This window comes from Amaranthus tricolor, chromosome 14 (assembly GCF_026212465.1).
Source record: "Amaranthus tricolor cultivar Red isolate AtriRed21 chromosome 14, ASM2621246v1, whole genome shotgun sequence".
NCBI lineage: Eukaryota > Viridiplantae > Streptophyta > Magnoliopsida > Caryophyllales > Amaranthaceae > Amaranthus > Amaranthus tricolor.
Window position 1 is genome coordinate 138,950 of NC_080060.1, and position 60,948 is coordinate 199,897.

General features: G+C 34.2%; 3 protein-coding genes and 1 long non-coding RNA gene across 9 annotated transcripts; 3 read left to right on the plus strand and 1 right to left on the minus strand.

Annotated features, from left to right (window-relative positions):
- The first annotated feature begins 24,134 nt into the window (after positions 1 to 24,134).
- Positions 24,135 to 31,050, plus strand: LOC130800137 (uncharacterized). Of its 6 annotated transcripts, XM_057663501.1 has the most exons (8): positions 24,203 to 24,526; positions 24,631 to 24,876; positions 24,962 to 25,043; positions 25,157 to 25,371; positions 25,454 to 25,570; positions 30,149 to 30,284; positions 30,433 to 30,529; positions 30,688 to 30,875. In XM_057663501.1, the coding sequence occupies exons 1-8, from the start codon at positions 24,276 to 24,278 to the stop codon at positions 30,741 to 30,743; spliced, it is 1,200 nt and encodes a 399-aa protein (XP_057519484.1). In that variant the 5' UTR covers positions 24,203 to 24,275; the 3' UTR covers positions 30,744 to 30,875. The 6 variants fall into 6 exon arrangements, 4 of the variants coding, with proteins under 4 accessions (XP_057519482.1, XP_057519484.1, XP_057519483.1 ...); XM_057663499.1 differs by lacking the exon at positions 30,433 to 30,529 and having other exon boundaries at positions 24,135 to 24,526; positions 30,688 to 31,050; XM_057663500.1 differs by lacking the exon at positions 30,433 to 30,529 and having other exon boundaries at positions 24,204 to 24,526; positions 24,646 to 24,876; positions 30,688 to 31,050.
- A 15,888-nt stretch (positions 31,051 to 46,938) lies between these two features.
- On the plus strand, positions 46,939 to 47,376 carry LOC130800093 (uncharacterized mitochondrial protein AtMg00820-like). The gene has a single exon (XM_057663445.1). It carries the CDS (start codon positions 46,939 to 46,941, stop codon positions 47,374 to 47,376), a length of 438 nt encoding a protein of 145 aa, XP_057519428.1.
- A 1,169-nt stretch (positions 47,377 to 48,545) lies between these two features.
- LOC130800139 (uncharacterized) lies at positions 48,546 to 51,341 on the plus strand. The gene is made up of 2 exons (XR_009039362.1): positions 48,546 to 49,503; positions 50,881 to 51,341. It is a non-coding gene; the product is annotated as an uncharacterized LOC130800139 (long non-coding RNA).
- Positions 51,342 to 51,968: 627 nt separating this feature from the next.
- On the minus strand, positions 51,969 to 53,217 carry LOC130800138 (uncharacterized). Its single transcript, XM_057663503.1, has one exon. The coding sequence runs from the start codon at positions 53,044 to 53,046 to the stop codon at positions 52,108 to 52,110; it is 939 nt and encodes a 312-aa protein (XP_057519486.1). The 5' UTR covers positions 53,047 to 53,217; the 3' UTR covers positions 51,969 to 52,107.
- Positions 53,218 to 60,948: the final 7,731 nt, after the last annotated feature.

Here is a 60,948-nt window from a genome sequence, read left to right on the forward strand (position 1 = left end):
CTCTTTTAATTGTTTGGTTCTTCCTCCCTTTTCTCATTTTATTTACTACTACCTTCTATTATCTTTGTTTATATGGCAAAAAAAAAAAGGAAAATGACAAAACAACAAAAACCATGAAAAATCAGAATTTGGTCATCTCTATTTCACTATTCATTATCCTTTCAAATTACTCTTCCCAAATTACTGATTATGGAAGGAGGAAAAAGGGTTCTTGCCATTGATTTCGAACAACCCACAGCAGCTGTGCAGCACCGACAACGTCAAAGGCTCAAAGCACCAGGCAGCAGCAGCGGAAGGCGTCTGTGATGGAGCAGCAGTCGGCGGTGGCATGGTGCGGGAGTGCGGCAGCGATAGTGGAGGTGGAGCCGTGGAGGAAGAGTTCGAGTGTACTACTAACTGTTCATCTGTTTTCAATTTTTTTATTTTTTTTAATTTTTTTTTTTAAAAAACGTGTCCTTGACTCTTGCCGTGTCCCTTCCGTGTCCTTGCCGTGTCCGCGTGTCCGAAAAAATATTAAAATATTGGACACTTCATTTGGCGTGTCGGACACAGATTTTCGTGTGTTTGTGTCCGACACGTGTCCGACACGCGACACGCCTGTTCAGTGCCATGTCCGTGTATCACAGCCGAGAACTGGATCCTCCAGAAGAACTACCTCGGTGGGCTGAACTCCGTGGAGAAGGAGTGTGGATTGTGTCATCTACCTCGCCAATGACGGGTGGAGTCGGTATGAGGTACTCATAACCCGCCTGACTCAATGCATCCGTTAACGACGCGTTAATGGAGCCAAGGGTCTGAGAACATAGCCGATACCCCACATCAACTGGCGATGTAGAGGCCCCTTGAATCGTGTCATTGCATTGTATGAGCACCGATCGGATGCGCTCAGCCTGTTTGTTATCATTATATTGTTAAAAGAGTCACTTAAAAATATTACTATATGTTATGAGTGTTAAAAGAAGACGTACCAGTAATGTAGATGTCGGATGGTAATGTGATTCTGGCTGCGCAAATGTGGTGTTCATTAGGCGTAATATGGAGATACGCTTGTACCAACTCATGTACATAGCAGAACTATGACCTGTGAAGTTATGTCCTCGAACCAATCTAGATGCTCGGTCATTCCACGCATCTACATGCGATCTATGTCGTACGAGGTAGAGCTATGACCTGTGAAGTTATGTCCTCCGATCGATCACATGTAGTTGAGGTTGGGTGTCACAGGCTTGCGGAATGACCTGCTCCAAACCGAATTGACGTATGACACGATTCGGAAGATGTAGCTCGACGATGTCAAAGCAAATAAGTGGACAACGCGATCTCCAAATCTCGTGGCCCGATGTACATATTTGCGGCAGAGCGTCCATCTTAGCCGCTGTGTAAGGCTGCCATGTCATCTGTAATAGAAATGAATATGCTCAATAATATATATTCATAACTAATACAAATAGTAAATGTTAATAACCTGCTCGTCCCGTTGTCGATCAAGTGCGTCTCTGTAGTAGACGAGAGTATGTGGGGAGTGGGATCTCGAAAGATATACGCGAAGCCAGCTGCAAACAAATAAACATTGTTTAACATTTTCATGTATCATAAAATAGTGAAATTAAGAATTTGAATAGTGGATTGAGTGTTGCTACCTCAACGCTAAAGGATCCATCCCGCGCCGATGCTGTGACCCTAACACCGGTTCAAAATCATCCGCGTCATCTTCCTGATTATGTTGCCCATCCGGTCGAATCGTCCGAATAATGGGCCTCCCTATATGAATGTGCTCCCATGACCATATCTGTAACAACATTAAGCAGCCACCAATGTCCTTTGCACCCTTACGAGATGCTCGACATAAGTTAGGATACAGATACACTAGGGTAGCACTTCCCCAACTGTACTCATCTACGCGCTCCAAGTCTCCCAATAGAGGGAGATAGATTAACTGTACCGAGTCGCCGCTCTTGTCTGGAAACAAGATGCATCCAAACAGGTACAAGATGTAAGCTCGCGCATGTCTATCAACCGTCACATCATCCGCGTCATCCTCCAGCGCGCTAAAATGCTCTCGGAGCCAAGTCAGCTTCAATGAAGATCCAACGATGATCTTCGACTGTGTGGGGTCTTGAGGGTTTTCAGGCCACACCCCTAGTAGCTCTTGAACTAAAACTGGCCAATTTCCCTCTCCATGACCTATCACTGCTTGTCCTTCAATGGGCAGTCCCATTATAACTGCCACATCTTGCAACGTGATCGTTGCCTCGCCAACTATGAGGTGGAAGGTATGAGTCTCCGGCCTCCACCTCTCCACCAATGCAGTGATAAGAGATCGATCGAGCTCTAAGCCCCCGCCCAACAACCTATGAATGTATCTGAAACCAGCTAGCTTGACTACCTTTAATACCCTGTCATCCACCTCCCACTGTAACGTACTCGCCTGATAGTGCTGACGAGTAACCAATTGGGAAGTGGAGTCCTCCCACGCAGCTATGCTCCTGTGTGTCGCCTGAAGCGTAAGCACTGATGGATCAGCTATGGTAGAAATAAGGGGACGACAGTGGGGAAAACCTTTAATGGAAGGTCCGAAAGCCCAAAAAATTCGGTTAAATATCACTATGGTAGGATCCATTGTCGGTTGGACTTCCCATTGCACCATTGTTCCTGGATTAGATTGCATTAACGCCTGCAGGTACCATGGAAGCTCCTTAAAGGACTTACCCCAATCCTCAAATACTTTTGTTACAGCCTTATTTTTGGCCAACCAAGCTCTCTTATATGTTATAACAAATCCGTATTTATTTTTGGCCAACCAATCTTAAATGATCCCGTTGCGGTCATAACAGCTCGCATCCTCCATTCACAACCTATATCCTCCGCATTAGTGCATTGGATAACGTACTTTGAAGGTTCTGACTTAATTACACGGAAGTTTTTATTGTTAGAAATCGCCCATGCTTTAACATTCTTCTTAAGGTGGTCTAAAGAGCCCCACTGTTCCTGGATTAGATTGCATTAACGCCTGTAGGTACCTTGGAAGCTCCTCAAAGGACTTATCCCAATCCCTAAATACTTCACCTTAAACGCTAGATCAACTCTGATCATATCCACGATAAGATCAGCAACAAATTCAAAAGTAAGGAGGAATGGTCATCACTGTAATGTACTGAGCAATCTTGATTATGACCCTTATATCGCACAATCTTAAATGATCTTGTTCCGGTCATAACAGCTCGCATCCTCCATTCACAACCTATATCCTCCGCGTTAGTGCATTGGTGACGTACTTTGAAGGCTCCGACTCAATTACATGGAAGTTTCTATTGTTAGAAATTGCCCATGCTTTAACATTCTTCTTAAGGTGGTCTAAAGAGCTAAACTCTTGCCCTATCCTAAAGTCTCCATTTTCATTCATGGAGTTGTCATCGTTCCAGGTCATCCATGCATCAATTAATCTTTGATCAACCTTATCAATTCTAAGCCAATCTTGAGATGGAGCACCATCTCTAATCGATGCATCTAGAGCGTCTCTTTTTTCATCATCCTCTTCTGAATCATAATGAATATGCTTATCCTCATGATCTAAAGAGTCAACCTTGTTCGCATTAAGCCTACCCAAGTGACTCGTGGAAAAGGTGTTCATTACACCTCCACCAATGCCACATGAATGAGTTGGAGAGGTAAACTCATCCAAGTGCTCATTAACGTAATTTGGGTTACTTAACATTTCTGTGAATGTATCATGGCGTACACTAGGACCTGATTCTGGAAGTTCCATGCTAGTCATGACTTCCTTTGCATTATCCAAATTTGCAACCAATTCAACATAAACCTCCATTGCCGTTCCAGGGGCTTGTGATGCCGCATAAGCAAGAGCAATTATGCTTTCATCATTCTTAATCGGGACTAACACATTTTTCCCAGTCACCGGGTATTTCATCTCCATTTTTAACATAAAAGAGTTGCGATCACAACCAATTACATCATAGACTTTGCTAACAAACACCTCAAATGTCGTATTTTGACGATGGATAAACATCACTGAATTTGATCCTCCATTATACCCAACATCAGATCCAGTATAACTTACTTCCCCACCCCAATACACTACAATGGGATAATGATCCATATTCTGCAAATACAAACATGTTTTTCATGTGATTTCACATACACTTAATTGTTGATTGTGAGTAAGGGAAGTGTAAATTTGAATATAAGAATTTGTGATATTAAGGTATTAGAACACTTATTAGAAGGTTCATTTGAAATATAAAAGCTGAAAATACCATGAATATATACTAAAATCATTAAACTAACCCTACAAAGTAATAAACTTTCATTGAAGCATTTCATCAAACACTTTATATGTATACAAACCAAATCCTAAAATTCAACTACAAATGTGTAAAATGTAAGCTTAAATCATGAAAATAAGAGAATGTAACAAACAATCAACGTATTTATAACTTCAATTGAAAACAATAATGAACAAAAAAACAATTTGCATATTGAAAAAAAAAAAGGGTTTTATCATACCTTAAATGAGGATGAGAATGAAGTAGTACACACTAGGAGAAGATGGGAATGTAGTTGATTAGTTTAGTTGAATGTGAGGAATTGTAAATTTGAAGTAAATGAGAGTGAAGAAGACTTTTTTTTTTTAAGGTCAAACCGGCAGCAAGAAGTAAAGAGGGAAATGGAGTAAACTGCACAAATGCTCGACATTCTGTTTTGTACTCCTACAAAAACGCCACTTGAAGTGGCGATTTACCCTATATTATTTATTTTTTTAAAAAAAAGAATTGAAAATTCACAAATTGCCATTTCATCTAGCGGTTTACCTCAGATCCTTAAACAAAACCGCCATTTCTTGTAGCGGTTATATTAAAAAAAATAATAATAATAATAATTCACAACTATCCTACGTGAACGGTAATGTGGGAAATAGTTCCCCAATTCAAGCAAAGTGGGAATTATTTTTTAAATTTGCAATATTCATGGAAAAAGTTCTTTTATTTTTGGTAGGTTTTTTTATTTGATGATTCATAGTTGTATAAATTTAAGTTTATAACTGGAATATTAATTCTACACTTCTAAATATGTTTGTTTTAGGCTTAAAAAATTGAGAAAGAGAGTGTTGAGTTAAAATGTAGGGATTGTGCAGTAAAAAAAAATGAAGTAAATTAATCAATTTTCTAAATCTTTGAAAGATTTGTTTATTTTTTTGGGTTGTATTTTTTTTATCTTTTAAGATTGTACTTGTAAATCACGAGTAATGAATTTCAATATTCATTTTGTTGAATTAGAGTTCTCTTTCTAGGTTAAAATTGATAAAAATTGTTAAAAATTTAACCGGGTACCTAGTGTTTCGACCTGATTAATCTTGATACCCGAAATTTGGGTACCCACATTAATTGGGTCGGGACACGGGCCGTTAAAAGAGGTACCCGACTAACCGGGTACTCGAAATTCCAGGTACCCGCTAATGAAGACCCCTAACTATATGTGATGATCTATTGAAATACTATATTTCCTTATATAAACCAAAAAATAATATACATGTAAAACTTAATTTTAAGTTAGATATTAAAGCATTATCATATTATGAATAAGCTAACTAATTTGGCTATTTTTTCAACTATATCCTCTCTCCTATCTATCATAGTTAAAGACTTTTAAATTTTTATTTGTCTTAATCATCAATAATTACTATGAATATATGTTTTAATATTGTTGTATAATAAATTATTTATTCACATTGATAATGATAATATCATCAATCAATAATCAATCAGTAAATCAATAAAATATAATAATAAAAAACGACTTGAGAAACGTGTCACACTGTCATTAAAAATTTTTCCGCCTTTTTCTATTATTGACAGGAAAATTTTTTATATTTGACTTGGTATTTAGAAAAACAATTGACTCATTAAAACATATAATATGTGTTGATTGACTATAATTATATGTAATGATCGATTAAAATACTATATTTTCTTATATAAACTCAAAAAAACAATATACATGTAAATCTTTATTTTAACTTAGATAATAAATCATCATCATATTCTTATAATGAATAAGCTAATTAATTTGACTATTTTCTCAATTGAATCCTCCCTCCTATCTATCATAGTTGAAGACTTTTTTAAATTTTTTTTGTCTTAATTATCAATAATTACTATGAGTATATGTTTTAATATTGTTGTATAATAAATTATTTATTCGCTTCGATAATGATAATATCATAAGAAATACAAAGATTTATTAATTAACTTTATGTTGTAAAATGAATTAATTTTATAAAATAATATTATTATTCATATTAGTAAATATTCATAGCAACACGAAAATCTATCTAATTATATAAAGATTATAAAGCTCCATCTTAGGCATAATTCTAGGCTACACAATAGGAAGAGGATATTCCTCTATTACACTTATAAGATATAACCATATAGGAATGAATATCAACTAAATATAGTAAATACTTCTACTAAATACATATTATTGCTATAATTCTAACAAATACTATTGATATTGTTACTACATAACGGGTCATGACTAATAAACATGTTAAAAGGTGGGGAGAATATAAGGAGAAAAGTAGTATAAGGGATTAATATATGTTTCGTATCTCAATATATTGCATCCATTTACAATACAAGAGTGATGCTTTTATACTAAACATTACAGTACTATTACAATACTATTCATGAAGATAGGTTTCTTTATCCCAGTGCATTCATGAATTGTCATATTAATTATAATACTCCCCTTGAATGCATTACATATATGTGGAAAATTTTATTATGATATTCATAGTCCTAAAACTGTCTCATTAAGAACCTTTATCAAGAAAAATCCAGTGGGATAAAAAAAAACCTGATCAAAGGAAAAAAAGAGTACAGTGAGCATATTTCTCCCCCTGAAGTTAACATATGTCTCGAAATCGGCACATTCCAATCTTGCGTACCAAATACTCGAATTGCTTTGACGGGAGTGACTTTGTGAATAAATCAGCGGGGTTTTCACAGGATTAAATTTCTTGGACTTTTATCTTTTTATCTTTCTGCAGATCATGTGCGAAGAATAATTTTGGTGACAAGTGTTTTGTTCTGTCTCCCCTGATGTATCCTTCTCTAACTTGGTTGATACATGCATCATTATCTTCATAAATTGTAGTTGGTGCCCTAGTTGTACCGTTTAAGCCACAATCTTTTTGGAGTTGGCTGATCATGGATCTCAACCATACACACTCTCGGCTGGCTTCATATAAAGCTATAAGTTCTGCATGATTTGAGGATGTAGCCGTTAGAGTTTGTTTTGTTGATTTCCAAGATATTACGGTTCCTGCATATGTAACTACATATCCAGTTTGTGACTTGGCCATATGTGGATCAGATAGATATCCTGCATCAGCATATCCAGTGAGTATGGCATCATTTCCTGACTGGAAAAATAATCTAAGGTCTATAGTTCCCTTTAGGTATCGAAATAGATGTTTTATCCCATTCCAATGTCTTTCTGTTGGTGCATTACTATACCGAGCTAATAAATTTACAGAAAATGCTATATCAGGTCTTGTATTATTTGCTAAGTACATTAAAGCACCAATGACATTCAAGTATAGCACTTCAGGGCCTAAAATTTCTTTGTTTTCTTCTTGTGGACGGAATGGGTCATCCTTTATGTTTAGTGATCGTATTACCATTGAGGAACTTAGTGGGTGAGCCTTGTCCATGTAAAATCGTTTTAAAACTTTCTCAGTATAATTGATCTGATGGACAAATATTCCACTTTTCAAATGTTCAATTTGTAATTTTTCCTAAATCCTTCATCTCAAATTCCCTCATCAAATATTTAGTTGTTATCTCAATTTCTCTTGGAGTTCCAATTAGATTTAAGTCATCTACATACACAGAAATTATTACGAAATCGAATTGAGATCGTTTGATGAATGCACATGGACTAATTTGTTTGTTTTTGAATCCTGCTTTCATAAGGTATTCACTCAAACGATTATACCACATTCGCCCAGATTGCTTTAATCCACACAATGATCTCTTTAATTTTATAGAAAAAATTTCTCTAGGTACATTCTTTATTGGTAAGTTTAGTCCTTCAGGGACCTTCATATAGATGTCTGTGTCGAGTGACCCATATAAATACGCAGTTACGACATCCATCAATCTCATGTGTAAGCATTGAACACTGTTAAACTTACCAAAAATCTGAGTGTGGTTGCATCAACTACTGGGGAATATGTTTCTTCATAATCAATTCCTAGCATTTGAGAAAAACCTTAAGCTACAAGTCTAGCTTTGTATTTGACAATTTCATTTTTCTCATTTCTTTTTCTTACAAATACCCATTTGAAGCCTACGGGTTTTATGCCTTTTGGAGTTTGTAAAAATTTGCTCAAAAACCTCTCTTTTTTCTAATGATTTTAATTCTGCCTCAATTGCTTCTTTCCATCTTGGCCAATCAGTTCTTTTTCTGCATTCATTTATCGACATTGGCTCAAGACCATTTTTATCATTTATTATATCAGTAGCTACAGAATAAGCAAAGGATTCATTTGGAATGATCCCTTTTCGATTCCATTTTTTCTTGGAGAAAATATAATTTATTGAGGTTTCATAATTTTCATCTTTTTCATTATTGGAGATATCTTGATTTTCTCCTTTATTCTCATTTTCATTTTGAGTATCATTTGGTGCACCTTCTTGTTTTCTCTATTTTCTTGGTTTTAAATCTTTTGAACCAAGTGGCCTTTTACGCTTTCTTTGCACAACAATTTCATCACTTTGTGCCTTTTCATCAGGAATTTCTATTCGAGTAGGAGTATTTGCTGCTGATATACGTGATTTTGTAACTCTCTTAGTATCGGTGAATGCATCAGGTAATTGGTTAGCAACACTTTGTGAATGAACAATTCATTGTATTTCTTGTTCACATGATTTTGTTTTTGGGTCTAAATATTCTAAATGTGTTGTTTTCCAAATAAGTTCCATATTTCTTTTCTGTATGTCCACATTCTCTCCTCCTAAGGATGGGAATATTGTCTCATTAAAGTAGCAATCAGCAAATCTAGCTTGAAATTGATCACCAGTTAATGGTTTAAGATACCGAATGATTGATGGAGATTCAAAACCGACATATTCCCATTCTTCTTTGTGGACTCATTTTTGTATGTTGAGGCCTGAGGGGGAGCAATGGGCACATTGTAACAACCCGACTTACCGTTGACTGAGTAAACAGGGTCATCACGGGGTTCATTTCCGAAGAAACTGAAATCATACTTCCAAAACTTGAGCAAAGGGGTCACAAGCTCTTTAACATGACCATCTCAGCTAAATCTCAAAACAAACATCTAACTAAAACACGAGATAATCATTCAATTCTCTACAAGTTAAATATAACCAACACAACCAAATCTAATATACATTTATCCAAAATCCTAATACAAATCTACAAATTCCTACATGCTCAGCTCAATATACATCCTTAGAACCTCTAATCACCTCCGCTAACCCATCCTTCCCGACCGGTTCCGATCTACAAACAAGCTAAAAGATGGAAAAAACAGAAGGTCAGATTAAACTGAATGAGAAGTAATAATCCAAAATGACAAAACACAGTAAATCAAATCATAGGTTTAAAAGCAACATTAGTTTCCTAGATCTATGTGCGCACAGGGAGATTAGTTGAGAGGAACATTCATAGCTCTAAGGCTATGTCACTCTGGGATGAAGCTAGTCAATATCTAAATGACAATTCGCTTCAAAATAGGAAGTAGGGAACAATGTTCCTCAACTCCATCAATGACCAGCTCGCAAGCCCGATCCATTGACCATATCATAATATCAACATAAGCAGTCACAACAACATTTGTCTCAACAATTTTCAATCTCAAAAGAGCTTTAGTAAAAAGTTTATTTTCAAGAATGCAGTCTGATCAGACCCTTTAAGGGACTGCTATTACTCACCAAAGACGATTCCAGAAGCTAAGTCTGGTTCTCCGCAATCACGAGAAGGGTTCCTCGATGATGTCGCCTCCTGAAGCATAACAAACATCACATCACAACAAAGCGTTTGATACTACAAACTAGGTTCATATAGCTCATTGCATCTCTTCCTAAGATCGCATCTTAGTTCCATCTTCTATTCTAATATTTCTAATTTCAAAGATTGCGCAAGTTCTAACTATAATCCCCAAAATCATTAGAAAATATATAACCTTATTTAAAACTAGCTTATATTCTTGTAAAGATCGTACGTCTCCACAATCCCCTTTGCATTTCCAATTCAAACACTTCTATGTTCATCTAGACTCAAAACCTAGAAATCAATCAAGAATAACAAACTATCCAAAAAGAAGAACACAGCTAAGTTATCCATTCAACTAATATTTTCCACACAAACCCTAGATACTCTCAAGAACAACCAATCGTATAAAATCAAGGTCATATCCAACACTTACATTTACCCAACTATTCGATTAATAACAATAACAAGATTTATCCACCATTAGTAATTTCACAAGAATCTCCTAATATTCAAGAACATCAAATCTCCATAATCTTTCTACATCTAACATCCTATCAATATTCTAATCTTTGTAAATTACATACTAATTAATAATTCCAACAAATTGTTTCAATATTCCACAATCTACCATTTATACATCATAAAACCCAAACTACATTTGATTTTAGCATTCTTTCTCAAAACTCCTCAATCACAATCTCTTGTAATCACATATCAATCATCACTAGATTCATCAATATTTAGGGCTTAATTCATGGTTAAGGATTAAGCAAGTAAAAGTATGCCAATGAAACTAACCTTTATATGAATAAGAGCATGATTATTAAGAAAAAGCAAAAGAAAGAGATCAAGAAGGATTACCTTCTGTTAGCAAAAACAAGAAACGAGAAAGAACATATTCAATGCTTGTTTTTCGCTTGAATTTAATGTCTACACAACCTGCCCAAACTCACTCGAATTTCCCCTAATTCGGCAGAATCTAGGTCAAGGAGGGAAATTTTCAGATGATTCTACACTCATTGTGGTTCAAATTCAGAGGAAAAAAATGAGCAAGAAAGATCAATTAGCCATAATTAACACAAAATAATCAAGAATGTAGAAGTATAGATAATCTACCTTGAAAATCACGAAGAGAAGAAAATCACGAAGGAAAGAAGAAGACCTTACTGATTTCACACGCAGGTCCTTCGAAGCTCAGAGGGAAGAAGAACGAGTCATGCCCTCGCAACCATTGACGTTTTCTTCAAAGAAATTTAGAGAAATACAAATTTGAAGGTTTCAAAGAGAAATGTCGTGGAAGGGGAGGTGCTCTTGGCTTCTGGGTTGTCGACGTGAGAGAGAGAGAAGGAATGGTGCCTGATTCCTTGAGTTTATACGAGTAAGAAAAAAGAAAGGGGTTTTTGGGTTTGTCGAGGTGAGAGAGGGAGAAAGGGTTTGAGTTTTTAATCAAAATAAAACAAAAGGAAAAGAGGGAAGAAATTAAATTGAGAATGTTTCATGTCATGTGTATTTAAGATCATTCTCGCACTGATAATTCTCTTAAACTTACTCGTCTTAAAATATTAATTCCCAAATGTTACACACATATACTACGCATCCAAAGATTTTCAAATGTGAAATATTTGGTTCATGACCAGCTACTAATTGCATTGGCGAATATTTATGATAAGTTGTAGGTCTTAGCCTAATCAATGATGTTGCATGTAATATTGCATAACCCCTGGCCGATGATGGTAATTTTGATATCATTAGAAGTGGTCTTGCAATTAATCGCAATCTCTTAATTAAGGATTCAGCAAGACCATTTTGTGTGTGAATATGTGGCACAGGGTGTTCCACTTTAATTCCAATTGACATGCAATAATCATTAAAAGTTTGAGATGTGAATTCGCCGGCATTGTCCAATCTAATACTTTTTATTGTATAATCAGGAAAATGATTTTTCAATTGGATGATTTGTGCAAGTCATTTTGCAAATGCATTGTTTCTACTTGATAGACGGCTTACATGTGACCATCTTGTGGAAGCGTCTATTAAGACCATGAAGTACCTAAAAGGTCCACATGGTGGATTAATTGGCCTACATATATCTCCTTGAATTCTTTCAAGAAATATAGGAGATTCAATAACAATCTTATTTACTGATGGTCTAGTAATAAATTTTCCAAGAGAACAAGAGGTGCATAAGAGTTCATTTGATTGGGTAATCTTAATATTTTTTAGTGGATGCCCGACTGAATTTTCTATTATTTTATGCATCTTCCCAGTGCCAGGATGACCTAAGCGGTCATGCCATAGAGTGAATAGCTCCTTATTGTCTAGTCTTATCACATTTATTTCAATCGGGCGTATATGAGTGAGATACAACCCCAATGAATATGCTAGCATCCTTTCAAGGATTATTTTCGTTCCATTACTTTCTGTTGTAAGGCATAAGAATTCTTTTTCATTTATGGTTTTGGTTTCCATATGGTAACCATTTTGCCGTATTGCCTTGAAATTGATAAGAATTCTTCGAGATTTACTCGAGTATAGTGCATCATTTATTACTAATTTTGTCCCCATAGGGAGTATGATGCATGCTTTTCCAGTTTTTTTTGATTAATTTTGTTGTTCCTGATATGGTATTGACATTTGACTTAAGCAATTTTAGGTATGATAAATATTCTCGATTTTTCAATATCGTATGTGTTGCTCCACTATCCAGGAGGCAATGAAATGTTGATCCATTTACTGACATTTCCTTTTCTAAGACAAGAGAAGAAAAAAAAATTATATTATTAATATAAAGCTAAAATACTCAATACAAAAACATAAGTAGAGAATTACAACTTATCAAATGAAAACAAGTTAGAGAAACAAAAAATGCATCTAGTCATCTCAAAATATGTAATTATCTTCTTTTTGGGGATCAAGTTTGTGGAGGTTCACATCCTCATTAAAGAAATCAGAGACATCTAAGGTGGGCCCAGATGTACTTGCTTCATTTACAAAATTTGCTTCTGCCCCTTTTCCTTTTTTTTGGGAAGCTTGATATAAATCCACTAAATGTTTGGCGGTACGACAAGTTCGCCCCCAATGTCCAGTCATGCCACATCTATTACATGTGCTTTTATGTTTCTGGACTTGTTTAAAATTATCATTTGGGGGGGTAAATATATTTCTTTCACAAATGTGGCTACGTTCGCGGCCACGACCAAGTCCATGACCATGACCACGACCACTGCCATAGGAATTTCCTTGTTCAAAAGTATTCATGCCGCTCTTTTCGTGATATTTTCCACGACATCTGCCTCTTATGAAATAGTTCTCACGAGCTCGCTGGCGTATATTCCTCTCAATCATATTTGTCTCATTAAAGGGCATAGTCCCCACAGGTTTCCTGTTGTGATTTTTCAATAATAGTTCATTATTTTGTTCCGCAACAAGAAGTGTTTTCAGCAATTCATGATATTTCCTGCCTTTCACGATATTATTTTTGTAACAAAATGTTATTTACATGAAAGGTTGATAATGTTTTTTCTATCATTTCTTTATCTGTTATTATTTGTCCACAATAGACTAATTTTAATTTTATCAAATGAAGGGCTGAATTATAATCACTAATTGATTTTAAATCTTGAAATCTTAACTCTCGCCATTCATCGATGGCCTTTGGGAGAAGTACACTTTTATTATGGTCAAATCTTTCATTTAGCTCTTCTCAAAGTAATTTTGGGTCCTCATAATTGGTGTATTCGTGTTTGAGACTGTAGGTTAAATGATGTCTCAAAATTGATGCAGCTTTTGCCTTATCGTCCTCAATTTTTATGGGATCTCTTTCAATACCCTTTCCTTTGTCGGCGGAATTAAGTTCAATTATTGTGTATAATAAGCTTTTTTCTTTTAGATATAATTTGACATCTGAGGCCCATTGTATAAAATTGTTTCCTGTTAATTCCAGGGCATTGAAGTCTCATTTTGAGATCAGCCATTATTTTCTACAATTGAGAAAATGACAAGGTTATTTATTAGAGATATTAAAGCATATTAGTATTATCTCCCCTGATTTAATATCTCAAATATAATAAGCACAATATAATCATAAATAAAAATAAAGTAGATAGTATTAATAGATGATAAAACAAAATACAAACTGCTAAACAAATACAAGATTTATAATTTATTTTTGAATAATCAGGTAGAGCATTAGCGCTACGAGTAATACAATTAAACCCATATAATGATAAGAAATGCTTCTAGTATTTTAATTATATTGTTGGCAATTGGATTGATGTGGGTGTTTGTAGATGTATTGTTTGTCATTGATGGTTGAAGGAAGAAGAAGATGAAGAAAGAATTTATGGGTAAAAAAATTTATTTATTGTGTTTGGGATAAGGTGTAAGTGGTGTGTGTGTGTTTGTGACGGGTAGAAGACCCTATTTATAGAGGGTAAAAATACCATTTTCATTATTGATCTCCAAGATTAAAAAAAATGTTAAAATTTTTTTTATTGTATATTTTTTTTTATTATTTTTTTTTTCAGAATCGAACCCTTGACGATTTACTTAAATGATAATTTTCGGACCACTCTGGCATTCATCCCAGAGTGATATTTTTACAATTAAAAAATAATTTTATGTTATGTAGAACTAATATAATCATGTATGCTAATAATCTGTGTTATTATAAATTTATTTGTTTGAAATTTGTTCGTGAATGATATGTGTGTATATATATAGATATAATGTTTATTTTTCTTTTACATATTTTTTTTTATTTATTTGAAGGTGAAATTAAATTTTATGAGTTTATTAAGCGATTATATACTTGTAAATATATAAAAGTTTGATGTATATAATTTTATAGACTAAAGTAACCAAATGCATATGCACATAATATGATGACATGATCAGATAAATAGAGATAAAACCATCTATAAAGGCGATAACAATGCTAAATTAGCCAGTCTCTAAAGGCGGTCATTACAAAATAATATTGGCCAGTCCATATAGGCGGCTGAAAAAGTAAAAACGAACATAAAGATTAAACGACATTATTAAAATAAATTATTTTATGGGTTAATAGTCTGAAAACGTTTAATACTAGTTTCTTCGCCTTCATCATTTTTTCTTTTATTACTTTCTTGTGGGACTGTAGGATCATTAGCAGGTTGGGCTGGTGGGTTATCAGTAGATTGTGGTGGCTGATTAGTAAGTGGTTGTGCTGGTGGATTAGTTGCATTATTGGGACTTGGCATTGAGTTTTCATTTATATGGGTATTATTTAAATTATGTCTTTGCAGTTGGTTTGAACCACTATTAGCTGGGTTGATAGTAACAGATATATAATTTTCTTCAAGGATAAAGTATAGAACGGTGTTAGTAACACCTTGAATAATAATATTGATACTGTTTGATTGTTGGTCCATATTGTGGCTAAAAAAATGTATTAGAATGTTTTGATAAAAAAATATTACCTTCTTGGATTTTTGAGAGCGAAAAAAATAGTGCTGATAACGTGTTAAAAGGTAGGAAGAATATAAGGAATAACGTGTTAAAAGGTAGGAAGAATATAAGGAGAAAAGTAATATAAGGAATTGATATATGCTTCGTATCTCAATATATTGCATCCATTTACAATACAAGAGTGATGCTTTTATACTAAACATTACAGTACTATTAGTCTATTACAATACTATTCATAAAGATAAAATTTTTTATCCCAATGCATTCATGAATTGTCATATCAATCATAATAACATAAAATCAATTTGATGAACTGATATACTAGTATAACATTCTTCACTACTACAACTTAATAAAAAGCTATTGTGCTAATATGATGAATGGATTACCATTGCATTCTCTATTTCACATAAGTATGCTCAAACTTCTTCTCATGTAACTATACAAACATATATACAATAGTTATTTCTTTTCTTCCTAATTCGTTAAAAACTATTTTGGCCAGGAAAAATATATAATTGATAAAGCGGATCAAGTTACGTCTAATGAATTTTTAATTCAGATACGTCCATTATTTAATTTATATGATGCGATCCAATTTAAATAAGTCTAATAAGAAAGTGACATGCTTCATTAAACACATTTACTAAAGAGTCTGATTGATTGTTGACATCATTAATCGTTGCAATGTCACTTTCTGGACTTTCTTCAATAGTAAATTCATTAACACTTAAACACAAGAATACAATCACTTAGTCACTAGTCACTAGTCACTAGTGACTACAACAATTACTTCGACTCAATATTAAAAAAAAAATAAAAAGATGGAATTAGTTTTATTAGTAAGAATATGGAACTCAAAATAAAGGCAGCTCCAGCACCACAAATTGAAGCATCAATTCCATGTTTATCCAGATCCTCAGCATCACCAGTTAATTCTTGTAATGTGATGAACCGGCGTGATGTGTTGGCCTCAGTTTCAGTTTCAGTTTCTGCGTGTATCAATGCAATTGCAGGCTTCTCTTCCTGAGTACCCAATTAGTAGAAGCTGCAGATGCCCGTGGACTCTTCCAAATGCCCCCATTTCGACTCAACAACAGGTAATTCTAAATTCTAATCCTTGAGACCTTGAGATTAATTAATTTGTGTTTATTGTAGAGTTTGTGATGTGGTAATAAAAAAAAGAATGTACCCACTGTGGAATCATGAAAACGGAGCCGTCATCAAATCTGGAATCATCGGGCTCCGGTGGAGTTTTCTCGGCTAGAGGAAGGACTTACCGGTGAGAGGATGATAAAACTCACCTAAAATGTACCCACTGTGGAGGTACAAGGCATACAAAAAACGAATGCTTTAAACTCGTTGGGTACCCGGAATGGTGGCCAGACACAAAGAAAAGGGGGAAAAGAAGCCGGCACGATATTCCGATCAGCACCGGACCGGCAGAGCGGCAGTGGGGTGGAGCAGGGAAGAACCCCCATCCATGGAGGAAAGGGAAAACCAAGGAGGAGCCATGCAAGTCACAAGTATCAGAGAAGAAAAGGGAAACCACAGACGCGAGGAAGAAGAAGGAAACGACGCTCCCACACAGAAATACAAAGCAGGTTTAGGGTTAAGGGGAGTGGGGAGTGAATACATATGGCCCAAGCCCTTTATAAAAGGGGAAGGGTCACGTGTCTCCCAAGCCACAAATCCTCCCATTTAATTTTCGACTTCTTTTAATAATTTATCTTTTCTCGAAGGGAGTTGGATTTTTGATTGCGGTGCTACAGATACAATGTCATATGACCCGAGAGATTTTTTGACTCGTGACAAACCTATGAAAGACATCATTAAAACCGCTAATGGGGAAGGGATTAAAGTGAGCGGAGCCAGAAGTATTTCCTTCACAAAAAACCTCACTTTAAAAAATTGTTTATTTGTCCCTGACCTATCACATAAATAATTATCAGTGAATCAACTTACTAGGGATCTTGATTGTACTGTTCTCATAAAACCCGGGTGTTGTATTGTGCAGGATGCTCAGACGGGGAAAATTATTGGACATGGTATTGAGAGAGGTGGACTATACTACTTAGAAGGGGAGACTCAAAAAGGCAAAGCGGTTCTTGTTCGTGGGTCAGAGGAACGACAACTATGGACCTGACATCGACGTCTAGGACATCCGTCTGTAGGGTATCTAGAAAAACTTTTTCCTAATTTTGTAGGACTCAAAACTGAACTTAAATGTGAAACATGTATTCTTGCAAAGAGTCATAAACATTCGTAATCTAATAGTTTGAATAAAACTGATATGCCTTTTATGCTGGTTCATTCTGATGTGTGGGGTCCTGCTCCCGTTGTAGGATTACATGGTTTTTCATACTTTGTTACCTTTATTGATGACTGCACCCGCATGAGTTGGATTTACTTCCTTAAACAGAAATCTGAAGTGTTTCATGTGTTTGTTGAGTTCTATAATATGATTTGTACTCAATTCCAAACCCAACCCCGCATGTTTCGAACTGATAACGATAGAGAATACATTAATTCTGACATGCAACAATTCTTTAAATAGAAAGGCCTTATACATCAGACCTCTTGCCCTAATTGTAACACCCCTGAATTTCCAACCCCTTAAACGAAACCAGAATCGTGAAGGAAGGGAGGAAATTCGGATGTTACATAAAAAGAAAAGGGAAAATAATTAGAATAAACGCTAAAGATTAATTAAAAAGGGTGAGTAAGTGGAAATTTCGGCAGCATCTCTGCTGAAAACTGAGGATGTGACGAGAATATATACATGGATAACATAACTAAATTAATCTAAGGCTTTTAATGCCTTCGAGAATACATCACGACGGAAAGAATCATCGTCGGCTCCTCAAATCATCAACTCTAACGAGGATCGTGGTTCCAGTGTTAACGCATCAATCTGACGGATACTAAAGGAGTATTCTCAATTTACGCAGCGGAACTATGGATCATACAAGGAGTCACATGGCTTCATACAAAACAAATTATACAATCCCAAAGAAAACTTTACAAGTAATATAGAAGCTACAAGCATTAGACAATTGTACACAATTGTTACGGTCGTACTCCGCTCTTCCCCCAATGCAAAACAAAAGAAGCTCCTATACCAGTCATGTCAAGCTATGATCCCCCTGCTGCTCCACATAATGACCATAGTCAGATGTGTCATAGCAGGAACATCATAGAGAATCATGAGCAAACAACAACAAACACATACACGTCAGTAATTAATAAACTTATAACAATTAGAGTCATTGAACAAAACTATAGACAACAATCTAGTATGGCAATAACGAGTCTACTCATCTGTCTAAGCACCTCTATTTACTCATAATTTCTCCTTGAAGCTACTAATCTCTCGAGGTATATTCAAGGTAGTGGATCCTCTCTCTATTCATGGCATAGTGACACGGCCAAGGGCGTTATCGGCCTCCCGGCGCCCATTGGCAAAGTATGAGCTCATGCTCCCTCCAGATGACCCTCTCGGGTCCTACCTTCGGGAAAAACTAACACACTGGGGTACTAAACCAGTGAAGAGGCCACCATATTGGGGTTTGCAAGGCCCGCATGGTAACACCTCGGTCAAGGGGCGTTATCGGCCTCCCGGCGCCCAATGACCCAAGCATGCTCATACCCCCCTTACGGTGGTCCCGTCGAACCTCACTTAGGGGACTATTAAATCAATCGAACATGATCCAGTTGAGTCACACTAACTAATCATACATTAAGGCTCAATAAGTAGGAAATCACTTCGATACCACACACAACCATGGTGCGTTCTCTACTATTTAGAAATTTGTTCTCATAGTCTCCTAATGTTTTCATTCTACTTGCCTATATTACTATTATGACTAAACGCTAGCATAGTTCACTTTATGGCGTTCTATAATTCTAATGCAATGCATATAATCATGAAATATGGATAATACTTTGAAACAATGAATATGATAATTAATTACTGCGTGTACGTACCTGCAAGCGTCACTGCACAACCAAGAGTTACAAAAATCACCCAATTAAGTTCTACTTTCCTCTTATGAACTGGGAACCTATACAAGTTATGAGTAGAACTAATAAGTTCCCTTAACTACTTTGCCATACCAAACTAAATACCAAAGTAACCGCTATTACCCATTCAACATGAGTTTTCGATTACTCTAACACGCACACAACTCATTCAATACAAGTCAAAATCATTAACTCAATACAACATAAGTCTTTCCATCTACTAAACCAACAATCAAGTAAGCTTTCACAATAATAAAGTGCATTATATGACAATTTCTATAAACCAATGAGGCTCAAAGTATAAGGCTTCGTCACTATGAAATGTCCTAGGCTACTAGCACTTGTATAACAAGATCAACACTAGCAACTTATGATGATATTGATAAGTGATAGCCTCACGTTATGATATCGTTTACTACAATGTACAAGATTACTCATGATGACAAGAAGGCATGAAAAGAAGCACTTCCCCAAATAATTCGAAACAAAAATGGCAACAATGGTTTCTTCCTACTTCAACAATGATAGTATTCAACTTTAATTACCACGACCATACCACAATCGACTAACAATAATACTCAATAACATAACAATATCCACCATCATCTTTATAATACAAGTGACCAGCAACACCACTTTTGTGACTAATATTCTCAATTATAACAACTATTATCACCTATTCACAATCAAATAATATATTCAAATCTCATACCAATCTATTCAAGTTTTAAAACATCCCCAAGCACAAAAGTAGTACAATTATTATCACTTCTATTCATACTTTAACTCTAATTCATAGCTATATTCAAATCATCACTTAAACTCTTACCCATCATAAAATTTAATAGAAATAAACAAAAATCAACACAAAATCCATAAACTTGATACAAATTCCCATTCAAAACAATGAAAATCAATTAGGGGAAGAAGATGGCTTACAAAGATGGGACTAGCAAAAGGGATGAAGGGGTAAGTGGAGGTTGTGGTGGCGGTGCAGGAGCTCCGTTGACGGTGGAGGGAGGACAAGAACCGGCTGCTGGAGCTGCTGTGAAGGCGCGAAGAACTGCGGAGGAAAAGCAGTCGGCTGCTGTTAGTTACTGCCGTGGAGGAGGGAAGAGAGGTCGGCGTCTCTGTGGGGTCGTGCAGCAAGCCGGTGGTGGTGAGTGTGCCGACAGCTGCTGGGCGTGGGAAAGGGAAAAGGATGCGGGAGTGAGGGAGGAAGGGAGAAGAAGAGAAAGAAGGAGGAGAAGGGGGAGGGATGACGGCTAGGCTTCAATATTTAGGGTTTCATGGGCTTTTTATACTTGTTTTATTATTATTATTATTATTATTATTATTATTATTATTATTATTAGGTTTATTTATTTATTTTTATCTCGATTCTCTTTATTTGAGAAGTCGTAACTATATTTTTAATATATATATATATATATATATATATATATATATATATATATATATATATATATATATATATATATATATATATATATATATATATATATGTTAACATTTAAATCTGTATATGAAAGAAATTTATTAAAACTAATTCAGAAATAATTTAATAAAATTGTAAAATCTTTAAAAGTTGTTAAAATATTAAATAATTTCATTATTAAAATCTCGGGGTGTTACACTAATACACCCCAACAAAATGGTGTGGCAGAATGAAAAAACCGCACACTTCTTGAGATGACTCGAGCTATTATGCTTGACTCTCATGTTCCCACTCATCTTTGGCCTGAAGCCATCGCTACTGCCAATTACCTTACCAATAGACTTCCCACAAAGAGCCTTCAGTACCACACACCCCTAGCCACTCTACAAACTCATTTTTCTATACCCTCCTCACATACTTTACCCCCTCGTATATTTGGGTGCACAGTTTTTGTTCATTGTCTAGCAAGAGTACGTAATAAGTTTGAGCCACGAGCAGTCAAATGTGTTCTTATTGGATATGGAAGGAACCAGAAGGGCTATCGGTGTTATGATCCCCTAACAAGATCTAATTCATAGCTATATTCAAACCATGGATTGTGAGTTCTTCGAGAATGAATACTACTACCACCATCCTCGATGTCAGGGGGAGAAGCAAAATGACGATCTCAAATGGTTAGTCACTCCATGGTTGTCCAACCTAGACCCAAAAGATCAAGTAGACAATGCTACAGAGCCACCTCACCAAGATGTTTTGTCCACTTCTCTGCCACTACCAGTCCTGTCTGATCATCATCAGGTGAGTCACACAAATTTTGATAATACTGTTCTAAAAGACACTAACAATGAAAATGTCACTTTGAATGAAGAAATTGTCATAGACACAGTTGAAACAGGGAATCATGACAGTCAAAATGTTGATAGTGAATCATATGTTTTACCCCCTCGTTCCACTCGAGGAGTTCCTCCAAGGAGATATGATCCTGAGTATGAAGCAAAACGTTCGAGATATCCTATTGAGAAGTCTGACACAGGAAATTCATCACAGAGTGCCTTAGCATTTAAGGCAACCCTAGATGCAACCAAAAGCCCGACCACAGTTGAAGAAGCCCTAACTTCCGCTCACTAGAGAAAAGCTATGGAGGAAGAAATTAACGCTCTCAAGAAGAATGGCACATGGGAAAAGTGCACCTTGCCGAATAAAAAAAAAGTCGTCGGATGTAGATGGGTGTTCACTATTAAATACAGATCAGATGGCACGATTGAAAGATACAAGGCTCGACTCGTGGAAAAAGGATACACCCAGACGTATGAAGTTGATTACTCAGAAACCTTCTCTCCAGTTGCTAAGCTTGATACAATTCGGGTTCTATTCAGCATTGCAGCAAATTTAGACTGGCCTCTTCATCAATTTGACGTGAAAAATGCATTTCTGAATGGAGAGTTACAGGAGGAAGTGTACATGGAAGCCCCACCAGGGTTCACATCAGAGTTCTCAGAGAATGAGGGGTGTAGATTGAGGAAGGCTTTGTATGGGTTGAAGCAATCCCCTAGAGCGTGGTTTGGAAGATTTACCTCTGCAATGAAGAAGTTTGGTTACAGGCAAAGCAATTCAGATCACACCTTGTTTCTCAGACGAAAAGGAAGGAGAAAAACATGTCTGATAATATATGTCGATGACATGATCATTACCGAGGATGATAGAGAAGAAATAGCCAATCTAAAGGAAAAACTATTCCAAGAATTCGAGATGAAAGACCTTAGTAGACTGAAATACTTTCTAGGGATTGTAGTTCTCAGATCAAACAAAGGAATTTTCATATCCCAGCGGAAGTATGTTTTAGACATGTTAACTAAAACAGGGATGCTGGACTGCAAGCCCGTTGAGACACCAATAATGATGAACCATGGACTACAGATAATTGAAGGAGGGAAACTGGCTGATCGAATGCAGTACCAACGTATGGTAGGGAAACTAATCTACTTAGCTCACACAAGGCCTGATATTGCATATGCAGTAGGAGTAGTCAGCCGGTTGATGCACAGACCACAGGTTCAGCATATGGACGCAGTTCATCGAATTCTCAGATACCTCAAAGGATGCCCTGGTAAGGGAATTTTATATCAGAAGAATGGTCATCTTAATCTTGTGGCATATACAGATGCAGACTGGGCAGGTGATAGAGATGATAGAAAGTCAACTTCAAGCTACTTTACTCTGGTGGGAGGAAATCTAGTCACCTGGAGGAGCAAGAAACAAAAGGTGGTTGCTATGTCTAATGTAGAAGCTGAGTTTAGGGGTATAGCAAAGGGAATTACAGAAGTCCTGTGTCTGAGAAAGCTACTAACTGAATTGGAATTCCCTCCTAAAAGGAGTTGCGAGCTATACTGTGATAATCAAGCGGCTATTAACATTTCAGAAAATCCAGTTCAACATGATCGCACCAAACATGTAGAAGTCGACAGGCATTTCATAAAGGAGAAACTAGAAGCCCAAGTAATCAAGCTTCCACATGTTAAGTCCAAGGATCAACTAGCCGACATTCTTACCAAGGCAGTTGGAACTCAGTTCTTTGAAGAGGTTCTATGCAAGCTGGGTGTTGGTGACCCTACGACCCAACTTGAGGGGGAGTGTTAGAGTATGTATAGCAGATTTATGTATAACGGTTACATGTATTACGGTTATTTAGCATAAGTAAGTAGTATAGCAGCAGTTACAAAGGCAGTTGCTTATTAGAAGCGGTTACTTCAAGCAGTTTTCTTTGAACTTTTATATAAATAAACACCATTACAATTGAATGAAAGACACAGAATTAACAATAAACACAAAAACTTGGTGTTAAACCAGAAATCAAATGGATTACCATTGCATTCTCTATTTCTCATAAGTATGCTCAAACTTCTTCTCATGTAACTATACAAACATATATACAATAGTTATTCCTCTTTCTTCCTAATTGGTTAAAAACTATTTTGGCCAGGAAAAATATATAATTGATAAAGCGGATCAAGGTACGTCTAATGAATTTTTAATTCGGATACGTCCATTATTTAATTTATATGATGCAATCCAATTTAAATAAGTCTAATAAGAAAGTGACATGCTTCATTAAACACATTTACTAAAGAGTGTGATTGATTGTTGACATCATTAATCGTTGCAATGTCACTTTCTTGACTTTCTTCAACAGTAAATTCATTAACACTTAAACACAAGAATACACTCACTTAGTCACTAGTCACTAGTGACTACAACAATTACTTCGACTCAATATAAAAAAAAAATAAAATAAAAAGACGGAATTAGTTTTATTAGTAAGAATATGGAACTCAAAATGAAGGCAGCTCCAGCACCACAAATTGAAGCATCAATTCCATGTTTATCCAGATCCTCAGCATCACCAATTAATTCTTGTAATGTGATGAACCGGCGTGATGTGTTGGCCTCAGTTTCAGTTTCAGTTTCTGCGTGTATCAATGCAATTGCAGGCTTCTCTGTCCTCAGTACCCAATTAGTAGAAGCTGCAGATGCCCGTGGACTCTTCCAAATGCCCCCATTTCGACTCAACAACAGGTATTTCTAAATTCTAATCCTTGAGACCTTGAGATTAATTAATTTGTGTTTATTGTAGAGTTTGTGATGTGGTAATAAAAAAAAGAATGATATGATTTATGAAGGTATTATCTGGTAAGGTCAGGGGAGTCTGAGTATGAAAGCTTAGGGATAATCAACACGAATCCCGTAGCGAAAACGAGTGTGGATAGCGGGTTGTCGGAAAAAGGAAAGAGACAAAGTGTAAAGGCAGGTTTCGAACTTAAAAAAATGGGAGCTTGTGAAGGGAGTTGTTGGATTTGGCCTTCTATCACTCAAAGAGCTTACCAGGCTGCTGAGATTATTGGTGAGATCAATAAAATTGATCGTAGGTAAAATTAATTTACTATACTTGGTATCTAATTAATGGTAAACTGGATCTGGAATGAGTAATTATAAGAACTGATCATGATGTAGCCACATAGTTCCTGAATATAGCTTTCTGGATGCTCGTGGCCTAGGAGCTTATGAAGGCAAGCCATTAGAATCTATTTCCGAGGTCTGGATTGTGACTTGTGAGCAAAACACATTGCTGAATTCAACTTATATATATATATAGATATAGGAGCTAGTGCCTAGTAATTAAAATTGATATATGAACAACAAACACAGGTTTATGCAACAGATGGTGTATCTCCGAACCTAAAACCGCCTGCGATTGATGATGGAACCCCAAATGAGAGCGTAGAAGACGTATTTGTACGTGTAACACAACTGATGTCAATCCTTGAAACACAATACTCCGGAGACACTGTCATCATTGTATCTCCGGATTCAGACAATTTAACAATTTTACAGGCTGGCTTACTTGGACTTGATCTTCGAAGGTACAACTTACTTGCTAGTAAGCATGTTTAATTATTACATCAACACAAATTTGTATTTGATAATGATTTTATGACTTAACAGGCACACAGATCTTTCTTTCAGCCCAGGAGAAGTGAGGTTTATAGATGAAAAGAGTATACCTGTTTACAAGAAACCATCCTCAAATATATACAAGTGCTATAATCCCCCTAATTGTAGGTACTAGGTACTACTTACTACTTAGCTTCTTTTTTCATCTTTTTTTACATATCAATTTAGTACTACTGCATTTTGCCATATTGGTGGATGGTGGTGAACTGTAAGAGACTAAGAGACTCTCAAACTCTGATTAATATCAATTCTTCTATTTCTCTCATGTGGGAAAATGCAAACTGTAATAGACTATTAGTAAATATTGTATTCTTTTTGTTTTTTTTTTTTTTTTTTTATAATAATCTCAGCTTTTCATCATAAAAAATCTAACATTTTATTAACTTTATCAAGTGGGTCATGCTTTCAGCCTTGACTTGACTTAGACAATCATTAATGCAAACTCAAAGACCAAAGGTAAATATTCCAAGTGATAGAAAACAATTTGGTTTTGCTTTCTTTTGTTGCGGCTTTTGGTATATACCCCATTCAAATACTACTCCACTATTAAAGCATTAGAACATTGGACCCACGATGACCAACATTATCATCAAACTAAATTAAATAGTGATCAAAAGCTTCAAAATATTCACGTTTTAATAAATAATAATAATAATAATAATAATAATAATAATATAATATTCTCTCTCATTCTTTCTATTTGTCTCATTTACTTTTAGGTTACTTTTTACTATGTATTTTATTCTTAATTTATAAGTTAAAATTTGTTTGATTCGGCTCAATGCAAAAATTATTAATATTAAATTTTTTTAATTTTTAATTAAGCATAATTAGAGATATTAAGGATTAAGGATTAAAATATTGTCTCAACGAATGAGGAAAAAAAAGCAATGGAACAAATGAGAAAAAAGCAAATGGAATTAATATGTTGAATAAAAGGTAGTAATATACTAATAATAATAATAATAATAATAATAATAATAGAGTAATTAACTACTCGTAAATACTTGTAGAAATATTCCCACTTCGGTTTCTCCTTTCCATCTTTTTGTTTGAGACTCTCCTTCCACATTTTAAAATATGCAAAACCACCAGAAACCGCCGCTACCACGACCACTACCACTATCAGAATCACAACCATCTCAACTCAAGCCCAACTCTAAATCCAATTCTTCCGAGTCGCCCCACTCCCCCCTGCGATCCAACTCACCCATTAGCTCTGACTCGCCTATCCATGATCTCCATCTCAATCACGATCATCTTCACAACAGCTTTGACGGCGCTATTGTACCTGTTGAAAGTTTCTACTCTCCTGCAAATTCACCTTTTACTAAGGATGCTACCACACCCGATTATTCCTCTTTCTCTACTCCTCCTCAGTATGAACCTCAACCGCTACCTCGCCACATCATTAATTTTAATCGTAGAGAAGAACTGCCGCCCAAAACCAGTGTCGTTTTTGGGGAAACTGCTGGTGGGGGAGAGAGAAAAGGCAGAGTTGGTGTGAGATTTGGTGCTGTTAAGGATATAAATGTAAGCAAATTTGAAAGAGTAACTGGGGTTTTTGAAAAGGTTAATTTAGGGCTTAGGGTTTTGGAAATTGTCTTTTGCTTGATTTCCTTTTCTGTTATGGCTGCTGATAAAACTCAAGGCTGGAGTGGTGATTCCTTTGATCGTTACAAAGAATACAGGTTTTTGTTTTCCCTCTTTTTTTCACTTTTTTTTTTTTTTTTTTTTAAATTCTACCTTTCCTTCTTGTATATGTTTAACTTTCAAGCTTTTTATGCTGCATTTTTTGCTTGGAACCTTGGAATAAATGAATGTTGACAACAAATTGATTGTACTTCTAAGACACACGAATGATGAAAGCGCTAAATAGTAGCGGTATTCTATCAATTGGAAAATTATTACCTTTTATTAACTTTAGGGAGTGTTTGATTGAAGTTGTATGTGTTATGAATGGTATCGTGTGACTTGAGTGCAGAATCGATGTATGCATTCATGTGTGACTCTTGACTCTTGAGATGGAATCCCATGAGTGTGTTAATGTGGGTGTATTAAGTTGAGTCTTGATGATTGTGATTTATGATGGTGATTAAAAGTATGGATTGAGGTGATGAAGTATGAGTTATTCATGGGAGTTATGGGACTTAACGAAGAAGTGCAAAGGTTTAATTTAAGATGCTTTACTATGCAAGTCGAGCAATACTGTCAGAAGCCTTCTGTAGTGCCGCTCGACCGAGCGAGCTCAGGATGGGTCGAGCGAGCATACAGAATGCAACCAGAAACTTCATGTAGCCCGCTCGACCAAACCGCTCGACCGAGCGAACCTCTGTTTTGGTCGAGTGAAGTCCCTGATACTCTTAGGATGCTGTTTTTAACTCTTCAAGTACTTGGGGTTATTTCATTATCATTTATTCATAGCTTTAATATACTTAATGTTACTTAGTGTGATCTCTCCTATAAATAGAGAGCTCTCATTCACATATCAATATCATCAAACACAACTCCTAAGCCAAACACATAGCCTTTTGTTTTATCTCTTACACAATTGTAATACTTGATTTGTAAGAGTATTTTATACTCGATTGATATAATAAAAATAGAAACTACACACGACGGAGGACGTAGCCATCATTGGGTGAACCTCTTTAAATCTTTGTGTCTCTTTGCTTAGTTTACATTATCAAACATTGTTTTATTCTTTGTTGTTTGCATCATTCATATAAGTTCTTAGCATCGTATCAATCTTGGCAAATTATTTTCAGTATGTTTGAGGAAAATAGGATTTTGTACAAAGAGAATAGCATTTGGTCTTTTTGTCAGCCAAATAGGACTGGGTATGCTACTATCTCCTATGATTGTTTCCTTGATTCTTGATATTGATTTACCAGGGATAGGTTCCAATACTCAAAAGTATTCATTTGTTAGGAGTAATTTTTAGAAGATGACGATGCCAATGTGGAAGGCGTGTTTTTGGTGTTTGATGCTGAATTAAAATTAACTTGTTGGGTATGAAATCTCCATTTTTTATGGTGTCGATGAATATTCTCTCACTTGGGTGTGTTTTGATACTTTCATTATTGGTAGGGTTAACTTAAAACCCCGACTTTTATTTGCAATACCACATGTTTTAGTGCCTTGTCACTCTTCTAGCTTTGCAAAACCTGAGCTTTTTGATGAACTACTGGCTGACTATCATGTTTGGTTTTGAACTTTGAAGTGACCTGTGTTCGTTGAAACCATGTTGCTCTCACTTCAGGTCTTATGTGAGCCTTGAGGACGCTGTTCTCCGGACTTTTAGGTGCTACAATTAGTTGTTTAGGTGTTTGATGACAGGAAAGTTGTTGGATTCTTGGTGTAGTCTGTTGTTCATGGTTTTTTTAGAGGTGGGGGATAAAATGAATGTGGTTTGACTATTGTTAAAGCCTGAAGGAGTAGGAAGTTTAGAGTTACAAAGATAGGTACATCACCCCTTGAATTTGTATAGAGCAAATCAGCAAATGTCACGAAGCTTAAGATAAAGAATTTCAATCCTAAACCTTGTTTAAGTTATATTAATTTCCAAATGGCCACTAACCAAGCACATGGTTAAGAACTTAAGATCTTAATGTATATCAACAACTTGCTTTTAACTAGTGTGCAAAACTGAAAATAGCTTACCACAAAATAGATGGTCTTGCTATCTTGGCACATAAACAACTTGAAGTTCATGTGTTCACAGGTGAAATCAAGTAACACCTCATGCTCAATTAAAATTTCTACTTTCTACCATGTAATCCACTATGTGCATTCCAATAGTGGATGTTTATACACATTCAATATGAAAGAAAAGAGTCACTCACAATAGAATTTTCTTCAACACTCGAAACTTAAGCATATTCTGCCTTAGCTCATCATATACCTCTTCTCTTACATCCTTGGCTCATCAGTCGTCGCCTTACTCTCTCTTTCTCTCTTCCCGTTCCCTTCTGTTTTCGCAATTATGACTTTTGTCCAGCCTACTTTTCACCATCTTTTCTCTCTCTCTCTCTCCCTCTCTTTCTCTCTCTCTTACTCTCATCCAATCCCCTTCTAGTCGGTGGTGAAACTTTCAAGAAAAATTAAGGAGGGCAAAACCGTAAAAGTTTGAGCCATAAACTTAGGTGAAAATTAAAGAGGCAAATGTTTGAACTCTTGGCCTTTTGGTTATTAAAAAAACAATGTTACCACTAGAACAACCATAATTATATGATTTTTTTGTCCCTTTAGTAACCAAAAGAAGAATCGCCTCAATTCTAATCTTTCTGCCCCTTTCCTTTTTGTCAACTAGTGTTCTCTGTTCACAGCCAACTCTCATCATTGTCAATGAAGATGCTTTCATTTCTCTGAACAATTTCTGAATCATGGTCAATATTTATGTGCAAGTCATGTACCTAAATGTCATGTATTGATGGATTTTTACCTTCATATGGTGTCATTATGCAATGTCTACTATTCCTCTATTTGCATATGCATATAATATGTTGTTCTTGTTCTTATATTACTGCATTTAGTTTCCGTTGAAGGTTTTTTTTACCATTGAACTATAATTATATAAACTGCTTGCCCATACTATTATCTACTAAATACAATAATTCGCTAAAAAACATATTAGCTACACACTTCTCTATAAAATAAAGTGACATGATAACTATCTCATTGCAGGTTTTGTTTATCTGTGAGTATTCTTGGGTTCATTTATTCTGCGTTTCAAGCATTCGATGTAACCAAACTTTTAGCCACTGGAAAACATGTGATCAACCACCATCTCCGCTATCAATTTGAATTTATTATGGATCAGGCAAGTATGAGTATCTCATATACTTTCTTTAACAATTGTATTTGTCCATTTAAGCTGCCAGGCCTTGAATATAATAACTTCACACTAAAGCAGTTATGTGGATGTGTGACGGTCCACCATCTTCACATATTATGTCCTATCCATGCAGTTTGATGGTAGTGTGGTTTATACATGGACGTATATTAGCATAGGAGACATTGAGAGAACTTTGAGGAAGGTGCATTCCTCGGGTGTGAGGCAGAGAGGTCCGTCATGTATATCAATCCTTGTAAAAAAAACAATTTGAACCATGAGAAGATAATTTCAGTTTCTTATATAAAGTAAATATTCAGATTTCAAATTGTTGAATTGGATTGCAATCTGCTTGGCATCTTATTAAAACGCTTGTTCATTGAACTTGCAGATACAGGCATACCTTCTGATATCAGCCTCATCAGCAGCAGCCTCAAGGGTTGTTAACTGGCAATCTAATTGGGGGAAAGACGAATTTACCGAGAAGATTAGTGCATCAGTTAGTATGGCGTTCTTGTCTTTCTTGTGCTTTGCCATAAGCTCTTTAATTTCAGGTTATAATTTGTGCAACCGTGATTTGTCTTGAATCGCAAAACACATTTCTGACTCCCTTGTATCAACTGGTGATATTTTTTCCCTTATAGTTAGCTGTAGAATTTGTACAGGAAAAATATGGAATAAGGAGTTGATACATAAATTGTGAATAAGTCTATATGACATTAGTTATGGCATTCAAATTGAGTACGATTCCAAAGTTTCAGTCTACTTTTTTTAAGCTGTCAGAGATTCCTAAAATTGTACTCCTAGTGTGTCTGCAAACTGTATGGGGTACTTTTTCTTTTCTCATTTCAATGAATGACATTTTATGAGAGAGGGAGTAATTTTTATTGTTAATGATTAATGTTTTATAGATTAAAGATAAACTGTAAATCAGGGCTAATTGGTGAACAATACTAAAATAGAGCTATAATTTTGAAATGAAGGGAGTAGTTATTGTTAAGATTATAGTTGGAAAATTGGATATTCGATTTTTTAGATAGTGAAAATCATGCCCTGATTCTGATCTAAAAAAGTTAAATATCTGGGTTTTCTGATCAAATACAATATATATATATATATATATATATATATATATATATATATATATATATATATATATATATATATATATATATATATTTGCGTTTTTTGACCACATAATATTTAAGTCCACTTTTCTTTCTTTCTTTAACAAGATTATTTTTGAAATTTTAAAAAAATCATTTTGAAAATATAGTTTGATTTTCAAAAGTCTAAATATTAGTATGATGTTCAACAACCTAAATAGAGTATATATATAGACACACAAAGCAACTAGCGTCATCAAGGTGATCTTAATTGTATTCGGTCTCTAACATGAACAATTTGGCACTAAAAGAAGGGTTAGTGTTTCTCTCTTAGCCAAAAAATATATTTTTAAGAATTTTGACCAAGATGGCAAACAACCGTTCCAAAGCTCATATCATAGACAAAGAGCAGTTCAATCCAGCAAAGTGAGAATCAGAATGCAATACAGGCCAAGGCACACACCAGACCCTAACTTTGCCCAAAATATTGTAGAAGTAGCACGATCTCAAAGGTGATTTGATCGAAACTTTCTAAGGGAGGATGTTGTTGATTCCCATGCCAGAAGTGACAAAAATAGAAGGAAACAACTATCGTTGCAGGATAAAGAGATTATCACTGCAACACCCCAACAATTTGTTTTGTTCATTACTATTTACCCAATCCATAAAATTTAGCATAATTTTCCCTTGCTAATCGCTTCCACTACTTTGTTAGATTCATAAATAGAATTTTTGGATGGAGGAGTATGGATGGTCAGTAATTTCTCTTTGCTACCTATAACATTGATTATTAGATTAAAATTAAATGGTACTAATTGTGTCATAATAAAACAAGTTGGCCGAGTGGTCTAAGGCACCAGATTTAGGCTCTGGTCCAAAAGGGCGTGGTTCAAATCCTACAGCTGTCACTTTTAATCTTTTGGGTCTGAATGTTTCTCAATCTAAGGCAATTGTATGTAATCACTAATTAGCCTACCACCGTCCGGCGTCGAGCGATACTTGAGGTTGATGGAAAAAGGCCAAGCTACCTGCTTATTATTTGCTACTTCTGCATCGTTTGGTCCTTTTCCATTTTCCGTTGAATCTTATGTTATTAATATCTTGTAATTGTAAGCCAATTAGCCAACTCCAAGTACATTTCATGCTCCTGCCTCCAGGCCTCCTTTACTTACAACTTACCCTAACCAACATCCAAACTGATGTGTATGTGTGTTAAGTGCTAACTACATTTATACAGATTGCAGTCCAAACTATTTAACTATGGTTCTTATTTTATGCATTTTATAGCCTCAAGATTGATTGTGTCTTGATAGTGTTAAAAAGACTGTTTCTTATCAGAAACAAGTACTTCTCGTATCGTTCTTTATCAAAAACAAATACTACTCATATCCTGAATCCTGAAGGGTATTCATTATTAAAACCTCGTTATAAATTGGTTTAAGAGAAACCTTACAGTTTCCAGTGCTATTTGGCGATGTTGACTTATAATGGCAAAGATGAAGAAGCAGTCTTTTTTACATTGGACTGCCGAAGAGGGTAGGAACCGTTTGTTATTCACAAGTCACAACACAGTGGCCTACTTTTGGCCTGTTAATCATTAGTAGTATATGTACAGTTGGACAAGTGGTTCTTTCAATTAGGGGTGTTCAAAAAACCCGCTTAACCCGACCCGCCTACCCGTAGCTTAGATGGTGGGTCAATTATCAATAATAATAATCTTTAGCCGCCTTAACCGGGTAACTAATATCATAAAGACTTGAAGTTGAAGGTACCAAGCAGCTGAGTCAATGGTTATTCATAATGACTATAGTATGTATTACGTGCTTTGCAGTCTTGCAATAACTCATCTCTTGTAGGAATTGATAGATCATGTACTTTTGAGCTAAGAAATAGTTTTTTGCTGGGAAAAGGTTGTGGCTTTAGTGACCAGCAAACACAAAGTAAGCTGAGCTGTAATCAGACAACACATGCAGAATGTTATTTTTGCTCATTCTTGAAACTAGCGGCTAGCAATACACTGTACCTTTTTGGTAGGTTTTCTAAGTTTGGATTGCATTACTGACTGAAGTATTAGAATGGAGCTGAACTAATTGAATTAATCAACTGTAATAATTTGAATGAAACGAGTAGTTGAACTGAATTTAACTAAACGAAATAGAATTACACCAAACCGATTGAACTAAAAAAGTGTTAAAATGGTGAAACTTATGAAATCAGGTAGCCATGGAAGGCATGCAAAACGAAGAATACAAGAATGGCTAAGAATTGTTATTTCTGTGTAAAAGAAAAGTAGTACATGGAAAAGAACAATACAAGTATATAAAGGCTACTACTCTGACAAAGCTATAACAAAATAACAAACAAATAACAAAAAAAATGTGTGAAGTGTACAAAGGGCAAAACAGAAAAAGATTCATTTACTACTATGTAACTGATTCAATATTGGGAGCAGCTGTATTAATTTGGTGAGAATGGCTATCTTCAACAAAAAGTGAGGACTAAATTGGATGGATTTGAATTGAATCAAACGGAATATAATCAAATTATGCAAACAAATAACAACTACATTATATTTTTTAATGCAAGTGCAAAATATATTAAAAAGCACATAATTAGGAACGGGAACATGAATCATTATTCGAAAGAAATAAGTTTACAATAACTCAAATTTGCAAAACCCATTTAAGAAAGATCAATATTAAAAAGATAAATACATTAATGACCAATCATGTTATTTTGTTGGATCAATTATCCTAGCACTAGTACTAAAACTACTAATACATGGATATGGATATGATCTTTAAACACTTGAGGCCATAATTATTCATACATGTGATGCGAATTGTGAGCGTCCACATTCATGCCTGCAATAAAAATACAATGCAATGCCTGATATGTAGTGAGAAAAGTAGCTTAATTCAAGGAGTAAGAGACAATGGAAGATCATTGTATGAGCAGAACGATGGGTTTGTTCAACGAGATAATCAAAGCTGTAAGCATTCATACCAGTGTAAACACCATCAGACAAGGTAGTCCTCATAGTATTACCATTGTACATATGGTCTACCTGAACGTAAGTAAAGGGTACATCACATTTCCCTTGTGTTGCAACTGCACTCACAATTACCACTGTCTTAGGTGGCACTTTGACTGTGTAATAGTCTACCACTTCTTCCGAATCCTCATTAGTTTCTCCCCAGTCGTACTGCTCCAAGTACTCTCCTCCTAATGCAATCTTTAGTTCTTCAATGAAAGGGATTTTGCTAGCTAGTTCAATACTGCCTTCTATGAACCAGGATTGACTATTGTTCCATGAAGATGTCGTCAATTTAGTGTAGTGAAACTCAATAGTATGCTCTTGCTCTACCAGAGTTGGATTATCCAAAGTTGCTTTCCTATATGTGATAGGTGTCTGATCGTAGATCCTAGCTCTGTCAAGATGAAATTCGAGAACATTCACTTCTCTTCTTAGCACGGGCTCTAATATTTGTAGTTGAGCTTCTTTTACCAATCCATTTGCTGTTGGCCTTAATCCATTACTCTCTGGATCATGGGGGATCGGTTGGCTTTCTACAAAGCAGTTGTTGTATAGATAACGAAGGGCCATCACATTTTTTTCCGACCTGAACAGCCTGGAACAAAATGTTTGCATCGGTAGTGTCATCATCCTCAGGGTCTTCTCGTAGGCACACGATCCTATCTTTGGGCATTGGAGTTTGATTTGAATCTGGAAATCGTCCGCATGCAGTGACAGGTATGCTTACGTGATCTCGGAGACGTATGTTACCTAGATTATTGGGTACAACCTCGAAGATATTGCCGTCGGAGAAGTCCGGAAGCTTGATTGAGGTAAATGTTTTGATAATCCTTAAAGGTGACATATTTGGGCAGTATTACTAATGATCCATAATCAACCACCTTGGATACTGCTGTAGTGGTGGCAAGAGGATCTAGACACAAAAACATGTCAGTATCCCGTCTCCCCACCGCTTTATCTTGCTGAACATGAAGGAAGGTGACGGTGTTGCTGCCGTCATTTGCAATGGGTTTAAACAAGGTGCAATTCCATGCTGTTTGATCGTCCACAGGTTCAACAGCCTTTGCTACTATCCAGTTTTCAGTAGCTGATAACCTACACCCAAACTAATATTAATTTGTTCATCCATAAATCAGAAATCATAATAATTGCAATTCCATTTTATAGCATGTAGTATTGAGAAAATTAAACAAAATTACTTGACCAGGTATTTGTTATTGTAACATGATCGAATGTGCACAAGCGCAGTAGAAACATATTCGATAGCAAACTTAGCTTGGTTGCTGGTTACATAATTAGTGGAGTAGGCGACATAATCTTGGTATTAGCTACCGTCATCCACGAAGCCCAAGTATTTTTGTGGCTTGTAGAGCAACATTATACTCTCTTTTTGCATATTAATAATCTTCTCTATTAATCCTATACATAATACACAACCAACTCTCATACTCTACTTATAGTCCTGTATATACTATTAAGTTTAGATTCCCTTTCCTCTTAACTTGTTGCTAATATTGCTCCATTTAGTCAATTCATGTACTCTGTTTTGTTATTGTCAATGGCTCAATGCCAGCTTTCTCTTTGTTATATATGTTGGATATATTTTTCGCAATCATCTCAAATATGTATATATATAATAAGAGCACATGGACTTAATTCTAGGAGGGAGTATATTTTATCAAAATATTATATTTGTCTCACCATTTTACTTTTTATGCAATTTATTGTGATATTTTAATCATTTAAATATTGAATTATGAATAATTAAAATTAAAAAGCTAAAATTAAAAATACAATTAGACGATTCAAGCTAGATTTCATTTTATTACTTTTTTATTCATTATATTTATACTCCTATGTCTTGATTCTTTAAAGAAGGACTGTAATTCTGAAGGTTGATAAATTTTTATCAAAATGATAATAGTAATGCTATTACTAGTTGAAGTAAAAGGTACGCTTTTGAAGGTAGTATGACAAATTAGAAAAGTGGTTATTTGGTGATTTGATAAGTAAACCTTCATTAGCCTAAATATGAGGACTTGAGTCGAAATTAGTCTTTAAAGCCTAAAGGGAAACAATGTAAACAAGATACAGGAATTAAGAGCATCAGTAACAATGACCTATTTAGAGGTCATATGACCAAATAAGGGTAAAAAGCCTATTAACAGTGATCTAAAATAAGGTTGGTCATGGAAAATGTTGAAGAATTTGGTCACTATATGACCTGATCTCTCAAACGGTCATCTCTTTTTTATCAAACCAAATGCCATGTATCGTCATTCTATTGGTCCGTGTTTTTCTACTGAAGACATTCCATCAACACTCTGTTGTTGCCTTTTCCACTTGTCTTTTTTCATTTGGTTGAAAAAAATACTTCTTTTATTTTAAATTGCTATTTTCTCATTTAAATAAAATTCAAAAAACAAAAAAAATATACAATCGTTCATATTTTTTCAAGATCTATAAAATGAAACCACTCTTATTATTATTTAAAATATTTTCAAAAATAAAAAAAAAATACTTCTTCTAAAAATAATGACCTTTTAAAAGAGGTCATTGTTAATAAAACTAAGTTGAAAGATGAACTTTTAGAAGAGAAAAATAATGCGATAACGTGTTTACTAGATCACCATAAATAATCTCTAATGAGTGTTCTCTCATACTTGAGACACCTCCTATATCCTATTGGCTATTACAATCAAGAGGACTTAGTTGGTAACTTCAACAACGTCTGACTATTGCCATGATACATGAATGTGGTATCCACTCTACTTCTTTACCCAATTTTTAATACTTCCTATTAATGCACTCATTTTGTTATATTATTTCATGATTCCTCCTCATTTTAAAAATTTTTCTACTAATTCTCTCTTAGCATTGTTCATCACCATATTTTTTTTAATTAATTTTCATATTATCTTTACAAATTAGAACTATATATTGGTTATTTACTTGATTTTAAATCTTTTGAATTTAAGATCTTCACATTACTATTGTTATTGTCGTTGTGACTATCTTTAGAAATCTACAAATCTCTTCAGGCCTGTCTAAATAATAATTTTGATCATTTGATTAAAAATCCAATTAACATTAATATTTTTTTCCACAATCATTTGGAAGAATTTCATTTAAGCAATTCTTATAGGAGTACTTATTATTATTATTATTATTATTATTATTATTATTATTATTATTATTATTGTATGACAGTTGTGTTTGAGGAATATATTGCATGTGCCAGAGAATATAACTACACCATGAATCCCCAATGATTGGTAAAACTAGAAGATTAGGAAATAATAAATCCCCAATCAGACAAAAAGCAAAAGCTATTATTGTAATTGTATGCTTAACAGTTAATTCTAATCCTACTCCTACTCCTACTCTTACTAGAAAAATATTAAATAATCGTTCTTATTTCCGATTAACATGATGTCATTAATTATTATCTCAGCAAAATTAAAAGTTATACATATGTGGGGTTGGCATATTATTAAATGATGGGCAGCTTATTATTTTAATTAGCATTATTGAAATTAAAGTGGTAGGCTACTATTCAACTTACAATTTGCAACAAGTATAAAGAAAGACAAAATTACAAAAGATGATACTTTCATCCCTCCGTTTTTTTATTTTTGTCCACTATGAGGTTTTTCACGTAAATTAAAAAAAATAAAATTTTTATATGAAGTAGCTATTGTATTAATTAGATAATAGTTTGAAGTAGTAATGGTATTGATAATGTGAAAAAGAAAAGACATTCAAATTAAAGATAAATAATTAAAATAAAAAAAATGATTTTATCATTGCCATTAAAAAGGAGAGAGAACCGTTGTAACACTTCGTTATTTATTATGCCATAATATGTATATTTTAATCAATTTAAAAGAATTAATAAAAGTAAAAATGTGTTGCATTTAAAATAATTAAACGAATTTTATTTATTTAATAGCTATATTTAATATGAAATAGACACTCATATTATTAATATTATTATTTTGCGAAATAATTAATGGATAGTGTGTTGGATTTCTCCCCAAGTGGATAAAAGAAAAATAAAAATCATTTAATATGTGTAGGCTAAGTTAATTTGGGTCATGAAAATAAAAATACCTAAATTAGTAAGAATTATATTGAGTGAATTATATTGAGTTGTTATGGGCAAGAGTTAAAATTGTGATTCAAGAATGTTCCAATTTAGGGTTTTGATTGGGATTGATAATAAGGATTGAATAGTGTATTCAAGATGTGATTCAATAGTTTTAGAATACATAGACAACTTGGTTGATGATGTTATTGAAGTTTAGATTTGGTTTTTATTGTTGTATGTGTTGGATGAATTGTTAAAATTTTAATATACAACTTGTTATAGGTAAGAGTAGTAATGGTAAATTGAATATGGATTAATTAAAAATTATTATAGGAAGAGTAGTAATAATAAATTGAACAAGGATAGACTTGAAATTATTAGGAATGAAAATAATAGTAGTATGTACTACTTTTGGTGTCTTGGTGGTATTTCATGATTAAGAAAGCTTTGTGAGCTATTCCTCTTCACTTTTTATTTCCTCATAGGTTTATGTTGAAGTATTATCTTATTAGTAGCACATTATGATGTTGAAATTGATTAGAGTTATGGATAATTTTTGGTTGGCTTGTTATCATTATTGAAATTATGATTCTAAGAATAAAGAATTTTAATTCCATATATATCCTTAATACACATAATAATATTAAAATAATGTGAATAGTATCAATATTTTAATTTGATGTATTACAAATCTAGTTTTATTCATAAAATAATTCTCCTTATAATGTACTCTATCATTGAATTTATTTGGAAAGTTGGATGGTCTAAATATGCATTTTAAGTCACGGGCTATTCGCTATTTTATAAGTGAGCTTAAGTATGCGTGGCGAGTACTCGAATGTTCTAAAAATGTGTTACTACTAGTGAATAGTTTAAAAGATACTTTTCGTAGTTGAAAAACGATGTTATATTAGAGATACAACGACGTGTTTCAATCTATAATATTACCAAGATCGAATGTATGAAGTCTTGTGACAAACAAATTACACTATCAATGATATCGATGTTTATAGGAGATAATAATGCAATAAAATGACACAAATATTTAACGAGGTTTATCCAATTAAGGCTACTTCCTTCGGTGTGTAGTATCGCACTTATATTATCAAAGGAGATCAATGAACTCTCAAATGGAGAATTACAATAGTGAATAGTTTAGGCTAGTGTTTAGGCTTAAGGTGTTTTTTGTGGATGTGGTACAATGGCATATGAGACCTCTATTTATAGAGGTTTGTACATTAATGAGTATTACATAATTAAGGCTAAGGATTAATGCACAATAAACAACTTCAAGGAACATCAAGAGTCAAAAAACAGAATCCAATGCTCGATCAAGGCAATGCTTCATTACTTGGATGCCTCGTACAAGAATCTTCACCCTTTAGTCTTCTCATTAACTATCATTCATCATGCTATAATTCATCTTTAACACCCATGTTTAATTCTCTTGTTAAATGCCTCATAACTTCATGCATTCAACACCCACTTAAACTCCACATTCATCACACAAATTAAGACTCACACTAAATTACCCATAGGATTCCTCTTCTATGCAACCACACTAATATATAGAATTTATTTGGTGCACTCAAGTCACCATTAACACTAATAGTAGTTTTTAGTAGCTCTTAATGAGATTAGTAGACTTATAAGATTTACTTTAAATTTGGTAGGTGCTCACTTCATAAGAGATTATAGAACCCTGTATTGGTGATTGTTTTGACTTTTGCAGAGTGACAACAGCTTCAAGTACGTACACGCAGTAACGAACCTTTATATGCAATTTCTTTAAGACATTATTGTTTATATAATATGCATTATATCAAAACTATGAGATACTAGTGGGTACACTTTATATAAAGAGCTATCGATAATGAAGCGCCTAGACTAGTTCAGAGAATGTGAGTGTTAGTAGAAGGCGGGGACCATCCCATTATTTATTTAAGAATTGTAATGTATTGGAGTTAGAATTATTCCTTTATAGGTGAATTTCATGATTTGTTTGAGTTGCTCAGTGGGTTTTGCTATCACAGAGCACTCATTAATAGTAGAAAGCAGGAGTTATTCCCATTTGATAAAGTATTAGATCATGCTTAATTAACATGACTCCACTGGATTAGTACCTCCGGTTGGTTTAGTTCCCGAGGTGAGATTTGCAAGGATCACCGTACGGGAGGTGTGAGCATACTTGTGTCATTGGGCGCCGGATGGCCGATACCGCTCCTTGATCGAGGTGTTGCCACGTGGGTCTAATACGGTGGCCGCTCCCCTGGATTGGTACTCCAGTGGGTCTTTTTTTCCCGAAGGTAGGATCTGAGAGGATCAACTGGAGGGGGTATGAGCTCATACTTTGCCATTGAGCACCGGGTGGCCGATACCGATCTTGGCCTAATCATATAGAATTATATAATGGATTTGATTTATATACAACCTAACCTGTTGGATTGTTTTTTTTAAGGCTTTTAAACCTTCGTTTGTATATTTTATCTTCCGCTGTGTTGTTTTGTGGGTTGTATGTTTACAGTTATTTTGTTCTATTTCGGACTCAAGCGTTTACTTTGGAACCACGATCCATGCTCAGCATGTCGACAGAGAAATCCGGCGATGATCATTCTGCCGTGATAGATTATTTAAGACCGACGTGTCTTTTTCTTATTAGTGTCTTTATATTTCTGGGCAAATTTATCTTTTATCTCCCCAATATACAAAGGCGATGATCATAGAACCACTTTAAAAGATTAGTTTCTAATATTTCAAGAGATGCTATCATTGAGAACAACTGATTCACTACCTCATGGCCCATAGGACTTTCAAAAGGATTGCTCATACGTTGTGGATTCTAAACATAAAAATTGTGGAAGGAAAATAGTGGTGGTACCTCCAAATATACTAAAGTCCAAAACAATGGGCAACCGTACTTGTATTAGAGATATTGCAAGTTCTTTAGATTTAGCACCATCGACGGTTTAGAGGTTGATAAAAAGAGGAGAAATAAAGGCACATTCAAATCCACTTCACCCGGCTTTAAACGATGCCTACGAAGTAAGAAGGGTGGAGTGGATATTGAGTCTTATCCAAGAGAATACCATTTACAGACATCCAATATACAAGGCCATGTATGATTCATTCACATAGATGGGAAATGGTTTTACTTAACTAAAAAAAAACACGAGTTTACCTTGCACGCAAAGAGAAGATCCCTGATAGAGCAGCAAAACCATCAAAGTTCATACCTAAGTTCATGTTCTTAGGATCAAATAAGAAGGATTTTAAAATAAGAAGAATAAGAAAGATTTTTGTTTAGTCACTATATATACAAAAAAGGATAATATATTGTAAATTAAGAACATTCTTCAAACTCATGCCATAGTTACTTTTCTGTTTAACATAGTGATTTTTACAAATAAGTGTTCTTGGCTCAATCGTGATCTTAGATTTTTTTTTTTATCTTATTGAAATTAAGGATGTAGAATACTTCTTATCCTTCTCATTTTCAACACTCTTCTTATTGAATTCCTTTTATATATATATATATATATATATATATATATATATATATATATATATATATATATATATATATATATATATATATATATAATGTTAGAATGAATAAATAACACTGAGAAATTAAGTTATTAAAACCAAAAAAAAAACTTCTAATATATAAAATAAAAAAAGAAATGTTTGTGAGTTGATGGCGCAAAATTAAACTAACCAAAATAGGAGAAGTGTTTGTGTTTAGAATTATAATTATATCCATGGACAAAAAATGGTGTTGGTTGAGTCATATGCAATGATAATAATTGACAATTGTAGATCATGTAGAAGTGTAAAATGTGTAGTCTTAAGAGTCATTAAATGGTTTCCCACAAGATACACTTTTACTTTATAAAAGGAATTAGGATAGAAGCTTCTCTAGGAATGGACTAGGCCAAAGTAACACTAGAGAAATTTCACTTTTCTTCCTCTCTAGTACGCATGCCCAAGTACATTCTACTACCTCCATTTTCATATTTTTCAATATCTTGTTCTCAAATAGAATTTAATAATTTTAATGTAAAACTTTAACTATGATTTTTTATCGACTTATATGAAAAAACAATTCATGTGAAATCTATCTTAATATATATTTTCTAAATATTATTTTTTTAGAATTTTCAAAAATTCACAACTAAAATTATTAATTTTTAAATTTGTATTGAAATCTGCACAAAAAATTAATAGGAAGAACAAATGTAAACATTTAAAGTAATTGTAAATTAAAAAGAGTCCATGGATTTTAACTTTAACTAGGGTAGGACTATTGTCATTAATTGTTATAAATATATTTAGTAAAAATAGTGTATTGAATGTTCATTGTTTTTAAGAGAAAATATGGATTAAAATTCAAAAGTTAATAAAAAAACTTCTCATGGTGAGGTGTTTTAGTACGTTGGCTTTTTGTTGACTTTGTCCTTTGTTATTAAGTTATTAGTTTTTTTTTATCAGTCGTTTAATTTTTCTTAAAGTTAAATATATGTATTTTTTGGTATAAAGTAGACTAATAAGGGACAATGAGAATCGAACTCAATTTTCTATTCAAAAATGCCACACATACTTCAACTAAAACAAAATCAAATTCTCAAATATACACGAGAAAGATATATTAACTGAACTAATTAATTTGATTCTCGAAGCAATGAACTTAAATTGTGCATAAAATTGGAAAGGGGACGTCCAAATCATGATAATTACTAAAAAAATATTTATTAAATCTATAATCAGTTGATGCTCGAAGTAATTAATTTGTTATCTTTTTTATTTTAATCCATCTGATCCACTTTTCTAATTGATAATATTGTTAAATTAATAAACATTTCATTACTGTCATCAAATTAAAACTTTATGATAAACACATGTTTCATAGAGAAATTTATATAGAAAGAATAATGACTTCTAAAGATTTTTAAAACTTAACAAAGAATATTCCTAAGTTCAATGATCACCACACTTATACTTTCTCCGTTCCATATTAGTTGCAACATTAGGTGAAATGACACTATTTATTCATCATTCTTAATTTGTGATTAATTTTTAATCTATAAGTTAAAACATAGTCAAGTGAGATCTTTTTGATTTGTCTCATTGCAAAGATTATTAATATCAATTTTTTATTATTTTTATTATATAAAATTAGAGATATTAAGAATTGAATTAGTGCATTGAACAGCGTAAAAAAACAAATATTACAGATAATTAGAACGGAGGAAGTATTTCCTAGCTCTGCCGACCATGTATCCTCTTATATGAAGTATAAAAAACATGGAAGCCAAGAATACTATTCATCCTCCCCTTGATGAATAGTGTTTTTGCCAGGTGGCTTTCCAGTCAGCCTTGAGGTGCCAATTGTCATCTTTTAATACCACTTCTATTGGAAAGCAGTTTATGCAGTTACATTATTAGGCAGTTATCTTTTGTTAAGCAGTTATCATTTGTCAATTAATTCTCATGTATATATATTAAACATACATTCCCTGTAATAGAATAAGAAAAAGAACTATATGTTTCAGAAACAAAAAAAAAAACTCAATTATCAACAAATCTTCATGGTATCAGAGCCATAGGGTTTAGATCCGGAAAGACATCATCATTTACCGGTTCTTACCTTGCAAATGGCCGATTTATCAGAAGAACAAACACAACAAAACTTAATGTCAATGGAACAAATGGAACAGATGATTCAGCTGTTCCAGAAACTCAACAAATCAAACAATCAAACAGAAAATCCAACCTTTGTCAAAATTTCAGAAAAACTCACATATCACAATTACACAAAATGATGCAAATTAATGCACGTAGCCATTGGAGGTCGAGGGCGGCTCAGCCACATCACTGCTGTCCCCCCACCCCATCAGATCCCAATTACGTTCAATGGGAACAAAGAGACGCCATGGTCATATCATGGATAATTGAGAACATAGATGGAGAGATCGTCAATCAGTTCCTAGATTATACGACAGCACAAAGTCTATGGCTAGGAATCAAAAGCCTTTTGGGATATGGAAGGGATGAACTTCAAATTTTTGATCTCAGTTCCAAGGCAGCAACAATGAAACAAGGCAATGACACTATAGAAACTTACTATGGTAAACTAAATATGCTGTGGAAAGAGATTGACCGGAGAATGCCAAACCCGATGCAATGCTCACAAGACATAACCGAGTTTAATAGATACATATAGAGACAACGGCTTTACCAATTCCTCACTGGAATTCATGATAACCTTGACAAAGAAAGGAGAGAAATCCTCAACAGTGACCCCTTACCGACGGTGGAGATAGCCTATGCTATAATCAGACGAGAAATAGCACGCTGGCGGATTATGAATTGCATCTCATCACTGGGAACAAATCCCTCAGAGATTGGATCGGGCTTGGCCACCAGAAACAAATCCTTCCAGAAAAGCCGAGAAGAAGATGACCGGAGTAAACTCCGATGTACTCATTGTGGTGGTTCATTGCATACTAGGGAAGGATGCTTCAAGATTGTGGGATACTCTGAGTGGTGGGATGATCTACAGAAACGGTGGGCCGACACCAAGGCACCGGCAAGCCGGACCGGCGGAAAGGCCCACCTAATTACTACCGACCAACCCAACTCATCATGCAGAAAATCAGGTAAAGGGGAAGGAGAAACAGCAACCACAAGAGAGATGGGCTACAATGGCGAAAACCATAACGAGGAAGAGAGAGAAAGTCCAGCCGTCAGGGAGGAAGAGAGAAAGGGGGACACCAAAACCCTTACCGCCAACCCTATTTATAATCCAGTTCTAGCCCACATCACCAAATCTCCACAAGTCTCCTTAGCCATAAACGTCGATCTCAATGGATATTTGACTGTGGGGCGACCGATACGATGACCTTCAATCCCAGTGATTTTCTATCCACCCATCCTACTACCCAAACACATATCCAAACGGCTAATGGGGAGTGTGTACCGGTTGCCCAAGCTGGAGCAGTCAATATTTCTCCCTCTCTTCATCTTAAAAATTGCTTGTTAATTCCCAGCTTGTCTCATAAATTATTATCCGTTAGTCAGTTAACCAAGGACTTAAACTGTACTGTGCTTTTAACCTCTGAAAATTGTATTGTACAGGATGCTCAGACGGGGACGATCATTGGGCGTGGTACTGAACGAGGTGGACTATACTATGTCGATGAGGTGATTCAAAATAGTGATGCAATGCTTGCTCATGGATCTCCTGCTCACCAATTGCGGACTTGGCATCGTCGTTTAGGTCATCTATCCTTAGGTTATCTAAAACATCTTTTTCCTTCTCTTCATAGTTGTACTAAATCTCTAGATTGTGAAACTTGTGTACTAGCTAAGAGTCATAAACATTCTTATTTTCCTAGTAATACTCGTGCTCCCAACCCATTTGATGTAGTGCATTCTGATGTATGGGGCCCAACCCCACATACTGACTCTCATGGTTTTTCGTACTTTGTGTTATTTATTGATGATTGTTCTCGCATGTGCTGGGTGTATTTTTTAAAACACAAATCTGAGATTTTTGATGTCTTTGTAAATTTCTATAACATGATTCTCACTCAGTTCCATGCAAAACCTAAAATCCTTCGCTCAGATAATGGTGGTGAATATATCTCTCTTGCAATGAAACAGTTTTTTCTTGAACATGGTCTTATTCATCAAACATCCTGCCCCGACACTCCTCAACAAAATGGGGTCGCTGAACGCAAAAACCGCACCCTTCTTGACATAGCACGGGCTCTCATGTTTGACACTCATGTACCTGTCCATTTTTGGCCTGAGGCTATTGCTACTGCTACCTATCTCACAAACTGACTTCCCACAAAAATCCTCAAATTCCAGACCCCTCTTGCAACACTCAATACCTTTACTCCTGTTCCCTCCTCTCACTCTCTTCTTCCTCGTATATTTGGGTGTGTTGTGTATGTTCATCTTCCATCTAGAGTCCGAACAAAGTTTGAACCACGGGCAGTGAGATGTGTGTTTCTTGGGTATGGTACTACTCAAAAGGGCTATCGATGTTATGACCCTGTCCATCACAAACTTTATACCACCATGGACTGTGACTTCTTTGAACAATCTCCCTACTACACCCAACCTCGATCTCAGAGGGAGATTATGAGTGAGGATCTCAGCTGGTTGACTCATCCCTTGGCTAACAGTCGAGCTCCCAAAGAGCAAGTAGGCACTACCACCGATATTGCCACTGATATTGTTCCCAAATCACCTCCTCAGACTACCGCTCCAGTCCCTGAGCATCCGGCCGAACAAGAGGTAACACCAAGTCCTACTGCTCCTTTCATTGCTGACTATATTGTGCCAAGTGGTGTTGTTATTCCCAGGAAATATAATTTGCCCCCTTGAAGTACAAGAAGAATGTCCCCTAAGCGGTATGATCCTGAGTATGAATCTCAGAGATCCCGATATCCTATTGATAGACCAGATGATGAACAACTATCACAAACAGCTGTTGCCTTCAACGCATCCCTTTATTCCAGTACCATTCCGAAAACCACTGAAGAAGCCCTTCAAGAACCAAAGTGGAAGCAAGCTATGGACGAAGAGATCATAGCTCTCCAGAAAAACAGAACGTGGGAGAAATGCAGATTATCCAGTGATAAGAAGACGGTTGGCTGTAAATGGGTTTTTTCAGTCAAGTATCATGCTGATGGAACCATTGAGCGGTATAAAGCAAGACTTGTTGCTAAAGGGTACACACAAACTTACAAGGTAGACTACTCGAAAACATTCTCACCTGTTGCTAAAATTGATACCATTCGAGTCCTCTTCTCAGTAGCAGCAAATAAAGAGTGACCCCTGTTCCAATTTGATGTAAAAAATGCCTTCTTACATGGAGAGATTGAAGAAGAGGTATACATGAAGCCACCACCCGGGTGTTCAAATAAGTACAGTCAAGGAGAGGGGTGTCGACTTAAAAGAGCACTATACGGCTTGAAACAATCCCCTAGAGTGTGGTTTGGGAGATTCACTACAGCAATGAAGAGATTTGGCTACAAACAGAGCAACTCAGACCATACTCTGTTCCTCAGGCGGAGTGGAAATCAAATTACATGCCTCGTGATCTATGTAGATGATATGGTGATTACTGGAAACGACTCCAAGGAAATTGATCCTCTCAGGAGCAAATTATTCTAAGAGTTTGAGATGAAAGATTTGGGACAACTGAAATACTTCCTTGGAATAGAAATTCTAAGATCAAAGAAGGGGATATTTATCAATCACAGAAAGTACATCTTAGATCTCTTAGCAGAAACAGGCATGTTAGACTGCAAGCCAGCAGATACTCCTATGGTAGCTAATCATGGTCTACAAATCGTTGAAGGGGCAGAAGCGGCAGATCAAGAACGTTATAGACGGATGGTGGGAAAACTGATCTACTTATCCCACATGAGACCAGATATTGCCTACGCAGTAGGGATTGTAAGCAAGTTCATGCATCGACCTCAAGTGGAACACATGGCAGCAGTCTTGAGGATCTTGAGATACTTAAAGGGAACCAGTAATAAAGGCGTTTTCTACTCAAAGAATGATAATCTTGATCTCATTGGTTACACAGATGCTGATTGGGCTGGTGATCGGGACAACAGGAAGTCCACCTCAGGATACTTCACTCTTGTAGGAGGTAATCTAGTCACTTGGAAGAGTAAGAAACAGAAGGTGGTTGCTCTGTCCAGTGCTGAAGCAGAATTTAGAGGGATAGCAAAAGGAGTTACAGAGATTCTATAGATCAGGAAACTTCTAGGAGAGCTGGGCTTTCACCAGACACAGGCGAGTCTTCTATATTGTGACAACAAAGCAGCAATAAGCATCTCCGAAAACCCAGTCCAACATGATCGAACGAAACATGTAGAGATCGATCGACACTTTATCAAGGAGAAGCTAGAAAACAAGGTCATCCGTATCCCTTTTATTAGATCTAAAGACCAACTAGCCAACATTCTCACAAAAGCAGTTTCATCACAGGTTTTCAATAGCACTTTATGCAAGTTAGGCATCGGTGATCCCACGACCTAACTTGAGGGGGAGTATTGAAAAGCAGTTTATGCAGTTACATTAATAGGTAGTTATCTTTTGTTAAGCAGTTATCATTTGTCAATTAATTCTCATGTATATATATTAAACATACATTTCCTGTAATAGAATAATAAAAAGAACTGTATTTTTCAGAAACAAAAAAAACCTGAATTATCATCGAATCTTCAACTTCATCCTCTAATTGCCGGTTTCTCTTCCCTTCCACACTGTCTGCCTTTACACCCAAAACTCTTGGTTAATACCCAAGAGAAAACGAAATTCTTCTGCCTCCATCAGCTCTCATCTTCTCTCCTCATTAAATTTTGGTTGCTCAATGAACCTCTCCATATTTTCTGGGCGGCTATCTCACAGCTCAAGAATGGCGCTTCTTCCAGCCCCTTATATTTATTGCACCATCAATTGCTCTTAATTGCTACCTAACATTCCCCTTTATCTATTCTCTTTCTCTAATTTGTTTGTCTAGATTTTAGGTTTACTTCTCAAATTGGTAGGGTTTGCTTTTGAAATTGGTACAAATTTGTGGGTTTCTCTTATGAGCATGGTTAGTCAAGTTATTCCGGTGACCTCCACATTACCGAGTGTTATCTTCAACAAGGAACGAAAGTTGTCACCTGGTAAGTTTTTATTGTTTTAGTTGGTTGTTATTGACTTGTAGGGTTCATTAGAGTTTTGACTTTTGATGATTTTATGGCTTTCTTTTGCTATTGGTAATGTAATTGTGGGTTTTTGTATTAAGATCAGAATAAGAAATTTCAGATTGTTGAACATATATCCGATGAAGAAGACATGGAGGATGCTGAAATTACATTGGTTGAGCTTTTGAAGCTACAAGATTTGGGTATTTTGCTACCAATGGTGCAAATGTTATGCGGATGAGCACCAACAGTAAATTTCTTTTTTCTACTTAAATTTAGGGCTTTTTTAGTTGTTTTTTCCTAGAATTTACTAGAATTTAGTTTTATTTAATAAGTAATTATTTGGATTTTGGTTGGTTTGTTTCTTGAGTTTAGGTTTTTTGGTATAGATTGTTATTTGTGAGGGATTTATTATAAAATAAAAATTGCTGTAATTTTTCATTTTGGGTATGTATTTTGAACTTTTCCTTTGATTTTGTGGAATTGGTTATTTGCTTAAATGGGTTTGCGATTTAAACCTTGAATTAATTTTGCTAATTTTTGTTTGATTCTTGTTATTATCTTTTTAGTTGGGTTGTTATTTGCTAATGCTATCTTAGCTCGGGTAATTTGCTATCTAATTTCATTGGTCTTGGATTTTTATTCTAAAAATTGTAATGTAATAAGATTGAGTTGATTTTGTTATATTTTAAAATGATGCAAAGAATTCTAAAAGTGATTGACGAATCAAGACTAGATACAATGTAGTTCTGCATAGTTTTGATACAATATGATATGTTGATTTGGGTGTTATTTTTGGTTTCTGTATAGCAAAAGGTGTTAAGTAGTTGTCTATCGGTATGTTTTGTGTCATCAATTAGTGGTGCTGTGGAGACTAATTTCTGAAGTTGTGCTACTTGTGAATGCTTTAAGGGTCTATGTTGATCTGTGCAGACTGAATTCACATACATATTATTGCTGAAAATGGATATGTGCTGGTCATATTGCGTTTTTGATCTAAACTGATTCATACAACAAGATATTATTACTATCTATTGACATAATTTTTAGAATTGTGATGTGCAGTTTTATTTGATCGCTTTAGATGTGCACACTGGATTTTTAGATTGATGGTTTTTCAACATGTTGCACTAGCTATTGTGATGAATGTGCAGAGTTTTAGATACATACTGTGAAGCAAGATGTGCTTCTTTACTGTTTTTGAAGACCAGTGTCTAGTGATGCTTGTGATATCTATCTTGCTTGAGAATAAGCGTAGCTTTATAGTAGTCAGCACTAATTGGGCTCAAACTAGCTGTTTAATTTAACTACTTTTTCTTAAGTACTTATTTGAGTTGTAATGCTTTTCTTGAGTCATAATATCTTAATCCTTTTCATTTCACCATTACATCAACTTTCAAGGCTTGTTATTCGTGTATATTTTAAGACTATTAGTTTTGTTAAGTTCTTTATTTCTTCGTCGGCCTTATAAAATCTCCCTAAATCTCGTTCTTTGCTTCGTGTACATTGTAAAGATCGTTTTGCAAATGTGGATATGTAACGTAGAATAAATTGCTTTTGTATGTGAATTATTTTAATTACTTTGATGGTTGATGCATTCATCTAAGTCTTTACTTGTTGCTTGCAGTCTTATGTTGTGCAGTATTTATTTAATACTTGAATCTGATGATTCATCCAAGGGACAGATGAATACTACTCCGGACGAAACCTGTGACTATCATATACTATTCGGTGGCGAACCATGAGTATCGGAATAAGCGTCTGGAGGGCCATATCCAACTACTTGTGTACTACTGATGATATACTGGCCAACCATAGCAAGACTCGGAAGTGTGTGGCTAAACCATCACATATTTTCATTGATAGTTAATAGTTAATAGTTAATAGTTAATAGTTAATACTGATACCACTTCCATATTTTGGGCTCTAATACAATTCAATGCATGTATCATCTGAAATCAGAGTGTTTCCCTTTAATGATTCTTCTTACAGTTGTATATCCTACTATCAGATTGTGTTATACGCATAAATACAGACAGTATATCATCATCTTTCTGACAACACTAACAATGATTTAGTATTCGTGCAGTGTTTTTGTCATAGTTTTAGAAGTTGTTCTACTAAATAGTTGTGGATTAAATATAATAATAATAATAACTAAGACTAATGAACTTATTGATGGTCAACTATGATAATTTTGATGAGTGAATATTCGATTTCTCTTAAAATACGATATCATAGTTGGCATGTTCGTGCTCTTTTAAGTTAGATAATGATTTGGTACAAATTCATCTTTGAACAAATTTCATGCAATATGCTTCTTGTAAATGACTAATTAATCAGTTAAAGCATGTTTACTGATAATGAGATGGGTAAAGTTTATGTTGTTGGTGACTTAAAATAAAAGTGCTTAATAACCATCTATTTTCCCTTATGACTTCTAAACATCTTTGCATTATTCCTATTATTAAGTACCATTATGAAATTTAATAGTAGTATAACTTGGCCTTTTAAAAAATATTGAATATAATTTACACATTGCCATTCTTCAATTATACGGATACTTCTTGTCGGTGGATTACGCAAAATGATTTGCATAAATCTCCAATATTTACTTTTTAAATATAATTTTACAAAAAAAATATATATATAATAATTAACAGGTGAAGCTCCAACTTGGAAGAAAATGAAGCAAGTCAAAAAGACAAATAAACAGAACAAACCCAAATACTTGTATTTACTTCTGGTGTATACAAACTACAAAGGAAGTGTTAAGCATTAATTAATTAATTAATTAATTAATTAAGGTGAAAAAATGAACATAATTCATAAAGAATCATGATAATAACTGTGATTAAAAGGGTCGAACTGTCCTACTAATCCCATTCACATTTGCAAAAAACCCAACAAGATCTTGCCGATATGGTAAATATGATTTCTTCTTTTCAACATCACAACCACTTTTTTTCTTATTCCCTCCTACCCTCATTATTTTCTCTTTCCTCTTTCCATTTCCATTTCCATTATTCGCTTTACGGTTTTCGTTTTTGTTTTGATCATTTGACGGAGTCAAAAATACGAATGTATCTTTCCCATCGCTATTACTTCTGTACAACAAATCCCTAAAACGCCACCGTTTCGATGATCCATTTCCAGTTGATTTACTTTTCTTCCTCATCTCTATTACTTCTTCTTTTTTCTTTGGGGTCCACACACAGTACGTCCCTTCTGGGATCCCTTCTAGATCGTCGCCTTCAGATGACGAACACGACACTGTACCGTTTCCGTTTCCATTTCGGCTTTCCTCAAAGAGCTTCCTCAAAGGCAACCGGATCTTTTGAGGTGGATCATCCAACCCAGATCCATTTTGATAGTCATACCCGTACCCGTATATCAAATCCGTATTAAAAACAGGAAATAATGGTTTTATTTTACCATCAGAGAAGATTTCATCGGCTGAAATCGGTGATGAATTGTCTTCTCCACATAAAACCACAAATTCAAATTCACTCTCTACATCTTCGTCATCAGAATTCTTGTCTTCTCGTTGTTCTTGTTGTTCTTCCTTCTTTTGGACGGTGTCGTATTGGTGGGTGTCTTGAAATGCGTCGTCATAAGAAAAGTCAGAGTAGAAGTCATCATCATAGGGATCATCGTAAGATAAGTTGAGCTCCTTGACAACACGCGCTGCAACATCGGCGATGTTTTCAGAAGAGAAAGTAGTGAAGCTAGGAGATTGGGAGGAGAGTGAGAAAGACGCGCCACTAACAATTTGGTCCGTTCTTGCGGTCATTTTTTGAGTTGAGAAAAAAAGTCAAGAGAGAGAAAAGGCAGGGTTTGAAAGGATTGGGTGGTTGGTAGTGGGAGATTTATAGAGCGGGCTGTGTGAAATGCAAGGCAAAATCAATGACCAAATATTTGGTAACTAAAGTAAAGAAATATTGGAGAAGAAGTTTCTTTAAATACGAGTACATTAATAATCCCTACCTTTGAATTAAGATATTTTAATTAAGAGGATTTTAATATTGTTGAACACATAATACTTTTGTATAAAACCGTCTTATATTGAGATACGTTTAAAGTCATCATTAACATTTATATTCAGTATTTCCTCTATAGAAAATTATAATCAGGGTCTGATGAAAGAAAGAAAATGATAACTCGTACTCAAAGAGAAGAGTGTGGTCAAAGAATCCTTCGACACGTCTAAACTGTCTGTTTTAAATTAAATAACTAAAGTTTAATGTTTTAATATCTAAAATGCTAATTTTAATGAGTTATGAAGGTGAATTTTCTATTTATGCATGGGGTTTGAGTTTAAAAAACAACGTTTGAATGGAATTTTTTTTCTTCTAATTTTGTATTTATTGAATTAAATTAATTTGTTTTAAGTCTATTACTCTTATTGACGATATTGATAAATTGATGAGCTTACTTTGTGCTGTGACTGTTGAAAGTTAATTATGGATAGTCCGTAGAAAGGTTTTGATTGTTTGAGTAGGGGCCAAGAATATTGCAACATTGACCCTGTGTGAGTTGTTTTATTTGTCTATATAATTAATACTTTGATTGTGATTGCATCAATTATTTTTCATGACAAAACTAATAATGGATCTAATTGGAATATGTATACTTCAATGTAATCCCAACTATGTTGATATTATCTTATTATGATCAGATGATATTTTCAACAGAATCAAAAAGTAATTTTAAATTTAGAAGTATTATATTGAATTGAATGAAAATATAATGAAAAAAATTAATAACAATTTATGAAGAAATCAATAACAATTTGATTTAGATTTAAACTTAAAATCATTTAGTTTTCATTTTCATTCATCAAAGAGAGACAAATGCCCCCTATTAATACAAAAGATAAAACTTACAATATGGAAACTAAATAATATAAATATCGTAACTTCCAAAACACTTAAAATAATATTCTAGAATAAAATAACATTAGAATCAAAATATTCAGCCTATTATTTTCTAAATATTCTACTTATTATTTCCTACACTCCCCCTCAAGTTTGATCTCGAGATAACCGAAACCAAACTTGCCCAAAAAACTATCGTTACTATGCTTTAAGAGATCGAACTCCCCATGAGAACCAATCCAGCATAATCCAAGTAGTATAATCCACCGCATTCAGTACCATGACAAATGGTCTTTTGGGTCTGGGTATCCTGTACAATACAGCCATGAGTGGTCATAGGAACAATACAATTTATTAGTTCTTTGGTGAGTTCACTAATAGATAATAATTTATATGACAAATTCAGGATCAAAAAACCGTTTTTCAATTGAAGAGACAGGGAAATGGCAATCGGGCCTTCACCATCCACATGAACACAATCACCAGTTTTAGTATGGGTAGTGGGGTTATAATATAAAAGATCACCGGGGTCAAAAGTCATAGACTTGGTTGCCCCGCAATCAAAAATCCAAGGGTTGGAATAATTGGAATGGGAATCATTTATTTTAAATTGTGGACTTAAGTGAACATTAGGGTTGTTAGATGAAGAAGGCCTTGGGTTTGAATTTTTAACGTGGATCCCTGGGTTCCCATATTGGGACATGCGGGTCAGGGACGGGTCATAGGGGTTTCTAGGGTTTGTTTGTGTGGGCTCTCTATAAATAGAGTTATTTATGGAAAGTTCACATTTCCCCCTATTCTCATCTTCTTCTCTCTCTGATATTCCTTGGTGCCGGAAACCACCCCTCACTGTGGGGACCATGTCGTCGGCCCGGTTTGCCGGAGCCTTGGTGGCGGTCACCACGTGTACGGTTGAAGGATTTGTGTCTCTTTCATGTATGTCATTTTGGTGGTCTCGTATTTCCTTGTGACATTCACTGTCACCATTTTTATTATGTTTTATTGGGTTTGTTCTTGAATCTTGGCTATTGGTTTTTGGATTAGGACTTTGTTAGTATTGATTTTTTTAATTTAATTTGATTTTTGGGTTTTTTTTTATTGTGTCCTAGACTCGGATTTTGGATCTATGGGTTTTGTGTTTTGGTTTTTGAGGTTGATGGTGTTCTAGACTCGGATTTTGAAACTGTTTGGTTTTGTTTTTCTTGTTTTTGGGGTTAATGGGAGTAGGTTGTTGGTGGTGTTTGTGGTGGTGATCTTGTTGGATCACTCCCATACATGCCCAAGACAACGTACCTTGACCTGTCTCTTCATGTGTGTCCTCTGGTTGTGATGTTCCTGCCAGAGAAGGGATGGTAGTGATGAACTGAGCCTTGCCACCAGCCTGGGTAACCGGTGCATTGTTAGCGGCCTTTCGTTGCTTTAAATCCTCCCACCAATCTGGATAGCCAATGAGTTTGAAGCACCTTTCCTTGGTGTGCTGAGAACCTCCACAGTGGTCACATCTCAGATGCGACTTATCTACCTTGTCTCACCGAAATAAAGAATAATCTGACCGATTTTTGACCATGAGCACGCTCTTAATTTCTGAGGGACTATTTCCGAATGATGAAGCGTCGGTCATTATACCACGTCGGTTGATTTCTCGGCGAATGGTAACATAGGCCTTCTCAACTGTGGGTAATGGGTCTTGGTTGAGAAGATCCTGACGTTCCTTATAAAATGTGTCGTTTATTCCAGCTAAAAATTGGTACAATTGCTGCCACTCTTAGTTCATCTCTTTCACTGCTCAAAAGTGTTTCAATACCCTTCCATAAGTCCCCAAGATGTAGTATAATCAAGAAATTGATTTACTAGATCTGAACTAATGTTAGAAATAAGCCATGAAAAGACAAGTGAATCCATTTATTTCCATTGTGTATATGACGGATCTGTTGGACTCGGAGGGGCGGCTGTAATGTGACTAAGCCTTCCTCGAGATTCAAATGCTATGGAGATGTGTTTACACCATGTGGTGTAATTGTGATATGTTAATTTTTCGGTCACTCTTAATTCAGCGGTTTCAGTATGTGTGGTTTTGGTATGGATATTTGTATTGATCTGTTTGAAAATTTGTTGGACTATTTGTTCCATTTGAGTAACTGAAATCATTTGTTGGTTGTTTTGGTTTTCTTATTCTGCCATTGTTGATTAAGGGTTAAAGGGTTAAAGGTTGATGATGAGAACCGAAAAAAGGTGTCGCCGATCCCGGAGTACACCTTATGGCTCTGATACCATGAAGAAATTAATAACAGTTTATAAAGAAATTTATAACAATTTGGCTTATGTTTAAGCTTAAAATCATTTGGTTTTCATTCTCTTCATGAAAGAGAGGCAAATGCCCCTTATTAATGCAAAAGATAGAATTTACAATATAGAAACTAAATAGTAACATTAGAATCAAAATATTTTGCCTATTATTTCCTAAATATTCTGCTTATCATTTCCTACATATAAGACAAAAAACTTAATTTTATAAAAATTAGTAGAGTTGAATAGAATGAATACAATTTATTACGATAATCAATCAAGTATATATATGCATGAAAACTTTTATTTTTATTATTCAACTGAAACAAAACTGAATTTTCAAAACATAAATGATAGAATTAAACAATTTGACAAATATCGACCTGACTTTTCACAGACAAATAACAAAACAAAACATATAACATTTGATTATATTATCATTACTAATTCCTAAAAATTTAACAGGCTCTCTTTTGAGAGGCCGTCTTTACTAAAGACGGCTCTCAAGAGCCCATCCCACTTTCCTTCTATAGTAAATATCTTAATTTAAAAAAAAATGTTGTTTTTAAAAAAAATGTAGAAAACTGCTTTCTTTTTGGAAGAAGAAAAGTTTTCTGATTAATTGCCTATTCCCAAGCAAAATAAAACATCATTTAGTAATAAATCATATTTTTTCTTTTTTAAAAAAAATTTAAGGTTCATCAATGGCGGAAAACAGTGATGTTGAAGATGACAATTATGGTTAATTTTTATGATTTAGGGTTAAAGTAATATATTTAGAGTTATAATATAATATATTTGAGGTTATAACATAATATATTTAGGGTTATAACAGAATATATTTGTGGTTATAACACAATATATTTGGGGTTATAACTCAATCTATTTGGAATTAAAACTTAATATATTTGAGGTTTTGTAACATAATATATTTGCTTGTATTATTATAATATTAATTTTATAGTATTATATCACAAATATATATTGTTATAGACCCAAATCTATTACGTTATAACCGCAATTATATATTTTGTTATAACCCCAACTATATTAAGTAATGACTCCAAATATATTATGGTTATAACCCCAAATATATTATATAATTACAAATATATTATGTTATAACTCCCAATATATAATGTTATAACCACAATTGTTTTTATTAATGTCCCCCAAACAGTAGACTTTGTTGTCTTCTTCAACATTACAATTTACATCATTAATGAAACTTAATTTAAAAAAAATCAGAAAATTGTAAATCCAACAAATATATAACACAATCAACCCAAAAAAAAATGAAAATGAAAGCTTAAAAACAAAAATGATGAAGTATAAATACATAACTTTGATTGTTTTGCAAATGTTGAAGAAGATAAACAGAAAATAAATAACAATAAAGTTTGAGAGAGGAAGATGGAGATTGAAAACCACAAATGCAATTTGAGAGAAGAAGATGAGTAGTTTTGTCAAGAAAGAGAAAAAGAATAAAAAAAAATGAAAGTTAAAAAGTACTCCCTCCGTTCTTTTTTTATCTTCCACATATTATAACGGGTAGTTTCAAAAGTTCTTCCACTTTAGAATACTTTCTATTTTTAGAAAGTTTTTATCCCAATTTTACCCCTTAAAACCCCCCCTTTTTCTTTTAATGTACCCTTTTCTTTTATCTATAATTATTTTCTTTCTCATACTTTCAATATAATCATTACTTCACACTACTATTTAATTAAAATAATATCCACTACAACCTCATACTTCCAATACAATCATTACTTCACACTACTATTTAATTAAAATAATACCCACTACAACCCAAAGATTCTATGTTCCTTAATATGTGTGAAAAACCCAAAATGAAAGATCAAAAAAGAACGGAAGGAGTATTGTTTAAAAAGTTTAGTTATTTTTTTTTAAATTTAAAAATTGGACTAACCCAAACTTAAGACGTATTTTGTAAACACGGTTTCAAGTAAAAATTTTTGAAAACTTAAATACTCCAATATTACGATAATCTCCACTTGTTGGTGTGTAATCTCCAAGTTGTGGGATTATATAGTGCTACAACAAATAACAACAAAACACAACACAATACATCTTTGTCAACATTTTGCTTGGTTAACACGTTGACACGTGGGATTAATTAAGATTTGAGAATCAATTTTTAAGTTAACTTCAATGTACATTTTAAGGATTTAGGATGATGATGATCATTAATAATAATGTGAACTTTGCATGTTTTGATAAATAACTCTACAATGCAAGGAGTAGTAATTAATTCTTAATTTGGTGAATGTGATCGTCTAGAAGATAATTAAAGTAAACCATTATGTTTCTTATATTTTTGCCATCTGTTTCTTCTTTTTTTTCTTCTTTTTCTAAAGTGTAATGCACCAACTATAAATTGATGGTTGCTTTTTATGCTTTAATGTGAAATTTCTATACTTGTTATCATCTATTAAATAATCAACTTTAATTCTGATTTTATAGCACATAGAAACAAATTAAATATCATTTCAGACAAGATTGGTATTCCTAGAATAACTAAATTTATACCATTTTAAAATAAAATACACTATTTTATTTTGATGATGGTAATTAAACTTTAATTGTTATTTTTTTCACAAATTTTCATTATTATCTAGTTAATTCCAAATTTTTAAATGCTTATGCGTTGAAATAAATTTCATGAAGAAATTGATTTGTTTGAAGGAGAACAAGTATTAACCATTAAACTTATCGAGATATGTTTCTTCCAAAATTATACTCTCTTTCAGTGATTTTGTCCCATTTAATTTAGGCACGTTCGTCAAGACAATTATTTAATTCTTAATATATTTTATTGTGCAAAACTAAAAATTATAACAAGTTGATATTAATAATTCTTTCGTCACGAATCAAACAAGACACCAATTGACTATATTGTAATTATAGATAAAAAAATAAAATACAAATTAAAAGTAAACTGTGAATAGTGTAAAAAAATCAAATAGGACAAATTACTAAAACGGACAGAATACAAAGTAGCTTCCCATGCATCATCATATCTACGATTTAATACTGGGTTACAAACAGGACGTTAATGATATTAAATCTTTTCTAGAAATAAAAAATATCTTAATTTTTAGATGACTCAGAATATTTTAGTGAGTGTGGTGGAGTATATAAGATATTATTAATTTTCAACCATCATTTTACTTGTAGATGGTAGTTTTGAAGGGATAGTGAAACAAACGGCAAAATGATAACACATTATTAATAATAATAATAATAATAATAATAATAATAATATAGATGCAATATAGAGTTGGTCATTGGTCTCTTTATTTATGAGTTGTATTTGGTTTGGTTGGATCTATGAAAATTTTTCAATTTCAAAAAAAATAATAATAATAATAATAATCCTTTCAAAATAATAATAATAATAATAATAATAATAATAATAATAATGTACTACCTTTATAGTTTGTTTCATGCTGTACCATTTTGATTTAATATAAATATTAGGAAAATGATTAATTGATAACAAAATAATATTATTATCTTTAATATATATAATAATAAAAATGTAAGAATAAATAATATATAGAGCGAAAATAAAGTAGAAATAAATAATGTTTTTTAAAAAAGTAGAGATAAATAAGATAATTTAAAAGTTTATTTTTATGAGAGTTTATGTATTGGTGTAGAAGGGAGAAGGGATGGAAAAGAAAGATGTAGAAGTATAAATAAAAATAGTTAGCAGCATCATGCATAGTGTTGGGCGGTGAACAGCCATGATGAGCTCAGTCTTTTTTGTATGTATTAATAGACCAAATTGCCTGGTTTCTTAAGTTTACCTGCAACTGTTGGACACGTGTGAACCCAACATTTCCTCAAATAATCTTGACGTATACATATTTATTTTGATAAAACTACCATGCATCCATATATTATTGGAGGTTCAGACTCTATTTAATTTAGTTTATTACAAAGTCTATTGTAAAAAGAAGATCAAATTCTTTATTTTGAAGAATAAATGATTCAATCGATCCATCATTCCATCTTCGTTGTATGTGAACGAATAGGACTAATTAATACTGTTTAATGCTTTTAATTTAAATAACTTGTATCAATTAATCTTCTTTTTCTTTTTTCTTTTTTTAATTTCTCATTTGTGAGATTATTAATTAATTTATAATAATTATTAGAATTTTTTTTAAGCAGATTTTTATTTGTATATAATTGGGAAATATGATTTTTCTTTCTTAGTCTTATATAAAGAAGTGAAATGAATTTTTCTTTTTCTAATATGATGTTAAAGAGGGAAAAGTTTATGAATTTAGACTAATTAATGAAAGCTATGCTCTATTTACTCACATTATGTTAAAAACTAATGACAGGATGAAAACTTCAATGTAGTTCAAGTACCTTAATTAAAATTGACTGTTATTTATACGAAAGATGATATTTCACTTTAGATTATAAATTTATTTCAAATGTAACAGTTAAAACAAAATAAAATGTGTAGTATAGGAAAAACAAAAGAAATAAACGAA

Excerpts from the sequence above, each read along its gene's own strand:
- LOC130800137 (XM_057663499.1), top strand. The coding sequence starts at position 24,276 with ATGGAACTCAAAATGAAGGCAGCTCCAGCACCACAAATTGAAGCATCA. Across the intron at positions 25,044-25,156 it reads CATTAGAATCTATTTCCGAG|GTTTATGCAACAGATGGTGT; the intron begins GTCTGGATTGTG and ends CAACAAACACAG. Across the intron at positions 25,372-25,453 it reads CTTGGACTTGATCTTCGAAG|GCACACAGATCTTTCTTTCA; the intron begins GTACAACTTACT and ends ATGACTTAACAG.
- LOC130800138 (XM_057663503.1), bottom strand. The coding sequence starts at position 53,046 with ATGACCGCAAGAACGGACCAAATTGTTAGTGGCGCGTCTTTCTCACTC.
- LOC130800093 (XM_057663445.1), top strand. The coding sequence starts at position 46,939 with ATGTCCCCTAAGCGGTATGATCCTGAGTATGAATCTCAGAGATCCCGA.